At 32.6% G+C, this 60,771-nt stretch overlaps 6 protein-coding genes and 1 pseudogene across 6 annotated transcripts; all 7 read left to right on the top strand.

The window, feature by feature from the left end:
* Window positions 1-4,177: 4,177 nt before the first annotated feature.
* LOC21387903 (miraculin) lies at window positions 4,178-4,983 on the top strand. The gene has a single exon (XM_024172256.1). The coding sequence runs from the start codon at window positions 4,192-4,194 to the stop codon at window positions 4,843-4,845; it is 654 nt and encodes a 217-aa protein (XP_024028024.1). The 5' UTR covers window positions 4,178-4,191; the 3' UTR covers window positions 4,846-4,983.
* Window positions 4,984-15,153: 10,170 nt separating this feature from the next.
* Window positions 15,154-16,035, top strand: LOC21387901. The gene is made up of 2 exons (XM_010108069.2): window positions 15,154-15,441; window positions 15,633-16,035. Exons 1-2 carry the CDS (start codon window positions 15,164-15,166, stop codon window positions 15,880-15,882), a joined length of 528 nt encoding a protein of 175 aa, XP_010106371.1. The 5' UTR covers window positions 15,154-15,163; the 3' UTR covers window positions 15,883-16,035.
* Window positions 16,036-19,493: 3,458 nt separating this feature from the next.
* Window positions 19,494-20,405, top strand: LOC21387900. The gene has a single exon (XM_010108068.2). It carries the CDS (start codon window positions 19,548-19,550, stop codon window positions 20,268-20,270), a length of 723 nt encoding a protein of 240 aa, XP_010106370.1. The 5' UTR covers window positions 19,494-19,547; the 3' UTR covers window positions 20,271-20,405.
* A 4,530-nt stretch (window positions 20,406-24,935) lies between these two features.
* On the top strand, window positions 24,936-28,420 carry LOC21387899. The gene is made up of 7 exons (XM_024172249.1): window positions 24,936-25,040; window positions 25,141-25,602; window positions 25,692-25,759; window positions 25,847-25,898; window positions 26,489-26,575; window positions 27,081-27,127; window positions 28,324-28,420. The coding sequence occupies exons 1-7, from the start codon at window positions 24,936-24,938 to the stop codon at window positions 28,418-28,420; spliced, it is 918 nt and encodes a 305-aa protein (XP_024028017.1).
* A 4,649-nt stretch (window positions 28,421-33,069) lies between these two features.
* Window positions 33,070-33,878, top strand: LOC21387898 (annotated as a pseudogene).
* Window positions 33,879-39,145: 5,267 nt separating this feature from the next.
* Window positions 39,146-42,134, top strand: LOC21387897 (cysteine protease inhibitor WSCP). Its single transcript, XM_024172257.1, has 2 exons — window positions 39,146-39,411; window positions 41,659-42,134. Exons 1-2 carry the CDS (start codon window positions 39,146-39,148, stop codon window positions 42,041-42,043), a joined length of 651 nt encoding a protein of 216 aa, XP_024028025.1. The 3' UTR covers window positions 42,044-42,134.
* Window positions 42,135-50,088: 7,954 nt separating this feature from the next.
* On the top strand, window positions 50,089-50,961 carry LOC21387896 (21 kDa seed protein). The gene has a single exon (XM_010108064.2). The coding sequence runs from the start codon at window positions 50,109-50,111 to the stop codon at window positions 50,772-50,774; it is 666 nt and encodes a 221-aa protein (XP_010106366.1). The 5' UTR covers window positions 50,089-50,108; the 3' UTR covers window positions 50,775-50,961.
* Window positions 50,962-60,771: the final 9,810 nt, after the last annotated feature.

Raw genomic sequence — 60,771 nt, 5'->3', positions numbered from 1 at the left:
AAATCATTTCGAATTGCAAAGGCAGTTTGAATGGTTGCTTGGGAGCACAAAAGATTGGAACGTAATTTGAATTAAAAAGAAAGTTCAAACTACTGCTAGTGTAAAAGTTGGAAATCACTCTCCCCTAAGTCCAAGCCTACGTTTATTTTTGCTTTCAACTTATAGTGTACGGGGACGTGTAAGCATGACTATGACATTGCAAGGGCCAAAAACGTTTTTTTTGCTTTCAACTTATAATGTACTGATTACCTTTGTGCATACACCTAAAATCATCAAAACTTGTTTCCCTAAGGATCATCATGCATGCATTATATGTCCTTCCATTATTATTATTTTTTTCACGCCAATATATATAGATTAAATTTCAAGGAAAAACCAACGAGTATTTCTAGTAGAGTGTATCGAAGAACTTCCACTTCTAAGAGAGATATATAAAACGATAGAGTTTTTGTGAACATTGATCTATAGAGGGTGTTAATTTACTTGTAAGAGGTTTTAGATTAAATCTATCTATATTATATAATATATTCTTTCATTTGGCGGTATCCAACTCAAAGCAATAAATCCATGTTGTCATTGCTAAATAAATTAAATCTAGAATAGAATATAAGAAACGGGTAGAAATGTAACCATATGTTAAATACCAATAACGGCCGAAAATTAATTAAAACCAAATGATATGTCTAATTTATACGAGAATTACCTTTAAGTAAAAAAAAAAATTCTATTATTCTAAAAAATAATTCTCCTTTTTATTTTATCTATAAAATTTTGACATATCATGAATATGGGATTACAATTCCCTCAAAACAAATAGTAATGCTCATACTTCTATCTTTTATTTTTTTTTTCCTTTTTGTATATATATTACTGCTAGGGCACCATGTCTCACACCAATATCTTTTCCACACCATGTGATGTCGGAGTATTTTTCACCATGAAATAAATCAATAATATATATCTATTTATATATTGTGATCTTCATTTTAAAGTTTTTAGGGGTTTATTATTTTTCATGGTTTATAAAACATGGTGTAAGATATAGAATATAACTAATATTATATTATTTTCTTTCATTAAAATCTTTATCCTTATTAGATCCAAACACGTGTGATCTGACGATCAAACCAACTTAACTTGTAAGTAAGATTTTTGGCCACTCTTCCATCGAGATCTATAAATTTTTTATTCACACGTTTTTTTTCTCCGCTAAAAGGTGATCTGAATAACTTGAAAGCCAGAAGCTACACGTAAAATGAGAGACAACAACAAGGCCCAGGAAAACGATTTACAAAGAACCAGACATCCAAGATAAATATAACAACACCAAGACAAGACTAAATAAAGCCAGAAAAAACAAGGCAAAAAAAAAAAGAAAACAAAACAAAAAAGCCTACACAAGAACAAACCAGCCAAATAGATACAATTGGTCCTCACATGTTTTTAATGTACATTATTTAATTCCCAAGTTCCTATAGCAGCCACAAATATCTTTTTCGTTTTTATTAATTGTTTTCTTTTGGATAGATCTTTATTTATCTTTTTATCTCTTTTTTAAGTGATATTTATGCTTTTTTTTTCACCGTAGTAATTTTACTATCCAACTTATATATATTCGGCTCGTTTTTAGGCCAAGAAATATTTTACTTATAGAGTGATGCTACAGGCATCACCTTTTGCACTATTTTTTACACTATGTAACGTAGCAGCGTTTTTCTTTTTTCCTACTAAACAATAAATCACTATCAAGTATCATCTTCATTTTAAATTTGTGGGTTCCTTCTTCAAATTTATGTCACGTGGCTAATTATATTTGGACCTATTATATACTACATCACATGATAACCAAAGAACGCTCGTTTGATTATAACTTGGACCACAGTGAAACATTCCTCTCAATAGGAAGGGGCTCCATATATATATACACACATATATATTCGCATTGTAAGAAAAACCAAATGAAAGCACTTTCATAGATGTAAATGCTAATGCTCTCAAGCAATAATGCAGTTAGGAATACTCTATAAAACTAATGAAATAATACCACCTCTAACTAGTGATTAAATGCACTAAACGACATAACTATAACTGTTGTCACCACAGTCGAATAGCATTTAACTATGCATGACTCGTCGTAAGAAAGGAAAAAAGAAACAAATAGTCGGAGTAAATGAGAAGAAAAAAAGAAATTATTTAGTCGGAGTAAATGAGAAGAAAAAAAAAATCATTTAAGAAACGTAAACCAAAAAAAATTAAAGGAAGTATATCATAAGAGAATTAAAATTGTTAAAAAGCATTTGACAAAATTTTATGCATTAATTGTAATAATATCTATTAGTATATGGTCCAATTCCTTGAAAAAGTACGGAGAAAATGAGATCACGCACTGTCCAAATGCTCCGCTTCTCATTCCTATCCCTATCTCTACTGAATCTATGACAATATATTGTCTAGGTTCACTTAGACTACTGGCCGTATAAACCAAGTAAAATGAAACTCTCCTAATATTTATGGAACATGTACAAATTGGATTACTGCCTTACAAATATACACAAATATTATGTGTAATGTAGAAACTGGACCCCCCTTTTAAAAAAAAAAAAAAAAAAAAAAAAAAAAAAAACCTGGACCACAGTCCTTGACACCTTATTGTGGCTTCATTCTTGATTTGTCATTTATACATTAATAGTAACAATATATATTAGTATGGGTCTAATTACTAGAAAACGTCCTTTTCGAAAACAAATTTTTAGACGAGGTTAATTAATGACTAAATAAACCATAAAGAGAAAGTCATTTTGACTATTTCGGATTAAAATAAGTGTCCAACATCTGGCTATTATCGGAATCTGATTCTCATCATGATCTCTACCTCTAGTAAAGTAAAAGAGTGAAACCAACTCGTGACCAGCATATTTTTCTGATGGTATTCTCAAAATAATTCCTCTTTTTAAGGAAAAATATTTTATTGCAGTGAAATTTGATTTTAGTATTAAAGTACAATATAAAAAAGGGGAAATTATAGGAAATAGGTCAAAATTTAAAAGTTATGGAGGAAAATTGGCCAATTTACTAAATTATAAAAATTAATAGGCCATTTTGTATTTCTAATTTTTTATTTTCAAATTTACCATTTTCTTCTATGGATCATAATTTGTCAGATTATGATCGGCGCCAATGACCGAGGCGTAATCTGTCAGGTTATGGATCATAACCTATCAAGTTATGGTGCGGCTGGCCGGAGACCTGCCGGTGGAAGGCAGGAGACCAGCCGGTGGCCGGGCGACGATGGGAGACTGCCGGCATATCTTATATTTACCAATGGTATTTTTAGAAATTCATGTGTTTGTATATTTAGATTTTTCTTAAGTTGACTTATTTATTAACTTTTCTAAAATATAGGCCAATTAATTTTAATTCCTCCTAAATCTTGGCCTATTTTGCTCCTTCCCCCTATATAAAAGGGATTGACAGATAAGTAGATAACGATGCTGACAAACTAAAACGACGTCAATTTGAAAAGAATTTCAAGGAAACGACTTTAAAAAATCAAATGATAATGTCTATTTCTAAACGAGAAATATCTTTTTATTAAAGTAGAAGTGTTTTACTTATTTTTCTAAAAACTAAATCCTCTTTTTAAGTAAAAATATTTTGTTGCAGTAAAATTTCATTTTCTTTTTTAGTATATTCTTAAAGTAGAAAATTTACATTATTAAGGTAATAATACAAGTGAAAATTTATTTCCTTCAAAACATACTAATGTTTACATCAAGAATACATTTTAATTAATTGGCGGGTGAGATCGTAACACATCTGCCTCTATAGAAAGTTTTATTCAGCAACCTCCCCCTATAGAAAGTTTTTTTCAACAAAAAAAAAAAAAAAAAAAAAAAAAATCACAAGCTTCAAATTCATCTTACACAAAATCTTAAGAAAATACCATTGATGGAAGCTACTATTTTACTCACACCGTCCTTCCATTATGGTATTAAGAGGATACATATATCTGTGAGAATTTGTACGCTAGAGGTCAGGCCTTAAATCGGACACACTGGGTAGGTGGCCGAAATCTTCACATTAAAAACGTGCATGAATGTTGCTACTCAAGGTATTTACAAATCCTTAACTCTCTATAAATACAAGCTTTGTTTTAGTCATTTCTACACAAAAATCCCAAAAATAACACAAATGGAAGCTACCACTTTATTCACCTTGTCCTTCCTTTTCCTTTTTTTCACAACAAATTATGGAGTGTACGCTAGTCGTGGTATCTCCATCCTTGATAAGGAACCTCCTGCAGTTCTTGACTTAAATGGAAACGAACTCCAAAAGGGTGAATATTATTACTTATTGCCTTCGATAGCGTTGCCTTTTCTATATACCGCTGCCATTATCCCAGGTATATATCGTCCTGGAACTACCTGGCTTCAACTTGAAATTGAAGTATTTACTTATGGGATAAAAGGTCTTCCAGTAACATTTTCACCCACTAATCTCAACGAAGATGCATCGATCCACGTGTCCACTTATCTCAACATCAAGTACTCTAATGAACTACCACCAGTATTCGGAGAGTCACCGGTGTGGAAGGTGCTGGAAGGATTTGAACCGTTTGTGACTCTTGGTGGAGCGGAGGAAGATAGAAGCAGTTGGTTCAAGATCGAAAAAGCTTCGGAAATAGATAATCGTACCTACAAGCTGGTTTCTAGCTTTGGTCGAGATGTTGGGATCTCAAACAGAGTCTATGGGACAAAGCGTTTGGCTTTGGCTGATGAAGCATTAAGCTTTTCATTCTTACCCGCAAAAGATGGACTCAACTTCAAAATGAAGCATTTAAAATAAATTACAAAAATGAAAGTTTACTTCTTCCAAGCAGTAGTAATGCATCTAATATCAATAAATAAGGAAGAAGAAGTTCTTGTGCGTGTTTGTATCGTTTTGTTATGAATCTTAATAAGAAATGGCATTATCTGCTCTTAATATCGCTTTACGTTAACATCAATTCTTTTTATTTTAACATCACGAGTACCGCAATTATATTCTAATCGTGTTGTATCTCTTGTAGATAAGCATATATAGGCTTTATGTGCAATGTACATGTTGAACCACTGATCTCGAGTCATGACACATTACTATGACTTTTATTCTTGATATCGCTTTTACTCTTGATTTGCCCTTTGTATAGAAAGAAATAATTTGACATTAATTTTTATAACAGTAATTGTAGTAAACAACATATTTGTGAAATATAATTTTTTAACGTTACCAATATGCTTGCTGTTAAAAATTTATTTACTAAGCCATAATAATTTATTTTGGGAAAATAAAGTATTTATCAATAAATATATAATGGGCGTGTTTGGAACTCGTTTTAAAATAATTTTATTTTTTGTATGAAAATGAAAATGAAAACGTTTTCAATTTCAGACAGAATTCATCTTTAAAAATGCGTTTTGTAGTTTTATCAAGAGATTGTTTTCAGTATAAAAAACCCATTAATTTCTCTCTTTCTCTCTCTTTGCTCGAGAGAGGAGAAAATGAAAATAAAAAATGAAAAACGACTAAAAGTTATTTTTCATTTCTCTCTCATTTTACACTAAACTAAAAAATTTGTTAGTTATTTACAAAATTGTTCAAAACTATTTTATTTGCATATCTATCTCTTTTGATAATTTCTTTTCTATGGTACAATTTCTAGAAGAGGTTAAAAAGAACCACATAAACTATCCGGAAAAAGTCATATTTACTGTTGGTACCAGTTTGAGTCTTTTAATACTTAATAAGACAATATAAATAATGCAGAGACGTAAAATAAAAAAACACGAGGGAAATGGTATCGCGGTTCGGTCACAACTTACTCCGCGAGGTCACGCCCAGATGATGAACAATTCACTAAGAACTCTTTTACAATTCAATTGGACTTAATCTACCCGAGACTCCATCTCTAAGAAGATTCCTATGAACTTACAATTTCTCAATGGACTTGAACAGCGAGATCCCCTTGACTTTTTAACATTGGAATCCCTCCAACTATGTTTTTCTTCCGAAAAACACTCAAATAATCTCTCTGAATACAAGTGCTCACACCTATCTCACAACCTAGAAAAACTAATCAAAAGGTCATGTACAAAGACTCGAGAGATTTTTGAATAAATAAGCAAAATGTGAACAGCTTGACGACCTCTTCAATAAATTCGCTGAACCAAATCTGTTGCAGATCCTTATTGCAACAATAACTGTAACATAGCTGTCAGGGTCAGCTCTCTCAAAACCAGTTCGAGAATCAATCTTCTTAGATCCTGAAATCTTTCTAAAACTGATATACGAACCTGGACACATTCCTAGGAGACAGAGAAAGAGCATCCAGTTGTGGAAACTCAATCAAATATCAATCAAATCACCAATTATCAATTTACCATCTTTGGATCAATAGTTGACTTTCAAAAACAGAAACTATATTCAATTTCCAGATATGCAATAACTTTCCATTTCTCACAAATCTTCTAGGATACTTCCTTCCTTCTATTAATCCCCAATCTTCTAGGATACTTCCTTCCAAAAACTAATTTCTATCAAGAAAAGAACATTCATATTTGAAGCAATCTGTTGAGTGAAAATATTCATTAATGTTGAAATAATATTTCACACATAATATAATTTCACCTACACTAGGATTTAATTAGCATAGGAGTTTATTATTTTTAGTTCGACCCATCCAAAATTATAAGAATAACCTCTTAATTACAATCCTTTGGTACAAGGGAAGACCTTTTGATTCCAGTTAAAACAGTAAATTCTATTTTTTGTGAATTTGGGAAATTTAGGTTGATTTAAAATTGCGGCTGAACTCGATGAATTTGGCCGAGTTGCCTACATACCCCATTAGGGGATCAAGCCACTTGTAGTTCGAATTTTGGTTTTGAAAATTTGGATAAGTCATCGGTGTATGACCTTATGAGGAACTTACGCACTTTGAAGTTTGATTTAGTTTTGTTTTGACTTTGTCCTTTATGAGGATTTTTTTTTAGGATTGAATTTGGTCTTGAAACTGCACCTAAATTTTTAGTTGCCTACGTATCTGAGAGAGAATCAAGTCAATCGTAGTTCAAAAATTTGGTTTTGAAAATTTGGATAATTCATCGGTGTATGACCTTATGAGGAATTGACGCACTTTGAAATTTGATTTGGTTTTGTATTGATTTTATCTTTTATGGGAATTTTAGAATTGAATTTGGTATTGAAACTGCACCTAAATTTTAGGTTGCCTACGTATCCTTTGCAGAATCAAGTCAACCGTAGTTCTTAAATTTGAATTTTAGATTTTGGGGAATTCCTTGATATATGACCATAGGAGAAATTCAAAGATGTTTTAAAATTCGATTTGAAATTTTACTTTAGAGTTTGGATTTGAGAGTTGCATTTGGATAATTCCCCGATATATGACCTTATGAGGAATTAAAATGATCCTTTTTGAATTTAGTGTTGATATTTTTTTTTATTTGAATTTGGGATTTGAATATTGTATTTAATCACCATATGATTTTATGAGACAATGGGCTCATCTTTTGAACTAAAAGACCATAGAGGGGCCTAATTTGTGCACTTTAAATTTTGAGATATTTAATATTCCGAATTTTTTTTAAAATTTATCTTTTATCCCTTATCTCTTTTTAATTTTGAATTTCATCATATCTAAATTGATTGATCCGATTGTATGATGTATATTCCCTTGTTTGCTAACAATTTAATTTCAAAAGGAACTTAGATTTTCCTCATCCTCATCCTTTATACACGTTTCCCTTCTTATATATATATATATATATATCTAACGTCAAGCGCCACAGCAAACCACAGCAAGCCATTTTCCCTTTATCCCTGCGTCACAGCAAGCCACAGCAAGCCATTTTCGCATAGCAAGCCACAGCAAGTCTAACGTGAACTCTTTGATATATATATACCATTACACTGCAAAAGTCACAGCAACTTTGCACGGCAACATATAAGTGATACATACATATATATATATATATACACATATTAATGGTATATATAAATGATATACATATGTGTATATATTCTTTTCTCTGCAGACGTTTGTAGAAAACGCGTGTCAGCGTCTTCTCAGTCTCCTCTTTCATATATACTGACACACATATATATATATATATATATGATGTATTCATATATGGTTTTTTTTTGTGTCAAATCATATTTCTTCTGACAAAACTTTAATTGCAGAGCCATTCTCCGATTCCAGGTAAAAAAAAAAGGAAGAGTTTGCCTTTCAGTCGAAAGAACAAAAGAGACGTTGTTGAAGGTAATTTTTTTTTATTTAGCCTTTCTGTCATCTTTTGTTCTAGTTCTTTGGCTGATTTTTTTATTTCTCTTCTTTTTTTTTCCTAGGAAACGAAAAGAAGCCCTCACGTAAGTGGTCTCTGATTTTTACTCGGGTTGCACTTTATAAGTCAGACTCAAAATTATAATAATATTTTAAACTATATTATTATAGTCAGATTCATTATATAAAGTTTTAAATTTTGCAACTCTGTAATTTTATAGAGTTCTAAAATTTGTAACTCTTTTTGTAGAGTTCTATAATTTACAACTCTATTTGATTTTTTAGAGGTTCTAAATTTTACAACCCCGTAATTTTGTAGTGTTCTAAAATTTACAATTCTATTTGATTTTTTAGAGGTTTTAAATTTTGCAACCTCATAATTTTGTAGAGTTTTTTAGAAGTTCTAAAACTTGCGACCTCATAATTTTATAGAGTTTTAAAATTTATAACTTTATTTTTTTAGAGGTTCTAAAATTTACAACCTCATCATTTTTGAGCATGAATCTGACTAATGACAGATGAACTTCTTGTCTTGAGATGATACTTCGATATAGAAGAAAGCTACAGGGCTACACACACTGTTGGCCCGTTTAGTTCGCTGATTCGAGTTTTTAATTCGAGTTGAGATGTGATTTTATGTGAGAGTTTTTTACTGTAGCAAAAAAATTAAATGTAATTATTTGTGAGAATTTTTTACTGTAGCAAAACTTAAATTCTAAACTCAAATAGCAAAATGAACGAGGCCGTATTTTCTTTTTCTTTGTTTCTCTCACTTCCCTTGTGCAAACACGCCTACCTGAAGTCTTTTTTTTTCTTTTTGTTTCATCCTGCACTCACACACACTGCACGAAGTCTATATATATATATATTTCACTTTTCTTCTGCACACACACACCAAAGATTTTTTTTCTCTTTCCTCTTCACTGCACACACCTGCACAAAGTCTCCAGGCCAAAAATTTTTCCTCCCGTCCTCTCTTCCTTTGCACTCACTGGCTTCCTTTATATAAGAGAACGAACACCACGTTCTACACCACGTTTTACTTCACGTTTTTGCACCACGTTCTATTAAAATGTGTATTTTTTTTTTTTTAAATTCCCTTTTCTTTTTTTTTTGTAGGCTAGCACAAAGTTGGGCCAACACAAAAATTTATTTCTTCCTCTCAATTTTTTTAGGCCCATTTGTGATTCATAATTTTTTTTACTATGAACACAATCAAATAACTAAAAACACATCCGATCTTCTTCATTAACGCCAGTTGCCAAAAATACCTGTTTTTAAATTTTTACAACCAATGTCAATAAATTATCAACTAAAGTCCAAACATTTACGATCTCATATTAAACGAACTTCTTTTCAGAAGACTATATTAATAGGATTTTAAACTTCGGTATTTTATTTTATAATTGAAAAATGTGATGGCTGAATTTATAAAATTAATGAGCTAGCGAAATGAGATTTTACGATCCCAGGAAGAACAAAATGCTCCAGTATAATCAATTGGTTCCAAAGACTTTCTAAAAATTATAATTATATTATATTATGTATTGTAGACATATAGTTAAACTTCCACAATAATAGGTAGAGCGTCACCTAAATTCCCGGGCCAGGTAACAAATCCTCTGAGAGCGTCATCTACAGTTGTGCTATCAAATGTAGGAATAGGCAGAGACGCGACGCTCACATAAATCGATTGAATAGAGACGCGTACATTTCCCTTTGTTGTATGTGTGTTTGAAGGTGAAATTTCACAATACGTGACGCGCATGTACTCCCACAAACACTTATCAGATTTTCAGTTTTGTTGTATGCGTGTTTGAAGGTGAAATTTCACAATACGTGAAGCGCATGTACTCCGACAAACACTTATCAGATTTTCTTTTCGGTTTTTAATTTATATATATATTTTATTAGAGGATGTGAGGATAAGGTTATCACAATTGATGGGTGAATTTCTGTATACTACGAAATAACCTTTAAAAATGTGCACAATGTTTAGGTGGGAGACATGATCTCTAGATTATAAATGATAACTCGATGAAATAGAGTTATTTAGCATATGAAATAGAGTTATTTAGCATATGAAATAGAGTTATTTAGCATACTTTTAGGCTTAGTAATTGTTTATTTTCTCAAGGTAAAATGCCTTAGTGTTAGTATTTTGTATAACATATTTGTTAGTTTTTATTTAGTTGATAGAAGGTTGATATTTGTGGAGCAATCTCGTTATAACATGGATTTAGTCCTCATGTTCAATACAGGTGTGTTGACTTTGGGTAATTAGTGCAGGAAAACAACGGGGCAGTGTTGGTAAAAGCAATTTGAAAGAAAAGCACGGTAAAGGAAGTGAAGGCAGGAACGAACCCGTTGCTGCAGCAAAGCTATAGCAACGCAGATGAAACCAAAAGGTGCAAGCTGGTGCAGTTTGTTTTCATGTACAGCTAGCAGTGGTCCAAATTACCGACTCTGACATGAGGGGACAGCTGTAAGAGTACTAAAGCGGGGACCATCAGTTTTGGCTCTGAGGCAGAAACATGTAATTAGGGTACCTCATCCTGCCCTAGTATAAAAGGAAAAAGAAGAGTACTGACCAGGCAGCCAGAGATAGAGAGGGAGGCGCACAGAATTCTTGGTACGAGCTGAGAAGAGAGAAAAGAAGAGAGTGCATGAGAAATTGTGGGCACTGGTTTCTAGAGCTAGAAGGGGATAGTACATCATAGATACACACCTGTTTTGGCCTCAGATTTTAGCTTAGTCATTTTCTTCATCTTTCTGTATTTACTCTCTGTGAACGAATGAAGCTTTTTATTGTTATTATTTCTGATTTTGTTGAACTAAACATGAGCTAAATTCTTTAGCTAGGATTATTGATGGAACCAAAGTTGCAATGAAGATTTATTTGTTATTCTAATTGCTTGCGTAATCTTCATCCTGTTTATTCAAGTATAATATTGTCTAATTTCTGTTAAGTGACAGGCCATCATTTAGTGAAAAATATAAACTTAACTAATTCTGGAAATGTTAGTTTAGTTAGATCCAGCTTGGATAATATAAGGGAATAGTATAGGAATATATTATTGTCTTGTACAACCTATTAAAATTGGTGCTTAACTTTAGGTTTGGTAAACTAAAGTGCATAGGAATATGTTGGTTTTGGTTTAAGGAACTATAAGCATAGATCTATCGGAAGATATTTATGCATAATTTTAGGTTGACTGGATGAACTTTGCTACAACAATCCTATAGCAAAACGTGGTCAGAGTTGCAACCGAGGGGAAATCAGTAATCCTAGCCTTTACCCATCATTGATTCACAGCTTAGAGCTTAAATCCTGTTGAGTTTTACCACTTGTTTGCATTTCAATCACATACGTTTATTTTACTCATTCATTTTACTTAATCAATATCAATTTGGCATTCGAATCATTCTCGATCACTTTAGCACAATTGGTTTTTGTAATCAATTCTTTATTAACTCAGTCCCTGTGGAGACGATACTTTTACTCATTACTGTATTACTTGTGCGATTACGTGCACTTGCGTAGAGCTATTTTCATACATAGGATTTTATCGCAACAATAAACATGCGTGAAAACTGAAATTTGTGCACTAATAACCGTGCCTTAAAACCATGCTTTGATTGTTAGGTAACATTCTATAAGAACACGTTTGGTTAAAGTCATTTGTGCGCAAAAAAAAAAAAAAAAAACCAAGAAATAAAAAATAACATAACAATGGAAGTCAATGCTCATTACTAGTAGTAATAGTGATTGGGAAAATATTTTTGATTTACTGCCCGTCATGGCGTGTTGTGTAATGCTGGTAAGTGGGGTTATAAGTTGTAATAGGTAAAAGTTAAAAGAAATTTAAGAAGTTCAAAGGAATGGTAGTTCTATTCACACCTTTTTTTTTAGTCTCTGCACCTCCTTAAAATTAAAAAAATTTTATTACAAAAAGGCCCTTAAATAAAATGACTACAGACTTAATTATATAATTAAATTTTATTATGAAAGAGAAACTAAGAGAGTCTTTTTTTCTCTACACACCCCACATATTATATCCCTAAATTATAAACTAGAGGCTTCAACTGCAAGGCATCCCTAAGATTCTATTTTATAAAAAGGATGGATTTTGTCCTCTCGACAGAAGGGCTGTGGTTTCTAAGTCGAGGCATTTCATCATTCACTAGTAGTGAGAGCTAAGCTTCCCTTTGTTCTTTGGTCCCAGGGCAAAAGCAGTCCTTACGCCAACTAGTAGGGCGTCCTGTGGAGATGTTGAACCAGTCCAATCGGTAAAGGTAGAATTCGTTTCCTCATTATCAGCCAAGCGGCTGGGAATGAAATGAGAGCGCCTCACTCGTTCTCTTTCTGTGATTCGGTCACGGTCGCAAGTGAAGCTTCTGGAATGTCTGTCTTTCTTTCTCGTCAAACTGGCAGGAACCAAGCATTGATTTCATCCTGTCGAAAGATCGTCTTTATTATTCTCATATATTTCCCTTTAAAAGATGGAAAAGGTGTTGATACGTCCTATCCACATAGAAAGCTTACAATCTTCCACGCATTACCGGTGGATGCTAGAACTGCTATCACTTTGGCTGCAGGAGGGGAATGGTTAAGTGAAACTCTCGACGTCTTTTTTGACGGGGAGGCCTCCGTTGATTGTGTACGAACAAAATACGAGTCCAAAGGCAGGGGAAGAAAGGGTTTAGTTAATGGGGATATTAACTCTTCCGGGAACCAGTAACGCGTAAACCATGTCAAACCAAGACCGATCAATATCCGAACGGAACGGATTCAAACTTCTCCTAGAATAGTTTCCGGTGCGAAATGAAATTCATAGGATATATATGAGTAATTCAAAGGAGAAATATAAATATTTGATAGGATTTGATTCATTTTAATAATGAAAAAAAACTAGTCGGATTTATTATGTATAAAAATTTCATCACTACATCGAAGGCTTTTTTTTTAAAATATATTGATAAGATAGCTTGGTACCCAAACTGTATCAATGATTGTGATCCTCATCGTGTACATAATTCGTCTTAGGATCTACCAAAGAAAATTTTTAGGTATAAAGCATATAACAAAAGAGTTTTCATTTCTATCAGTCATAAAATCAAAAAAGAAAAAGCAGACAGGAACAATTTGATTCTCTAAGCAAGCAGGTTTTGGGTTAAATCTTTTGACCAATAAGGAAGGCAGTTTGGAGGAAAAACCCACATAAAATCGGTCTCACTGACCATCTGCCACTACAAATTTAAAATAACTTCTATGAGTAATCAAGTAATTGATATCCTCTCCATCATTCTTACCCCCTCTTGTTTCTTGCGAAATTTTATTGGCAAGGACGCTTCTGATTTAGCATCATTGTTTTCTTTGTTGCACGGGGGCGGTTTGGAACTTCTTTTGTAGTGATAAAAATTTTTTGGTCTTTAATTCTTCATTGAATCATTAAATCTCTTTCTACTGAATCATTAAATCTTTTATATTGATAAGGATTTTCTTCCTAACTTAATGGTTTATGGGTGCAGAATCGACAAAAAATGTTTACCATAGAATTCATATCCTTTCACAGTAATTTTAATAGAATCGTGTGATAGACATCATCTTATCTTTTACACAATCTTCCTTTACACCATATGTGGCAGTCTTTTTTACCACAAATATAAATTTCAATCCTCTCCGTTAACTAAAAGCTGTACATGGCCCCTTCTTAAAATTTAGGTGGCTAGATATTCAAACACATGCATCACATGGTTTATAAGACATGATATATCTATATATGTATATGTATACAATTGTGGCTTTTAATTTGATATCGACACCTTCATATAATTTAATTAGGTTCCTCTCATACAATAACCGTTTTCGCATTCAACTATTGCACCCTCTTTTTTACCAGCTAATAATATTCTTCAGCTTTATGGAATTTGTACATACTGTCTTTTTTATCAGTTAATAATCTTTTCCTTTTTCATAACAACCTTGAATGCAAAATTATAACTGGAAATTTTGGAATTTAAGAGTTCATTGGTAAAAGAAAAAAAAGAAAAACAAATGGAAATACAAGCAAAATTGTGTAATATACCTTATCTTAGTCAATAATTGATTTTGATGTTTAAAATTAAGAAAAAAGGCAGCTTCCAAAAATGACACACAAACTCATTTTGAGGGTGTTTTGGATAAAACTGTAAGTAAAGTTTTTTATTATTGTTACTCATTTTTTTTTATTTTCCTATTTGAGGGTTGTCTTCTTATTTTTGGGCTCAAAATCGAGGCTTGATCTTGAAATGGTATAGGTTTGTGTATCAAATCTAATTTGAAGGTACACATTTGAGGAGATAAAAAAATACAGGTATAGTTTTTTAATAATTCTAAAATATAAGGAGAAGAAAAGGTAAATATCCCTTTTTTCTAATCATGATCGAGACTATAATTAAGGTTCCAAATCTAATTGTTTTATATATTCCTTTAAAAAAAATTTATTAGGTATATTCTATGTTCTTAAAAGCCTATTGCGCAAATAGCATTAATTCGATTAAGCACGAAGTACACTTATTTGAACAATAATTTTGGGGCGAAATTTCATAATACGATGCAGAAAATTTACTGACCGTAAACATAGGAATTAGGATAACAAATGTATAGTCCGTGAGAATTTGTATTCTAGAGGGCTAACCTACCAATTGGTTGGTGGGAGAAATCTCCATGCTAAAAACATGCATAATTGGTACGTAACATTGTGAAAGGTCTCTAGCTAGTCTATAAATACAAGCTTTGTCATGGACATTTCTACACAAAAATCCCAAAAATAACAAAAAATGGAAGCTATTTCTTTAGTCACAGTGTTCCTCCTTTTCCTTTCCTTCACAACGAGAGGAGACTCCGCCAGGCCCGGCCTTGGCGTTCTCCCGCCTGCAGTCGTTGATAGCTCGGGAAACGAACTCCTAAAGGGCAAATACTATGATTTGGTGGCTTGGCCTAATGTTCCGCTGCCATTAATATACGTCTCCTCCATTTCACCACTCGTAGAAGAAATGGAACCTGTTGGGTTCAACACAAAGTCGAATTATTTACGATCGCGACACCGAGTCTTCCGGTAAAATTCTTCCCTATCCCACCGGACCAAGAAGACGAAGTTATCCGAGAGTCCACATTTCTCAACATCCAATTCTCTGACGCCGCTGTATCACACGTATGTGGCGACTCATTGTGGAAGGTTATTAATCGTCCCGACCAAGTTTTCGGACAACAATTTGTGGTTGTTGGTGACAACTCGGGCTTCACCAGGCCCGGTTGGTTTAAATTTGAAAGAAACTCCGAACATCCTCGGCGTGATTACAAGCTTCTATGGTGCCCTGTCTATGTGGTGGATCAATATGTGCGCTCATCAGATGATTGCCAAACCATTGGAATCTTTGCTGATAGCGATGGAATTGAGCGTCTGACTCTAGCTGATACTTCAGTGCCATTTGGATTCAGGGCCTACGTAGGACCACAGAGTGATCAGCACTTGAAAATGAGTACTTCTAATGCTTAATTTTCGAAATGAAACTTTGCTTCTTCCGTGTTGTAATGCATCTAATATCATTAGATTTAGATGCTAACTATGTATGTACCTAAAATAATGAATTACTAAATAAGGAAGAAGGTGGTCTTTTAGTGTTAAACTAAACATTATTGATGTGTGATATTTTGCAACTTTTGTACATTATTTACTTTTTTTTTTGGTTGATTGAAAATAGGAAAGAACGTATTTTAAAGCAAGATTCAAGACAATACAAACATCAAAATTGACTCGTACCAAAGTACAAGAAAAAAAATTATGATCCGAATGCTCAAGAGAAATAAACATATACGTATTAGGTTTTGAAATTAGGCACCTAAATAGGTACGTCAATGATCAAACCACTGAAAATAAAAAATGAGACAAACAAATCGCTAAATAAGGTTACGACCACTGTTAGTACAAGCAAATTTGAAAATACAAAGAAAAACTAGACAAAAATCCGAGCATAGTAATTAGGAACTCTAGCCATGAGATGACCGGCGAAATAAATTATATTTGAGAAAGCATCAGACCTCAGGAGATGGAAAATGTTGTCAAAGTGTTGTAAATTCAATACAAATTGTGCAACTAAACATTTTTCGACGAATTAAATTAGGAGACTCTTTGTAAGAAAAACTTTTAGCTGGGGTAAAAATGAATGGAGCCTATCGGGCTAGTAGGGAGTGGTTGCGTCTATATTATATTCATCTACAGTTGACATTATTTACCGTCTGATTATATCGTTATATTTATCTATGCTCGAGCTCGACGAGTTCTAATTCAAAACGTTGTTAGCTTTACCCTATTCAAAAGAATCAAAACTGTTATTGGGATCAAAATTAAAAGCAACTGCTATTTTGGTAAGAGCATCTCCCAACACTGACCGCGGGATTTTCCATTACAGGTAATATGTTGTGAAAGCTTTGAGAGAGGTAATAGATAAAAATTTCTTATTTGTTTTATTTGGTTTGTTCCTGAACAAATTACTTTTATTTATTTATTCCAATAAACAAAGAAGTGGAATGATTATTATTTCTGTTGCAATATAATAATTTAATTGATCGATTACGTAGATTTGATGAATTGTGTGATATTATCCAAAAGAAATATTATGAACATTTCTTCAATAGAAGAAAATCAAATTATATATGAATACGACATACACATTTTAGGCATGTTGTACGTAGATAAGTACTGACGGGCTCTATGTGCAATGAACTAGTTGGACCACTACTGACCTTGACACCTTATTATAGCTGTTGTCTTCTACATAGATGGATAAAATCTAACATTATTTTTTATACTATTAGTATTTAAAAGCGGCTAAATAAACAAAAAGTCATTTTTACTTTTTGAGATAAAAATCAATGTTCAAAATCTACTTACTATCGATATGGTAATCTCTATTCTCATTCTTATCCTTACTAAAATATATATATATATATATATATATATATAATATCTGTATATCTGTACATACATATAAAAGGAGAAAAGGTTTTTTGAGAGCATTATCTGTGCATACATATATAATATCTGTATATCTGTATATCTGTACATATATATAATATCGGTATATCTGTATATCTGTATATATATAACATCTGATTACCTTTGTGCATACACCTAAAATCATCAAAACTTGTTTCCCTAAGGATCATCATGCATGCATAATATAAGTCCTATTCTGTAGCCATTGGACGAGAATTGCTTTGGTAAAATCCTCACCCTTGATGAAACAATAAATCATAAATGCTTTATTATTCAGCTACTTATTGACAAAGTAAATTTTTGGGACACCCCATATCTCATAATTTGTTTTTTACATCACATGGAATCTTGCTTCTGAATTAATGATCTATTATTTATAGAAAAATGATATGTAGCCTCATTCCTACTCAAAGTTTACTCCTGTAGAATTGACGTTTGTCTGTGGATCACAATTTTTCGTATTTTAGACTTATAAAATTTTAATACCTTATGATGGAATTAAAGTCCCCTTGGAACAAATAGTAGTGCATATACTTTCGATTTTATATGTATATATATTTTGTTATAGTAAAGGTAAGTGCACCATTTTATACCTAGCTTTTATGCGCTCCCTTTTAAAATTTATGTGGCTAAATATTCAAATACATGCATCGCATGGTTTATAAACATGGTGTATGATGATCTTGCCATTATTATTTGTTATATGTATTTACATGTACAAATATGTGCTTATTAGATATAATTTTAGTTAGCTCCCTCGTGTATGTATTTAATAATACAATAACCTTTTCCTCATAAAATTAGTGCACTTGTACCCTCTTTTTTATCAGCTAATAATCTTTTCCTCTGTTAATAATAACTAAAATGAAATATTATACCTGGAAATTTTGGGAAGTTACATTAAATTAACAAAAAATAGAAAAACAAATAATGGCAATTCAAGCACAATTTTTTGAAATCTAATAAAAGCCTGCCTAACAGAGTCCAACGTAGAAAAATCCCAAAACAATTGAAAGAAAAAAAGGAAGATTCGGACCGAAAATTAACCAATAAAAGAAGAAATAAATTAACAAGCATAGTTTGGAACATCTAAATCCTCCATAAACAATACCAATAGAACATAAACCCTATAGAAAATTATTGAAAAATAAGCGGACAAAAATTCACCAAATCTTGAAAAAACCAAACCTTATCAAGAACAATGTCAAGAATAACATAGAAAAGAATTAAAACATTGAAAACTAATCAAACTTGGGAAAAAAATATAGTATAAACAAACAAAAAAAAGGAAGAGTAAAGGAGTATAAACAAACATTCGTTTCGCCATCGAAAGCATATAAAACAATTATTGCATACACCTACCTTATCAATAAAAAAGATAAAGGATTAATTATAAAAATTCACCCCAACTATGACCCTTGTAACATTTTACCTCTCGAACTTTAAAAAGTAATATCCGTTCCTCCCGAACTTTGTTCCATCACTCATTGTAATAGAAGTGGCAAAATTATTAACGGAACAAAGTTTGAAGATGACGGATGTTATTTTTTAAAATTCGGAGGGCAAAGTGTTACAAGGGTCATAGTTCGTAGGAAATTTTTGTAATTAATCCACACACAAACTAACTCAAGATTGAAAATTTTCACAATTTCCGAAATCCTTCAATATTCTAAACTCCAAACAACGAAAGATCTACAGTGGATAAATCATAAAAAAAGTTAATTTCTTTTAATAAGAGCGACATTATAATAATCAATGTCCCACATCTAATTATTTGATTTTTTTTAAAGAGTATTTTGAAATAGTATTTGTTAAACTTTTTTAAATTTAATTGACGGATTAAAGAAGTTATTTCTATACCACCACACTAATTTCAATGAAGCACGCACACTTGTTGTTTGAACAATAATTTTAGGGTGAAATTTCATAATTTTACTCTATTGTACGTGATGTAAATTTGTCCCAAACATTAAAACGTGCACAATGGGTAGGTGGGAGGAATTTCCAAACTAAAAACATGCATAATATTGGACACGTAATATTGGGACTGAATCTTTATCTATAAATACAAGCTTTTTTTTTTCTTCGGAAATTCTATAAATACAAGCTTTTTCAGCGTCATTTCTACACAAAAAAAAAAAAAAAAAAAGCCAAAAATAACGCAAATGGAAGCCACCACTTTATTCACATTGTCCCTCCTCCTCGTTTCCTTCACGACAAAAGGAGTGTCTGCCAACCCTAATGGCATTCTGCCTCCTGCAGTTGTTGACGTTTCAGGGAATGAACTCCGAAAGGGCGAATATTATCATTTGATTGCTTGGCCTTCAAGGCCGTTGCCACTAGGACTTGTCACCTCCATTTCACCACTCGTAAACCGTAATGGAACCTGTTGGGTTCAATACAAAATTGAAAGATTTGTAATTGGTCCACAACCAACACCAAGTATTCCAGTAAAATTTTCGCCCATCCTACCCGACGAAGACGAATTTATCCGAGAGTCCACATTTCTCAACATCCAGTTTCCTGATGCCGCTGTATCATACGTATGTGGCGACTCATTGTGGAAGGTTATTAATCGTCCCGACCAAGTTTTCGGACAACAGTTTATCGTTGTTGGTGACAACTCAGGCTTCACCAGGCCCGGTTGGTTGAAAATTGAAAGATACTCTGAACATCCTCTGCGTCAGTACAAGCTTCTATGGTGCCCTGTCTATGTGTTGGATCAATCTGTGCTCTCATCAGATGATTGCCAAACTATTGGAATCTTTACTAATAGCGATGGAATTGAGCGTCTGTCTCTGGCTGATACTTCGGTGCCATTTGCATTCAGGGCCTCCGCAGAACCACAGAGTGATCAGTACTTGAAAATGAGTACTTCTAATGCTTAATTTTCAAAATGAAACTTTGCTTCTTCCGTGTTGTAATGCATCTAATATCATTAGATTTAGATGCTAACTATGTATGTACCTAAAATAATGAATTACTAAATAAGGAAGAAGGTGGTCTTTTATTGTTAAACTAAACAGTATTTGATGTGTGATATTTTGCAACTTTTGTACATTATTTACTTTTTTTTTTTGGTTGATTGAAAATAGGAAAGAACATATTTTAAATCTTGATCAAGACAATACAAACATCAAAATTGACTCGTACAACCTCAAAGTACAAGAAAAAAAATTATGATCCGAATGCTCAAGGGAAATAAACGTATACGTATTAGGTTTTGAAATTAGACCCCTAAATAGGTACGTCAATGATCAAACCACTGAAAACAAAAAACGAGACAAACAAATCGCTAAAGAAGGTTAACACCACTGTTAGTACAAGCCAATTTGACAATACAAAGAAAAACTAGACAAAAATTCAAGCATCGTAAATAGAAACTCTAGCCATGAGATGACCGGCGAAATAAATTACATTTGAGAAAGCAGCAGACCTCAGGAGATGGAAAATGTTGTCAAAGTGTTGTAAATTCAATACAAATTGTGCAGCTAAACATTTTTCGACGAATTAAATTAGGAGACTCTTTGTAAGAAAAACTTTTAACAGGAGTAAAAATGAATGGAGCCTATCAGGCCAGTAGGGAGTGGTTGCGTCTATATTATATGCATCTACAGTTGATATTATTCACCGTCTGATTATATCGTTATATTTATCTGTGCTCGAGCTTGACGAGTTCTGATTCAGAACGTTGTTAGCTTTACCCCATTCAAAAGAATCAAAACTGTTATTGGGATCAAAATTAAAAGCAACTACTATTTTGGTAAGAGCATCTCCCAACACTAACCGTGGGATTTTCCATTACAGGTAATATGTTGTGAAAGCTTTGAGAGAGGTAATAGATAAAAATATCTTATTTGTTTTTTATTTTGTTTGTTCCTGAGCAAATTACTTTTATTTATTTATTCCAACAAACTAAAAAGTGGAATGATTATTATTTCCGTTGCAATATAATAATTTAACTGATCGATTAAGTAGATTTGATGAATTGTGTGATATTATCTAAAAGAAATATTATGAACATTTGTATAAGCACTGACGGGCTCTATGTGCAATGAACTAGTTGGACCACTACTGGCCTTGACACCTTATTATAGCTGTTGTCTTCTATATAGATGGATAAAATCTAACATTATTTTTTATACTATTAGTATTTAAAAGCGGCTAAATAAACAAAAAGTCATTTTTACTTTTTGAGATTAAAATCACTGTTCAAAATCTACTTACTGTCGATATGACAATCTCTATTCTCATTCTTATCCTTACTAATATATATATATATATATATATATAATTTGTATATCTCTACATACATATAAAAAGAGAATAAGTTTTTTGAGAGCTCTATACGTTTCGTTAGTTTCTTTTTTTATATGTTTATTTACCTTCTACCTTCTTTTTTCTTGGTTTGAGTTTCAATCATATCGTTTTTTTATCTGTTTTTTCATTGCAAAGGCAAAGGGCTAAGTAAAAAAAAAAAAAAAGAAATATTGTTTATCCAAAACCTAAAAAGAAACATGCAATTGTTTTTTCATCCGGAAAACCTCTTTCTTTCCTTTTTAACTTTCCTCCCTTTCCCTACGTCTCTTCTTTCTTATAGTTCGCTTTCCCTTATGCGGACTGAAACAAACACCTTTAATCTGACGGCTAATATTGTCTTCTAATTCTTCTTCTTCTTTTTCCTTCTTCTTTTCCTTTTTCAAACCCATTTAAATCATTTCGAATTGCAAAGGCAGTTTGAATGGTTGCTTGGGAGCACAAAAGATTGGAACGTAATTTGAATGAAAAAGAAAGTTCAAACTACTGCTAGTGTAAAAGTTGGAAATCACTCTCCCCTAAATTCATGCATTCCAAGCCTACGTTAATGTTTATACTTGTACGGGGACGTGTAAGCATGACTCTGATCACTGTTCAACGTTTTTTTACTTTCAACTTATAATGTACTGATTACCTTTGTGCATACACCTAAAATCATCAAAACTTGTTTCCCTAAGGATCATCATGCATGCATTATATGTCCCTCCATTATTATTATTTTTTTCATGCCAATATATATAGATTAAATTTCAAGGAAAAACCAACCAGTATTTCTAGTAGAGTGTATACTATTAGTATTTAAAAATGGCTAAATAAACAATACGGAAGTCATTTTTACTAATATAAGGGAATCTCCATTCTCATCCTTATCCTTACTAATATATATATATATATATATATATATATATAATATGTATATCTATACATACATATAAAACGAGAATAGGTTTTTTGAGAGCGTTATACGTTTTGTTAGTTTCTTTTTTATATGTTAAAGAAATATTGTTTATCCAAAATAAAAAAAGAAACTTGCAATTGTTTTTTTCATCCGAAAAACCTCTTTCTTTCTTTTTTAACTTTCCTCCCTTCCCCTATGTCTCTTCTTTCTTTTTTTGTCTCATCTTTCTTTATTTTTATCTCATTTGTCTCATTATACATTTTTCTTTTTTATTAATTCTATTCTCTAAACTGACCCTCATAAATTTATTTTTCTTTTTAGTTTCTCATTTTTGTTTTTATTTTCGTACCTTTTTTTCCTCTCTCTCTCTCTTTTCTTTTTTTGTCTTCTTTTTTTTCATTCTTATCACTTTTGTACTATTATACATTCTTTTTATTCTTTTTTATTTTTCCAAATGAGATATTTATAAATATGTTTTTCATTCTTACCTGCAGAATTTCATATGCGTATAGTCACAGTTTCAACTTGTATAATATAAAAGAGTGAAAGGAACCTATGGTTTGCTTTCCCTTATGTGAACTGAAACAAACACCTTTAATCTGACGGCTAATATTGTCTTCTAATTTCTTCTTTTCTTTTTCCTTCTTCTTTTCCTTTTTCAAACCCATTTAAATCATTTCGAATTGCAAAGGCAGTTCGAATGGTTAATTGGGAGCACAAAAGATTGGAATGTAATTTCTTTTATATGATTTGAATTGTGTGATATTATTTAAAAGAAATATTATGAATATTTGTTCAATAGAACAAAATCAAATTATATATGAATACGACAAACACGTTTTAGGCATATTGTACGTTGATGTGAAATGAATAAGTTGGACCACTACTGGCCTTGTCATCTTATTGTGGCTGTTGTCTTCTTTCATTTGGCGGTATCCAACTCAAAGCAATAAATCCATGTCGTCATTGCTAAATAAATTAAACGTAATCTAGAATATAAGAAAGGGGTAGAAATGTAACCATATGTTAAATACCAATAACGGCCGAAATTAATTAAAACCAAATGATGTGTCTAATTTATACGAGAATTACCTTTAAGTAAAAAAAAAATTCGATTATTCTAAAAAATAATTCCCCTTTTTATTTGACCTATAAAATTTTGACATATCAGATTACAATCCCCTCAAAACAAATAGTAATGCTCATACTTTTATCTTTTTTTTCTTTTTCTTTTTTGTATATATATTACTGCTAGGGCACCATGTTTTACACCAATATCTTTTCCACACCATGTGATGTCGGAGTATTTTTCACCATGAAATAAATCACTAATATATATCCATTTAAATATTGTGATCTTCATTTTAAAGTTTTTATTGTTTATTATTTCTCTTGCTTTATAAAACATGGTGTAAGATATATAGTATACAACTAATATTATTGTTTTCTTTCATTAAAATCCTTATTCTTATTAGATCTAAACACGTGTGATCTCACGAACCAACTTAACTTACAAGTAGGATTGTTGGTCACTCTTCCATCGAGACCTATAATTTTTTTTATTCACATGTTTTTTTCTTTGGTAAAAGGTCATCTTCTTAACTTGAAAGCCAGAAGCTACACGTAAAATGAGACGCAACGACAAGGCCCAGGAAAACGATCTACAAAGACCCAGACATCCAAGATAAATATAACAACACCAAGACAAGCCTAAACAAAGCCAGGAAAAACAAGGCCGAAAAAAAAAGAAGAAAAAAGCATACACAAGAACAAACCAGCCATATAGATACAATTGGTCCTCACATGTTTTTAATGTACATTATTTAATTCCCAAGTTCCTATAGCAGCCACAAATATCTTTTTCGTTTTTATTAATTGTTTTCTTTTGGATAGATCTTTATTTATCTTTTTATCTATTTTTTAAGTGATATTTATGCTTTTTTTTTACCGTGGTAATTCTACTATCCAACTTATATATATTCGGCTCTTTTTTAGGCCAATAAATATTTTACTTATAGAGTGATGCTACAGAATGACGCATGACGCAGGCGGATTGGATGTTGCAAGCTGGTTCACCACATGGTGGCTGACTGTTAGCTCAGATTGGCTTAGCTAATGCTTGAATCTGACTCAACTTGGTGGTTGTTTTAGTGAATTGAATGAATGGCTTTCATGGCTTTTTGTATTACTTTTTTAAATATGCAAATAAATAATCTAAAATTAGACATTTTTTAATTAAAATTTTTGGGTACAAGAAGTATATGTGAGCCAGATTGCAAAGAAGTTATTAATTCTTCATTAAATTCAAACCCTTTTTTTTTTTTTTAAGTCACATTTTATGTATCAGCTGCAGGCTAATTCAAGATGTCTTACACAATCCTGTTTCGATGAATACTTTGCCAAAAGAGTCATTCATGTATTTAAGTCTCATAGCACGTCTGAGGTGCCTTTTTCTAATTTAATGTTATGCTCATTATTATTTTAGATAATTTAGTTTTTCTCTCTTTTGGAGTTTTTATTTATTTATTCATTTTACATATCAGCATGCTAGCTATCTTTCTAAACGTGGTCGAAAGTATCTAGAGGATAGCACACAATCAGGTAGTGTTGAGGACAGCCATCTGACCTTAGCATCTTCCAAGAGAGATCTGCGAATTGGTAAAACTGCAGAGCGCCAAAACACTGGGGAGCAAGAAATTACTGTGGGGAGAAAACGAGCTGTCTCTCCAAATGCTCCAGTATCAGTTCAATTGCATGAGTGTTCTAAAAAAGATCGCCACATTGATATATCTGAAAAATTAGGACTAAGTTCAGAGAAAGAACAACTTTTATCCTCTAGTGGCTCTGTGCCTGTAAAACCTTCTCTAGCTGGATCACATGTTTCAACCCAAAATCCTAAAAGGAGTTCTGCTTCTTTGAAAGAAAGTATTGGGGTGAGTAGCAGTGGCAGTGCTGAGTATTCTAAAGCCAACCAAACCAATGTCAAGGCCCCTTGCAGCTTGGAAGTAAATATGAAAACTCTGGATGTACTTTGAAATTTCTTTATATCTTCCATGACAGTTTCCTAAGTAATAATGTATTTTGAATTATGTAGGAAACTAGTAGTAAGGGGGAGGCATTGATTGGAACTCGAATCAAATTGTTATCTCCAATTGATAGATGGTGAGGATTTTCTCTTGGCAAAATAATACATGGGGAATCATTTGTAATCTGTCTATCTAACATTATCTTGTCCTTTTCCTTTTCCAGTTTTCACTCTGGCACTGTGGATGGTTATAACCCCGAAAACAATAAACACAAGGTGAGTGAATGTAATATGTACAATTGGATAGGATTCTATACTCCATTGTCAATCAGAATTTCTTTTTTTCTTTTATGTTTATATTATTCTTACTTTTATTTTTGTTTCTAGTTTTTGTAACTATGTGAAGACTCATGGGTCTCTTCTTTATCTGAACATCAGTTTTCTTGCTTGATCTTCGTGTGGTTTGGTCTTCTTATTCTGACCTCATATATGTTTTTTCCTGCGAAGAAAACTACATTTTCAACAAGCATGAATTCATATAGCAGTTTTGTGTATTTGAAGCTGTAGAGTATGTGGACACTTTTGAATCTTTTGATTTGGCTGACTATGGTGAAAAGCTTAATAATGTGAAACTTGAGATTCAAACATACAGATGGAAAGTCGACTTTGGAATAAAGATTGTGGATCATATGTTTTGTTTCCCGATTTTATGTAATAGTAAAATGACTCTTTTGTTTGGAAGAAATTAGTTTACCTATGCTTGCTGTGATTCTTGTTACCACTTAATTAATGAGTTCATGCTTTGCGAGAAAATGACTCTTTTGTTTGGAATAAAGATAATTTTATGTTTTGGATCAATTGGACAGATTGCATGCGACAATGGAGCTGTTGAACTAGTATGCTTGGACAGCGAGAGCTGGGAGACTCTAAGTGATGATTCCCAACTGGAAAGGGTAAGATGAAAATATGAAAGATCCTGAATTGGTATATACTTGTGGTCCTTGATCCACGTTATATGATTGTGATACCACACTGCAGTGTTGGAAGCTATAGCTGAGTTAGAAAAAGAATCTGTTTTCAACTAACTTTCAATTTTATTTGTATTAGTTTGAGAGCTAATAAAACCAAAATCTTAGAAACTACCCATCTTTGTCGCAGCATTCTGGCTACAACTAACGTGCATTCCTTTGATATTTCAATATTTCTAAACAGAAGATGAAACTAGAAAACTCCAATTTTCTCATGGCAGTTGGAAAACACCACTATGTGGAATGTGAAAAACATTACTTTGCTTTAATTTTGTGAACCTAACGTTCCAGTTTAGCGCTTTCTTCTACCACTTTATGAGTTGGCATCCATACCAGTTCCAAGGATTTCTGCTTGTTCATTAAGTCCTCATGGCTGTGTTGTTGTTTTTTTGTTTTTTGTTTTTTTGCTTTTATTTTATTTTATTTTTAGAGGGTTACGTTGGCAGAGCATTCAAATGGCATCGATTTGCAGCACCGGTGAGTTGCTAATATATAACTTTGTCATGTCTTCTTATTCAACTATTTAATATGTGCGGTTACTCTTTTTTTACTGTGCCGTTGCTCAAAATATCCCTAAAGTAACATCTCAAATTTGATGTTCTATTTCATGGCCTTGACATGGTTTATATTGCCGTTCAATGGATCTGTACCATAGACATGGGTGGTTTCCCTTGTGTGAAGCGTGGGTAGGGATCCTGCCCCGTCAACTTTTCTTTCCCTAATGTTCTTTATACTGTTTACACTTAATGTATTAGCTTGGGGAAACTTGTGGATTGTTTCATTAACTTTTTTTTTTACTTAAATTTAATTTCCGATAGAAAGTTGTTCTGATTTTTCAAATGGTTGTGATAGGATGTTTGCAGTTTTATATGCCAGTTATTATGTTAACATAACATGTCGTCTAGTTACTGCTTGGCAAGCACAAGTAATTAGCCTTACTTTGACTGGCCTGTTACATGTAACTGGTATGAACACAATATGCATAGATTGACACGCTTTAAAGTCTTAGGGCCTGTTTAGAAGGTATACTCAAATCATGATTCTTAATTCTGAAGTTTGAAATTCAAATTTTTTGTTGGAGGAAAGCATTGCAGCAAAATCAATGATTTGAGTTTGAGTATATGAAATATACGGGCCCTTAACTTATTCGATTGCCCTTTTTTAATTTAAAAAGCTATAGTTTAAGTAATTTAAATGTGAACCAAGGGTCCGATACTGCAGACTAGAAAAATGAAAGGAAAAAAATAGATCTATATAAAACCAAAATCATGAATATGCAAAGACCATGAAGTAAATTCTTTTGTTTTTTTTTTTAATATTTATTTCTTATTTATTGAATGGGACATTGGCAGATAATAGCGGTAACTTCTGTGTTATAGTATGAATTTTGTGAGTGTTTGTTTGTCAAATTATTTTTTAATTGCATTTTATTACTCAGGAAAGCATTTGTTCCTCTTGCTTTACACGTTTCAGTTGTCTTCGGCATCATATTTCTATGATATTATTTTGTTTTCATTCTATTTGAAATCTTTGCTAATATAGACAATCAAATTCAACACTTTGCTTTATAGTTTCTGGGACAGCGTTGGGTTTATGAGCATTTTTTTTTCTTACTCGCTTCATATCGACTTATCAGGCCATACTTTACTAATATGGGAGCCTCTTTCTTTCAGTGGTAGAAAGAAAACTGCTGATACATTCGGTAAAAATGTTGCTCAAAAGTCGAAACGTTTAGCAAATAAGGAGAATGGTAAGTTTCCAACAGAATGATTCTATAGCCTGACTGTTGCATTTCTAGCACGTATATTTCAACGCATATGGTCTTGGATGACACACACACACAGAGACACGTAGAAGAGGCCTCATATAGTTGTCAATTATTTATTTCAAAAAGATGATTGCAAAACATAAATAGGTACTGAATGATAGTCGGGACTTGCATTGGGCCTTAACAACTCTTGTTGGTAGTGAACCAGAATTGACGTGTAGTCATTTGTGAAACAAGTATAACTACCAAGAAAACAGAGAGGACAACAACTCCAAGCAGTACACAACAGCAAGAACTATACTACCAGTTTCTAATACAACGTAAAAAGAAAATAGGAGTGCCCTATAAAAAATTCTTCAGTTAAACTACACCCACTTTCACAGCACTTTTCCTTTCTTACTATCTTGATGTCCGTCTTCAAATATCCTTCTGTACCCACCCAAGTACATAAAACGGATCTAACCCCACCCACCACCACAGCACTCTACGTTCTTTCCACAACTCAAGTTGTAAAGTGAATCTTATGTGAGAAAATTCTGTAATAAATTGTTAAATTTGAATTTTTACGAGAGAAAACACTAGCAAAAAAGTCTTGAGTTGTGATTCGAATTGTGAAAAGACTTGGACTTTCTGAATCATGACCAATAAGGAAGGCACATTGTAGTAAAAATGTTAAATTTGAATTTTTATGAGAGAAAATACTAGTAAAAAAGTCTGAGTTGTGATTCGAATTGTGAAAAGACTTGAACTTTCTGAATCATGACCAATAAGGTAGGCAGTTTGGAGGAAGAGCCCACATAAAGTCGGTCTCACTGACCATCTGCCACTACAAATTTAAAACAACTTCTTTGAGTAATCAAGTAATTGATATCCTCTCCATCATTCTTACCCCCTCTTGTTTCTTGCGAAATTTTATCGGCAAGGACGCTTCTGATTTAGCACCATTGTTTTCTTTGTTGCACGGGGGCGGTTTGGAACTTCTTTTGTAGTGATAAAGATTTTTTTGGTCTTTGATTCTTCATTGAATCATTAAATCTCTTTCTACTGAATCATTAAATCTTTTATATTGATAAGGATTTTCTTCCTAACTTAATGGTTTATGGGTGCAGAATCGACCAAAAAAAGGCAGAAAGCTTAAGATAATTTTGGATTTTGTGGATAAATTGGCTCTTTCAGTGGAAACCTTACTTTGTGGCCATAACGTGGTCTTGACGCGCAGAAATTGTTTTTTGAGAAGAATACCAAGTCACGTATTTGATCTTGTTTATCTTTCAAAATATAGATTCTATATGTGCCACTGTGCTTATTCAGAATCTATGTGGGTGTGTGTGTGTGTGTGTGTGTGTATATATATATATATATATTAATATATGTATATTTTTCGCCCCTTACCATGACTTTTGGTGATACGAGATTAAGTGTTGGAAGAAACTTTTTGTTCGAAAACAGTAGCTTAGCTGTAAAGAGAAATTTAGCACGAATGCACGTGGTTATCATCATTCAATCTCTCTCTCTCTCTCTATCTATATATATATATATACTTGTTTCTCATTGTTAATGTCTTTTTTCGTTTTACATGTATTTTTTTAAGAGAAAATTTTGTAGTGAATCATGAATCATGGCATGAATCCCCTTTCTAAACATCCTGTCGTGTTGGAAGAAACTTTTTGTTCGAAAACTGTAGCTTAGCTGTAAAGAAATTTAGCACACGATTCGTGGTTATCATCATTCAATATATATCTTTTTGTTCAAAACTGTAGCTTAGCTGTAAAGAAATTTAGCACACGATTCGTGGTTATCATCATTCAAAATATATATATATATATATATATTTTTTTTTTTTTTGTTTCTGATTGTTAATGTCCTTTCTCACGGAAGGTTTACTTTGTTTTTCTTATTTCAGGTCTCTAGAAGAACTCGGAGCCAAAAGGTGTAGATAATACTTGTCTTTCTATTTTATTTACCCCTTGTTGATTGGTATTGGGGATTAACAAAACCAAAATCTGTAACTTAGCAGGACTCAAAATTCTTTAATGCTTGGCTACATATAGAAAGCCCCAAGAAATTATGGAGCACCCACATTGGCCTTCTGTAAATTATGCTCATTAATTGAGTGGTTATAAATCATGCTCATTAATTGAGTGGTTATAAATCATGCTCATTTCCAATTCATTATCTGATTCATGAATTTAAAGACTGGAGCAGATTTTCTCGTGCAAGATACACTTTAAATTTATAATTGTGTTTCCTTGTTCATCTGCGACAATATACTTTCAGCCGATACATTATCTCCAAACTTTCTCGTAATTGTAAAATAAAGTTAGCCACTCAAAATGATTTTGGATTAATCTTTTGCTCCAGTCGTTTTGGGAGCATGAAAATGTATTATCGCCTTGTGATTACAGTAGTATATTGTTCAATAAAGTAGATAAAGATTTACTGTTTACATGAAAGACATTGTAAGTGTTTTTCCTTTTAACGTTTTTGCTTTTCTGTTTTGCCTTTATTTATTTATTTATCTTGTTACGAGTACGCAAAAGACAAGGTGCTGAAGACATTGTAAAGCGGCAGCAAGAAAAACGTGTATGTGAAATAATGACACTTTAAAGGGCTTGTTCTTGAGTTCATGAAGAGCATTTTTATTTATTCTCATGGGTTAAAATCCAATTATTTTCGTAATGTGAATCTTATTTCCTTTGACAAAAATGTTTACCATAGCATTCATATCCTTTCATAGTAATCTTAATAGTAGGGGTGACAATTCGTGTCACGTGTCGTGTTCGTGTCGTGTTTTGATCGTTTCTTTTTAAATTTACAGTCAATCCGAATACGACCCGTGACACGAAATTTTTTAAAAACCGCAACACGAACACGACACGACCACTTTACAAGTTGACACGACACGACCCGAAATGACTCGTGACACGAAATTGACCCGTGAACCCGAAATTGACACAAAAATTGTATACTTTTATTTAGTTTTTTACATATTAAAAATAACTTAAAATTCATAACCCACTAAATTACAATAACATCCATTGAAATTAAGCAAATAATAATATAAGATTTTGAGTATAACTATCATGATATCACAAGTTTATAATAAAATTTAAAATATGCAATGAAAAATATATGTATTTTTTAGTTTTTTACGAGTTTCGTGTCGTGTTCGGGTTAGGCGGGTCCAACCCGAAATTGACCAGTGTTTTTCGTGTCAATTTCAGGTCGACCCAATTCTGACCCGAACCTCTTTTTTCTCAACCCTAACCCGCAAAATTCGTGTCATTTTCGAGTCGTGTTGTCGTGTCGTGACCCATATTGCCGGCACTATTTAATAGAGTCGTGCGATAGACATCATTTTATCTTTTACACAATCTTCCTTGACACCATATGTGGCGGTCTTCTTTACCGCAAAAATAAATTTCAACCCTCTCCGTTAATTAAAAGCTGTACATGGGCCCCATTTTAAATTTAGGTGGCTAAATATTTAAACACATGCATCACATGGTTTATATATGTATACGTACACAATTATGCCCTTTAATTAGATATCAACACCTTCATATATTTTAATTAGGTTCCTCTCATATTATTTATTTATACAATAACTTGTTTCTCATTAAATTATTGCACCCTCTTTTTATCAGCTGATAATATTCTTATGCTTTATGAAATTTGTACATACCGTCTTTTTTATCAGTTAATAATCTTTTCCTTTTTTCATAATAACTTTTAATGCAAAATTATAACTGGAAATGTTGGGATTTTAGATTTCATTGCTAAAAGAAAAAAATAGAAAACAAATGGAAATACAAGCAAAATTGTGTAATCTAAAATTTTATACCTTATCTTAGTCAATAATTGATTTTGATACTTAAAATTAGCAAACTATCATTAAGAAAAGAGGCAGTTTTGAGGGTATTTTGGATATTTTAAGCCAAAATTGTAAGTAAAGTTTTTTATTTTCTTATTTTCCTATTTGATGGGAGTCTTGTTATTTATGGGCTCAAAATCGAGGCTTGATCTTGAAAAGGTATAGGTTTGTGTATCAAACCTAATTTAAAGATACACATTTGATGAGATAAAAAAATAAATGTATAGGTTTTTAGTAATTCTAAAATATAAAGAGAAGCAAAGGTAAATATCCCTTTTTTCTTAATCATGATCGAGACTATAATTAATGCTCCAAATCTAATTGTTATATATATTCCTTAAAAAAAAAAGTTGTTATCTATATTCTATGTTTTCAAAAGCCTATTGAACCAATAGCATTAATTTGTTAAACTTTTTTAAATTTAACTTATCGATTGAAGAAATTATTTAAACACGACGACACTATTATTTATCTGGTTTTAGTTGGGTTCTTTTCTGTATCTAAAATTTGATTAAGCACGAAGTACACTTGTTTGAACAATAATTTTGGGGCAAAATTTCATAATACGATGCAGAAAATTTACTGTAACGTTACATGACGTAAACATAGGAATTAGGATACCAAATGAATAGTCCGTGAGAATTTGTATTCTAGAGGGCTAACCTACCAATTGGTAGGTGGGAGAAATCTCCATGCTAAAAACATGCATAATTGGTACGTAACATTGTGAAAGGTCTATAAATACAAGCTTTGTCATGGACATTTCTACACAAAAATCCCAAAACTAACAAAAAATGGAAGCTATTTCTTTAGTTACAGTGTTCCTCCTTTTCCTCTCCTTCACAACAAGAGGAGTCTCCGCCAGGCCCAGCCTTGGCGTTCTCCCTCCTGCAGTCGTTGATAGCTCGGGAAACGAACTCCTAAAGGGCAAATACTATGATTTGTTGGCTTGGCCTAATGCTCCAATTGCAACACTGTACGTCTCCACCATTTCACCACTCGTAGAAAGAATTTACGATTCAACACAAAATCGAAGTATTTACGATCGCGAAGTCTATTCCAGTAAAATTCTCCCCTATCCTACCCGACCAAGACGAAGTTATCCGAGAGTCCACATTTCTCAACATCCAATTTCCTGATGCCACTGTATCATACGTATGTGGCGACTCATTGTGGAAGGTTATTAATCGTCCCGACCAAGTTTTCGGACACCAATTTGTGGTTGTTGGTGACAACTCGGGCTTCACCAGGCCCGGTTGGTTCAAAATTGAAAGATACTCCGAACAACCTCTGCGTGAGTACAAGCTTCTATGGTGCCCTGTCTATGTGTTGGATCAATCTGTGCGCTCATCAGATGATTGCCAAACCATTGGAATCTTTGCTGATAGCGATGGAATTGAGCGTCTGGCTATGGCTGATACTTCAGTGCCATTTGGATTCAGGGCCTACGTAGGACCACAGAGTGATCAGCACTTGAAAATGAGTACTTCTAATGCTTAATTTTCAAAATGAAACTTTGCTTCTTCCGTGTTGTAATGCATCTAATATCATTAGATTTAGATGCTAACTATGTATGCAACTAAAATAATGAATTACCAAATAAGGAAGAAGGTGGTCTTTTAGTGTTAAACTAAACATTATTGATGTGTGGTATTTTGCAACTTTTGTACATTATTTACTTTTTCTTTTTAGTTGATTGAAAATAGGAACGAACATATTTTAAAGCAAGATTCAAGACAATACAAACATCAAAATTGACTCGTACAACCTCAAATTACAAGGGAAAAAAACCATGATCTGAATGCTCAAGGGAAATAAAGGTATACGTATTGGGTTTTGACATTGGGCACCCTAATAGGTATGCCAATGATCGAACCACTAAAAATAAAAAAGGAGGCAAACAAACCACTAAATAAGGTTAAGACCACTGTTAGTACAAGCCAATTTGAAAATACAAAGAAAAACTAGACAAAAATCCAAGCATCGTAATTAGAAACTCTAGCCATGATATGACTGGCGAAATAAATTACATTTGAGAAAGCAGCATACCTCAGGAGATGGAAAATGTTGTCAAAGTGTTGTAAATTCCATACAGAATGTGCCACTAAAAATTTTTCGACGAATTAAATCAGGACTCTTTGTAAGAAAAACTTTTAACTGGGATAAAAATTAATGGAGCCTATCTGGTCAATCGGGACAACAGCCCTCTGAGCTTAATTAATGTGACTTCGCCATTGGCCACTTTTGCCACCATTTTCTCATCGCACCATCATCTTCCATGGCGCACCAAATCCTGTCCTCGACAATAGTGACAAAACTCGAGATATCTTACTGCCGTTTGGATACATGACAGTGCAGATTTTATCAGCTAATATTTTTGAATTTAACAGTTCATGATATCTTTTTGTAGTGTGGTTGCGTCTATATTATATGCATCTATAGTTGACGTTATTCACCGTTTGATTATATCGTTTATATTTGTCTGTACTCAAGCTCGACGAGTTCTAATTCAAAACGTTGTTAGCTTTATCCCATTTAAAAGAATCAAAACTGTTATTGGGGTCAAAATTAAAAACAACTTCTATTTTGGTAAGAGCAGCCCCCAATACTGATCGTGAGATTTTCCATTACCGGTAATATGTTGTGAAAGCTTTGAGAGAGGTAATAGATAAAAATTTCTTATTTTTTTTTGTATGTTCCTGAACAAATTACTGTTATTTATTTATTCCAACAAAGAAAGAAGTGGAATGATTATTATTTCTGTTGCAATATAATAATTACAACAGAAATAATAACCATTCAGCACATGCCCTAGAATCATACAACATTTTCTCCTTCTCGAATCCTCTAAAAACTGTATTTTCAAAAACGTGATTGTAGAAAATATACTCCGGAAACTTAAAAGGTGATATTTACATAGCTCTATATATACGATAGCGTGTAATATAGGGTCTCGTATTGTCTTGTATTGTCGTTAATATGGAGATTTGTTATTTTGATTATTGTAATTATTTTTGTGATTCTTTTCGTCTTTAGAGATTTATAGTTGTCAATTAAGGGATGTCAATTAGGTGTGAATAGTTGTCAATTTGGTGTAATTATAGGAGATTGATTGATAGTCTAATTCATTGATTGATTGCTTGTATTCTTGGGGATCATCTCCATTTATAGTTATGTACATACTCATCGTAAAGCATCAGTGAATGGAATGAAATTATACTCCTGATCTGCGGATATAGGTGTATTGCCGAACCACATAAAATTCTTTGTTTCTTTTTTGCTCTATCTTTGGTTCTTATTTTCAATTTGGTATCAGAGCCGGCCATCGTATCGTGCCGGTAACTACCATGCTGAAATCCGCTGTCAAACGACTGTGTTCCAAGAGCCGCAGTTCCGAACCTGACCGATGAGTCCAACGATCTTGACGAACTCAGTCAATGAACCCAAACGTTCACAAGACTAGCTCTGTCTTTTATCCTTTTATTCTTCTTTTGTTTATTTGCTCCTCATTCATATGAAGGAAGCCTTGAACTTCCTTTATTCTTATGCACGTGCGTTTATTTAGAGAAAAAGAAAAAAAAAAAGGTAAAGAATGCAAAGAAAAAAAAAATAGAAGAGAAAAGAGAACAAGAGAACGTGTAAAAGAAGAAAGAAAAGAAAAAATATATTAAAAAAATGGAAAAAATGATTGATTGAATAGAAAAAGGAATTGTATTGAGGAAAATAAAGAAAATTGAAAAAAATAATTATTGTGAGATTTGAAATTTATTTTTTGGAAAATTAAAAGTGAAGCCTGTGCTGTGGAGCTCATGTTAGTGTGAGCCTAACATGTGAAAATTTTAAAATTGAAGTATGTGTTGTGAAACTCCTGTGAATTTGAGCCTAGCATGTGAAGTTTCTGGAAATCAACATGTTGTGAAACTCATGTGAACTTGAGTATGGTATGCAAGATTTTCAAAGTTGTTCTTGAAGATTAAAGAAAGTCAAACCTCTTCAATTTGCCCGAGGCCTTATTTCCAAGTTAGTGTGTTGAATCCGATGATTATCTCCAGATTTAAAAGATTTGCATCACCTTGATGTTGGAATCCGATGATTGTTTCCAGATTTAAAGGGATGTGTTTTCTCATTAAAGCTTTATTTCCAAGTTGGTATGCACCAACTTGAAGATGAGTGTTGAGATTTGTTATTTTAATTATTGTAATTATCTTTGTGATCCTTTCCATCTTTAGAGATTTATAATTGCCAATTAGGGGTTGTCAATTAGGTGTGAATAGTTGTCAATTTGGTGTAATTATAGAGATTGATTGATGGCCTAATTCATTGATTGACTGCTTGTATTCTTGGTTTCATATTCTATATTGCTTTGGTTTCTAATGAACCAACTTAACTTCCAACTAGGATTCTCGGCCAATCTTCGACCGAGATATTATTTTGATTTTTTTTTCTTCACATAGAGATTAACATATTAGGTCTTAGGTCCTTCCATGTATATAAATCATTGTACATCTTCATCCATTTTTTATGTAGGACAACACTCATACACTTTTCTCAACAACACCAATGAAAAAAAAAAAAAAAAAAAAAAAAAAAAAAAAAAAAAAAAAAAAAAAAACCGAGGCAAAACAGATATATGCATGGTTCTAGACATGTTTTTAATATATTCCCAAGTTCCCTATAGTATCCAATGTTCTTGGTTTTAATATATATGACTTAATTCCCAAGTTCCCTATATTATCTTTAAAATCTACTTTCCAACCTATTGGGTCCTTTTGTAGGCCACATCAAATTGTGACTAGAGTGATAAAGTCAGGAACTTAGTCAATAGAGTGATGTTACGAGCATTGTCCTTTTTCATAGTAGTAAACCAACTTAACTTTTTTTGGTGAGAGCGTGAGTGAAACCAAAATTTTAAATTAAAATAATAGTACAATTAATATTACTATTTACTATTTTTTAATCCAAATTAATCAATCTTCTAATTAAGTTTAATCAATTGTGAACTTTTATATAATAGTGTCATTGATTATTGATTTATTTAACAATTTAGTTTACAAATATAAGATACTCAAAATTAAATTTTAGAACATAATTAAAATGTTATAAAAATTTTCATATAAATATCATAAAAGTGAAAAATTACGGGGGGAGATGTAAGGGGAAAATGTAAAAAATTTTGATTGGGGCAAAATTAAAAGGGCCACTTTATGCTCGTGGTGGAGGGCTAAGGAGGCCACGCAACTGCTTTTACACCATCTTTCTTTACACCATGTGATATATCGACGTTTTTCTTTTTCTCTAAAAAATAAATAACTATATATATATATATCGTCTCCATTAAAAATGTTGGTCCCATCTTTAAAATATGTGGTTAAATATTCAGGGTTTTTTTTTTTTCCCTTTTTGCATGAATATCTCATGAACTTACGTGTTTGATAATTTAGTCCCTAAACTAAAAATCATAGTAATTGACACCAATTTAACTTCAAGATTAGTTGCATTTCTTGTTCTTGATAGCATCTGTTAAATTATGAATAGATCGTGACACGTGATTTGTAGTTAACCTCTTTCTAAGTTAAAATTCCGTTTTTCTTAAAAATAGTTCATCTTTTTACAGAAAATTGTCTTTAGAGTAAAAATTTATTTTCTTAAGGAAATAACGTTTCGAGCTTAAATTTATTTCTTTGAAAACATACTAATTAATTGTTTCCATCATAAAAACGTGTTGATTAATTGTTAGTACAGATTGTGAAACATCTACCTCCACAAAATCACTAGCGCTAGCCTTAAGGTCATTAGAGAACCCAAAACCGTAAAATAGCATACAATGGAGTCTACTATTTTACTCACATTATTATTGTCCTTCCTTTATTTTTCTAGAGGAGAAAGGATACCAGATAGCAGTGAGAAACCTTAAATCAGGCACAATGGGTTAGGTGGCAGAAATCTTCACATATTATTAGAAACATGCATGATTGCTTACGAATTTGGGGTTGAGGAATGGGATTGACACTCCCTCCACCCCCCACCGGATTGCCACTCCCATTCCTGATATTAAATGCAAAGTTACGAATTTACCTTTAATTTTTCTCATTTATTGAACTCTCTAGGGTTTATGACTTAAAACTTAGTTATTTTGTTCTTATTTTATTTTATCATCATATTCTTTTCTTGAAATTGAGTTAAAATTGATTGAGAAAAATAACTTAGATGAATAATTAGGTGTGATTAAAAAAATCTAATTACTAGTTAGTTATTCTAATATTAAGATAGTTAGCATAATATACAATTTCTTTTTAAAGTTCAACACACAAAAGATAAATGCAACATATATTTATTATTTTATTTGCCTAATATTATAATATTAGCATAATTATTGTTAACTTTAATATAATAAATATGTACTTTATTTTTTAATAAATTAATAATATATTTTATTTTTTTAACACTATTTTTTATTTTTATTTATTTTATTTAAAATTTATTTTTATATTTTAAATAGTTGTACAATTTATATTTATTATTTTAGTATCCAATTATTACACTAAATATTTTAATTATGATTAATTTTAATATAATAAATACACAATATATTTTTTAAATTGAAAATATCAAATTGATTTAAAGGGTATATTAGTACTTTTACATTTTTTCATTCTGATTATGGGTGTAAGTAAACGTATGAATGAGATTTAGAATGACTTCGATTCTGAATCTTACCACTAAGTAAACAGCTTATTTTGACTCTGATTCCTCACTCCAAATCCTATCCACTCCGAATCCTACCCACTCCGATTCATGCTCATTCCGATTACGCGTAGGTAAACATACCAAAAAATTCCCAAAACTAACACAAATGGAAGCTACCACTTTGTTCACATTGTCCTTCCTTTTCCTTTCCTTCACAACAATTGGAGTGGACGCCAGTCATGGTATCTCCATTGTTGATGATCATCAGCCTCTTGAAGTTCTTGACTCATCCGGAAACAAACTCCAAAAGGGTGAATATTATTACATACAGCCTTTGCTAGCGTGGCCTTACTTATATAACGCCGCCATTGTCTCAGTTATATATCATCCTGGAACTACCTGGCTTCAACTCGAAATTGAAACTTTTTTTTTTTTTTTTTGAGATATTCAAGAAGAATTTCCTCTACAATAACAAATTAGAGAAATGGTATTAATTATAAAATAATAGTTGTAAGGATTATATAAAAAAAATTTGTCACATAGACATGTATAAGAATAAATTGTTTTAATGGGTCAATATAAAAAAAGTATTGATGCGAATATCTTTTGAGTTATGACATTATAAGGATTAAAAAAAAAATTGGAACACATCCGAAAAGATATTTTAATAAAAGCAAGCAAGCTAATAAAATAATAAAAATTCAAAATCTAATAGCATTTAATTATGCATGACTCGTTGTATGAAAGTAAAAAAGAAACAAAGACAATTAAATAAGGATGCATATAAAAGAAATTATTTAGTCAGCGTAAATGAGAAGAAAAAAGGAAATCATTTAATAAGCGTAAACCGAAAAAAATAAATTAAAAAAAGTATATCATATGAAAATTAAATTGTAAAAGAGAATTTGACAAAATATTAGGCACTAATTGTAATAATATCTATTAGTATATGGTCCAATTACTAGAAAAAGTACGGAGAAAATGAGATCACGCACTGTCCAAAATCTAGGTAGCATTATTCTCAAACAAAAAAAAAAACAAAAAAAATCTAGCTAGCGTTAGGGGGTCCGCCTATCATTCCTATCCCTATCTCTACTGATATAAAAGAGTGATATGAACCTATGACAATATATTGTCTTGATTCACTTAGACTACTGGCCGTATTAAACAAGTAAAATGAAACTCTCCCAATATTTATGGATTACTGACTAACAATTATACACTAATATTATGTGTAATGTAGAGACAGGACCACTGCCCTTTCTATAAAAAAAAAAAAAAAAAAAAAAAAAAAAGATCAACCTGGACCACTGTCCTTGACACCTTATTGTGGCTTCATTCTTGATTTGCCATTTATTCATTAATAGTGACAATATATATCCATTAGTATGGGTCTAATTACTAGAAAACGTCCTTTTCCAAAACATATTTTTAAATGAGGTTAATTATTGACTAAATAAACCATAAAGAGAAAGTCATTTTGACCATTTCAGATTAAAATCAGTGTCCAACATCTAGCTATTATCAGAATCTGATCCTCATCATGATCTCTACCTCTAGTAAAGTAAAAGAGTGAAACGAACCTATGACAAGCTTATTTTTTTTATCATATTCTCAAAATAATTCCTCTTTTTAAGGAAATTTATTTTTATTGCAGTAAAATTTAATTTTAAGATTAAAGTACAATATAAAATGGAATTGAAAGATAAGTAGATAACGATGCTAAAAAAACTAAAACGACGTCAATTTGAAAAGAATTTCGAGGAAACGAACATAAAAAATCAAATGATAATGTCTCTATTCCTAAACGAAAATTATTTTTTTTATTAAAGTAAAAGTGTTTTATTTATTTTTCTCAAAAAAAAATTCTATTTTTAAGGATAAAATTTTATAGCAGTAAAATTTAATTTTCTTTTCTAGTATATTTAGATTTATTTTCTTAAAGTAGAAATTTTACTTTATTAAGGAAATAATACAAGTATAACTTATTTCCTTCAAAACATACTAATTGTTTTCATCAAGAATATATTTTAATTAATTAGCAGGTGAGAACCTGCCTCTATAAAATCACAAGCTTCAAGTTTTAAAAAAAGAAAAAACCACGAGCTTCAAATTCATCTGTACACAAAATCTAAAGAAACTACCATACAATATTAATGGAAGCTACTATTTTATTCACACCATTCTTCCATTATTGTATTAAGAGGATACATATATAGGATACCATATATCTGTGAGAATTTGTGTGCTGGAGGCCAGGCCTTAAATCGGGTACAATGGGTAGGTGGCAAAAATCTTCACATTAGAAACATGCATGAATGTTGCTACTCAAGGTAGTTAGAAATCCTTAACTCTCTATAAATACAAGCTTTGTTTTAGTCATTTCTACACAAAAATCCCAAAGATAACACAAATGGAAGCTACCACTTTATTCACATTATCCTTCCTTTTACTTTCTTTCACAACAAAGTATGGAGTGTACGCCAGTCGTGGTATCTCCAGACCAGATAAGGAACCTCCGGCAGTTCTTGACATAGATGGAAACGAAGTCGAAGTGGGTGAATATTATTACTTCATACCTTCGCTACTGCTGGCTCGCTTATAAACTGCCGCCATTGTCCCGGGTATATATCGTCCTGGAACTACCTGGTTTCAACTCGAAATTGAAGAATTTATTTATGGGATAGAAGGTCTTCCAGTAACATTTTCACCCACCAATCTCACCGAAGATGCATCGATTCACGTGTCCACTGATCTCAACATCAAGTTATACCCTAATGAAGTAATACCAGTATTGGGAGAGTCACCGGTGTGGAAGGTGCCGGAAGGACTTGGAGCGCCACCGTTTGTGACTCTTGGTGGAGCGGAGGGAGATATAAGCAGTTGCTTCAAGATCGAAAAAGCTTCGGAAATAGATGATCGTACCTACAAGCTTGTTTCTAGCTCTGGTGGAGATGTTGGGATCTCAAACAGATCCGGTGGGACAAAGCGTTTGGCTTTGGCTGATGAAGCATTAAGCTTTTCATTCTTACCCGCAAAAGATGGACTTGCAGCTTCAAAATGAAGCATTTAAAATAAATTACAAAAATGAAAGTTTACTTCTTCCAAGCATACTAACGCATCTAATATCAATAGATTTAGATGCTGATATACATACAAATAGTATTATAAATAAGGAAGAAGAAGATCTTTTGTGTGTTTGTATCGTTTTGTTATGAATCTTAATGAGAAATGGCATTATATGCTCTTAATATCGCTTTATTTTAACATCAATTCTTTTTATTTTAACATCACGAGTACCGTAATTATGTTCTATTCCTGTTGTATCTCTTGTAGATTAGCATATATATATATAGGCCTTATGTGCAATGTACATATTGAACCACTATCTCTTGTAGATCAGCATATATATATATATATAGGCCTTATGTGCAATGTACATATTGAACCACTAATCTCGAGTCATGACACATTACTAGGGCTTTTACTCTAGATATCACTTCTACTCTTGATTTGTGCTTTGTATTAGAATCTGACATTAATTTTTATAACAGTAATTATATAGTAAACAAAATATTTGTGAAATGGATTTTTTTAAAGTAACCAACATGTTTGTTGTTAATAATTTATTTACCAAGCGATAATAATTTATTTATTTTGAGAAAATAAATTATTTATCAGTAAATATACTATGCATTTCCATCATTTGAAAAATTTGTTAGTTATTTACAAAATTGTTCAAAACTATTCTATTTGCATCCCTATCCCTTTTGATAATTTCTTTTCTATGGTACAATTTCTAGAAGAGGTTAAAAAGAACCGCATAAACTATCTGAAGAACGTCATATTTACCATCTCATATTAAAGGAATTTCTTTTCAAATGACTATATTGATAAGATTTTAAACTTCGGTATTTTATTTTATAATTGAAAAATGTGATGGCTGAATTTATAAAATTAATGAGCTAGCGAAATGAGATTTTACGATCCCAGAAAAGGCAAAATGCGCCTGCAGTATAATCATTTGGTTCCAAAGACTTTCTAAAAATTATAATTTTATCATATTCTGTATTGTAGACATGTATTTTAACTTCCACAATAATAGATTAATTGAAGTATACGAACGGCAACATTTTTTTTTTTTTCAGTTTGGTTGTATGTGTGTTTGAAGGTGAAATTTCACAATACGAGACGCGCATGTACTCCCACAAACACTTATCAGATTTTCTTTTGGGTTTTTAATTGATATATATTTTTCATTAGAAGATGTGAAGATAAGGTTATCACAATTGATGGGTGAATTTCTGTATACTTCGAAATAAACGTTAAAAAAGTGCTCAATGTTTAGGTGGGAGACACGATCTCTAGATTATAAACATGTGTGAAAACTGAAATTTGTGCACTAATAACCCTGCCTCAAAACCATGCTTTGATTGTTAGGTAAAATTCTATAAGAACACGTTTTGTTAAAGTTTTGTGCCAAAAAAAAAACAAAAAATTATTAGGGGTAGAAAGAAAAAAAAAAGAGTGTAAATAATACCATCTTTAATAATTTTATGAAAATAATTAGGGGTAATTTTGAAACAATAGGAGTGCGTAGAAAGAAAATTTGATCATTTAAAAATTATATGGGGTGTGTAGTTAGAAGAGGGGTACTGTAGAAAATAAAATGGTGGGTGTGAATAGAACTACCCTTAAAACAATCAAGCAAAATTCAAATAAAAATGAAACAAGTAAAATTTGAAATTAAAACATTGCCCATGCGTCTTAAATATCAATCCTCAAAAGAAAACTAATCTTATCTTAGGGTATATATATAAGTGTAAAACTAGTAAATGTGATACATAAAATAGTCATTATCGGAAAGCCGCATTCTAATAATATTTAATTTTACATAGTTAGAGAGAGTTCATAATTGTTACACTAATACAATTTAATAGGGAGACGGTAAAATAAAAGCCACGAATCACTACTACTATTCAATCGCACGAGCCACCACGAGCCACTACTCGTCCAAAATATCACACTGCATTCCTCCTGAGAGGTAAGAGAAGAAGAAACATATGTTTTGAAGTGTCTTATTCTGTAGCCGTTGGATGAGAATTGCTTTGGTAAAATCCTCACCCTTGATGATCACAATAATTCATAAATGCTTAATTTTCTCTAATTAGTCAGCTACATATGTACCAAGTAGATTTTTGGGACACCCCATATCTCATAATTTCATTTTCACATCACATGTAATCTTGATTCTGATGTAGTCATCAATTATTTACAGAAAAATGATATGCAACTTCGTTCCTACTCAAAGTCTACTCACTAAGAACTAACATTTGTCCGTGAATCACAATTTTTCTGTTAAAAAGAAAAAAAGTATTTTTGATACATAAAATTTTGACACATTATGATGGAATTAAAGTCCCCTCGGAACAAATAGTAGTGCATGTACTTTTGATTTTTTTATATATTTTTTATGGTAATGGTAATTTCACCATTTTATACCAATATCTTCTTAATTTTGACACCATGTGATGTCGCAATATTTTTCACCATAGAGATAAATCACTAATAAATATATCCTTTTAAATTTTAAAAACTGTGGTCTTCGTTTTAAAGTTTTTATGGTTAAATATTCAGACATATCAATTTTCACATGACATGGTTTGTAAAATACGGTGTAAGAATTGTTATCTTTAGTATTATTGATTTTTCTTTTATTGATCATGTCCTCATTAGATTCTAACACATGTCTAACGCACCAACTTAACTTCCAAGTAGGATCCTCGGCCAATCTTCGACCGAGATATTATTTTGATTTTTTTCCTTCACATACAGGTCATGATTTTCAAATCACGAAAGCCTGAAGCGGCAACTAATAAAAAGAGAAACAGCTTGGCCAAGGAAAACAAACTACAAAGAAATAGACATCAAAGACAAACAGAACCACATCTATTAGGGAGACTTCACATGTGAAATTAGCCCAACACACTTAAAGAGTTTAACTTGACCCAAAAAGTTAACTTAATTTATTAGGTTTTGAATCCTTTCATATATAAACTATCTCACATATTTGTCCACTTTCTATGTGAGACAACACACGTATATTTTTTTCAACAACACTAATAAAAAGCCGAAACAAAGCCAAAAAATAAAAAAAAATAAAAACGAGGCATAATAAGAAAAAATAGAAAAGCCTACACAAGCACGAATCAGCCTAACAGATATATGCATGGTTCTAGACATGTTTTTAATATATATAACTTAATTCCCAAGTTCCCTATAGCATCCAATTTTCTTGGGGTTTTTTTTTTCTTTTCAGTTATCTTTTTCGAAGAGATCTTCTTTTATCTTTTCTTTTTCTTTTTTTAAGTGATATTTATTTCTTTTTCACACTTGAGTAAATCTAAAGATATGATTATATTTAAAATCTACTATGCAACCTACTAGGTCCTTTTCTAGGCCACTTGAAATTTTGACTAATAGAGTGATGTTACGAGCATTGTCCTTTTCCATAGTAGTAAAGTCAGGAATTTTTTTTGGTGAGAGCGTGAGTGAAATTAAAATTTTAAATTAAATTAATAGTACAATTAATATTACTATTTACTAATATAAGATACTCATTGATTATTGATTTAAATCACTTCTCAAAGTATAGAATACGCAAGTTGTGAACTTTTATATAATAATGTCATTGATTATTGATTTATTTAACAATTTAGTTTACAAATATAAGATACTCAAAATTAAATTTTAGAACATAATTAAAATGTTATTAAAAATTTCATATAAATATCATAAAAGTCAAAATTTTAGGGGGGAGATGTAAGGGGAAAATATAAACAAATTTTGATTGGGGCAAAATTAAAAGGGCCACTTTATGCTCGTGGTGGAGGGCTAAGGAGGCCACGCAACTGCTTTTACACCATGTGATATATCAACGTTTTTCTTTTTCTCTAAAAACTAAATAACTATATATATATATATATATATATATCATCTCCATTACTGTTGGTACCATCTTTAAAATTATGTGGTTAAATATTAAGGGATTTTTTTTTTCTTTTGGCCGGAATATCTCATGAACTTACGTGTTTGAAAATTTAGTCCCTAAACTAAAAATCATAGTAATTGACACCAATTTAACTTCAAGATTAGTTGCATTTCTTGTTCTTGATAGCATCTGTTAAATTATGAATAGATCGTGACACGTGATTTGTAGTTAACCTCTTTCTAAGTTAAAATTCCATTTTTCTTAAAAATAGTTCATCTTTTTACAGAAAATTGTCTTTAGAGTAAAAATTTATTTTCTTAAGGAAATAACGTTTCGAGCTTAAATTTATTTCTTTGAAAACATACTAATTAATTGTTTCCATCATAAAAACGTGTTGATTAATTGTTAGTGGAGATTGTGAAACATCTACCTCCACAAAATCACTAGCGCTTGCCTTAAGGTCATTAGAGAAGCCAAAACCGTAAAATAGCATACAATGGAGTCTACTATTTTACTCACATTATTATTGTCCTTCCTCTATTTTTCAAGAGGAGAAAGGATACCAGATAGCAGTGAGAAACCTTAAATCAGGCACAATGGGTTAGGTGGCAGAAATCTTCACATATTATTAGAAACATGCATGATTGCTTACGTAAAGTAGTTACAAATCTTTAAGTACTCTCTATAAAATAAAATCTTTGTTGTAGACATTTCTACACAAAAATTCCCAAAACTAACACAAATGGAAGCTACCACTTTATTCACATTGACCTTCCTTTTCCTTTCCTTCACAACAAATGGAGTGGACGCCAGTCATGGTATCTCCATTGTTGATGATCATCAGCCTCTTGAAGTTCTTGACTCATCCGGAAACAAACTCCAAAAGGGTGAATATTATTACATACAGCCTTTGCTAGCGTTGCCTTACTTATATAACGCCTCCCAGGTATATATCATCCTGGAACTACCTGGCTTCAACTCGAAATTGAAACGTTTTTTTTTTTTTTTTGAGATATTCAAGAAGAATTTCCTCTACAATAACAAATTAGAGAAATGGTATTAATTATAAAATAATAGTTGTAAGGATTATATAAAAAAAAAATTTGTCACATAGACATGTATAAGAATAAATTGTTTTAATGGGTCAATATAAAAAAAGTATTGATGCGAATATCTTTTGAGTTATGACATTATAAGGATTAAAAAAAAATTGGAACACATCCGAAAAGATATTTTAATAAAAGCAAGCAAGCTAATAAAATAATAAAAATTCAAAATCTAATAGCATTTAATTATGCATGACTCGTTGTATGAAAGTAAAAAAGAAACAAAGACAATTAAATAAGGATGCATATAAAAGAAATTATTTAGTCAGCGTAAATGAGAAGAAAAAAGGAAATCATTTAATAAGCGTAAACCGAAAAAAATAAATTAAAAAAAGTATATCATATGAAAATTAAATTGTAAAAGAGAATTTGACAAAATATTAGGCACTAATTGTAATAATATCTATTAGTATATGGTCCAATTACTAGAAAAAGTACGGAGAAAATGAGATCACGCACTGTCCAAAATCTAGGTAGCATTATTCTCAAACAAAAAAAAAAACAAAAAAAATCTAGCTAGCGTTAGGGGGTCCGCCTATCATTCCTATCCCTATCTCTACTGATATAAAAGAGTGATATGAACCTATGACAATATATGCAACTTCGTTCCTACTCAAAGTTCACTCTTCTAGAACTAACGTTTGTCCGTGAATCACAATTTTTCTGTTAAAATGTAAAAGAGTATTTTTGACATATAAAATTTTGACACATTATGATGGAATTAAATTCCCCTCGGAACAAATAGTAGTGCATGTACTTTTTATTTTTTTTATATATTTTTTATGGTAATGGTAATTTCACCATTTTATACCAATATCTTCTTAATTTTTGACACATGAGGCAGCATATTTCACCATAAAGATAATCACTAATATATCCTCTTAAATGTTAAAAATTGTGGTCTTCAGTTTAAAATTTTTATGGTTAAATATTCAGACATATCAATTTTCACATCACATGGTTTGTAAAACACGGTGTAAGAATTGTTATCTTTAGTATTATTGATTTTTTCTTTTATTGATCATGTCCTTATTAGATTCTAACACATGTCTAACGCACCAACTTAACTTCCAGGTAGGATTCTCGGCCAATCTTCGACAAAGATATTATTTTGATTTTTTTCCTTCACATAGAGGTCATGATCTTCAAACCACGCCTGAAGCGGCAACTAATAAAAAGAGAAACAACCAGGTCAAGGAAAACGAACTACAAAGAAACAGACATCAAAGACAAACAGAATCACACCTATTAGTGAGACTTCACATGTGAAACTGGCCTAACACACTTTCAGAGTCTAACTTGACCTAAAAAATTAACCTAACCTATTAGGTTTTGAATCCTTTCATATATAAACTATCTCACATCTTCGTCCATTTTCTATGTCATATATTTTTTTCAACAACACTAATAAAAAGCCGAAACAAAGCCAAAAAAACAAAAAACGAGGCAAAATAAGAAAACATAGAAAAGCCTACACAAGCACGAATCAGCCTAACAGATATATGCATGATTCTAGACATGTTTTTAATATATATGACTTAATTCCCAAGTTCCCTATAGCATCCAAATTTTCTTCGGGTGTTTTTTTTTTCCTTTTCAGTTATCTTTTTCGAAGAGATCTTCTTTTATCTTATCTTTTTCTTTTTTTAAGTGATATTTATTTCTTTTTCACACTTGAGTAAATCTAAAGATATGATTATATTTAAAATCTACTATGCAACCTACTAGGTCCTTTTCTAGGCCAGGCCACTTGAAAATTGACTAATAGAGTGATGTTACGAGCATTGTCCTTTTCCATAGTAGTAAAGTCAGGAATTTTTTTTTTTTGGTGAGAGCGTGAGTGAAATTAAAATTTTAAATTAAATTAGTAGTACAATAAATATTACTATTTACGATTTTTAATTTAAATAAATCAATCTTCTAATTAAGTTTAAATCACTTCTCAAAGTATACAATACGCAAGTTGTGAACTTTTATATAATAATGTCATTGATTATTGATTTATTTAACAATTTAGTTTACAAATATAAGATACTCAAAATTAAATTTTAGAACATAATTAAAATGTTATTAAAATTTTCATATAAATATCATAAAAGTGAAAAATTACGGGGGGAGATGTTAGGGGAAAATGTAAAAAATTTTGATTGGGGCAAAATTAAAAGGGCCACATTATGCTCGTGGTGGAGGGTTGAGGAGGCCACGCAACTGCTTTTACACCATCTTTCTTTACACCATGTGATATATCGACGTTTTTCTTTTTCTCTAAAAAATAAATAACTATATATATATATATCGTCTCCATTAAAAATGTTGGTCCCATCTTTAAAATATGTGGTTAAATATTCAGGGTTTTTTTTTCCCTTTTTGCATGAATATCTCATGAACTTACGTGTTTGATAATTTAGTCCCTAAACTAAAAATCATAGTAATTGACACCAATTCAACTTCAAGATTAGTTGCATTTCTGGTTCTTGATAACATCTGTTATATTATGAACAGATCGTGACACGTGATTTGTAGTTAACCTCTAAGTTAAAATTACATTTTTCTCAAAAATAGTTCACCTTTTTACAGAAAATTATCTTAGAGTAAAAATTTATTTTCTTAAGGAAATAACGTTTCGAGCTTAAATTTATTTCTTTGAAACCATACTAATTAATTGTTTCCATCATAAAAACGTGTTGATTAATTGTTAGTACAGATTGTGAAACATCTACCTCCACAAAATCACTAGCGCTAGCCTTAAGGTCATTAGAGAACCCAAAACCGTAAAATAGCATACAATGGAGTCTACTATTTTACTCACATTATTATTGTCCTTCCTTTATTTTTCTAGAGGAGAAACGATACCAGATAGCAGTGAGAAACCTTAAATCGGGCACAATGGGTTAGGTGGCAGAAATCTTCACATATTATTAGAAACATGCATGATTGCTTACGTAAAGTAGTTACAAATCTTTAAGTACTCTCTATAAAATAAAATCTTTGTTGTAGACATTTCTACACAAAAATTCCCAAAACTAACACAAATGGAAGCTACCACTTTATTCACATTGTCCTTCCTTTTCCTTTCCTTCACAGCAAATCGAGTTGACGCCAGTCATCATGGTATCTCCATTGTTGATGATCATCAGCCTCTTGAAGTTCTTGACTCATCCGGAAACAAACTCCAAAAGGGTGAATATTATTACATACAGCCTTTGCTAGCGTTGCCTTTCTTATATAGCGCCGCCATTGTCCCAGTTATTTATCGTCCTGGAACTACCTGGCTTCAACTAGAAATTGAAAAGTTTTTCTTTGAGATAACAGGTCTTCCAGTGGCATTTACACCGGTCGCTAGTGACAGCGAAGACGATTCGATTCGCGTGTCTACTGATCTCCACATCCAGTTCTCTGAGGATGAAATGTCATCATCAGTATTTGGAGAGACACCGGTGTGGAAGGTGGACGGGATTGAACCGTTTGTGACTCTTGGCGGAGCGTATGAAGATAAAAGCAGTTGGTTCAAAATTGAAAACGCTTCGGAAGTAGATGACCGTACCTACAAGCTTGTTTCAAGCTTAGGTCGAAATGTTGGAATCACAAACAGAGCCTTTGGGACAAAGCGTCTAGCTTTGGTCCATAAACCATTACTGTTTGTCTTCTTTCACGTAAAGGAAGCGCCAGCACCCACTGCTTCAATAGGAAACTTTTAAAATAAATGCAACTTCTTCCGAGCAGTAATGCATCAATATCAATAGATTTAGATGTTGATCTGCATACCTATATATATATACATATATATATAATATATACTGCAATTAATAAGGAAGAAGAAGATCTTTTGTGTCTTGTATAGTGGTTATGAATCGTTATAAGAAATGGTATCTGCTCTTGATCATATTTTTGCAATTTTAGTGCATTATTTAACACTGCTTGTTTCATTACAAAAAAATATATATAATAATAATAAATATGAATGCTGCTTTCTTCACAAAAAATAATGCAAAAATGCAAAAAAAAAAAAAAAAAAAATCACCTTGTCAAATATACCTTACGTTATAAAAGAGATTAATTATTTTAACATTGCGAGCACCACAATCGTGCATGTTCTAATCATGTTGTACCTTTTGTAAGCATTTGCAGGCCATATGTACAACGACAAGTTGGACCACTGCCCTAGAGTCATGACACATTATTGGGGTATATTTTACTCTTAATTTGTCCTTTTTGTACCAAAAAAAAATCTGACATTAATTTTTATAATAGTAATTAATAGCAGTAAATAGCATATTTATAGTTATTTTTTAATATAACAGATTGATTTCTTATACAGATATTTAATAGCATTTAGTGATAATAATTTATCAAGTAGATATATTATTATCTTCAATTGTTTGATAAAAAGAATGTTAATTACTTTAAAATTTTATTATTTACATCAACTGTTTTAAAAATATGTTAATTACTTTAAAAACGTTTCAAAACTAAGCTATTTGCATCTCTATCTTTTTTTGATAATTTATTTTACTATGGTATAATTACTAGAAGAGGTTAAAAAATGTTAAAATATAAAATTATTGTTGGCTCACCTCCTAATAGCTTAAGTTTTTGAGATAGATTGGTAAACTAATATGGTATCAAAGCGGGAGGTCTTGAGTTTAAACCCCTGTAATTGCACTCTTTATCCCCCTTTATAATTGTCATCATATATTGGGTCATTAATATATCTCGGGCTTAAATATTCACGTGTTGGGCTTTCTAATTAATTTACTCACATGATTGTCCATTGTTCAACCCACACGTAAAGAGGAGTGTTAAAATATAAAATTATTGTTAGCCCACTTCTTAATAGCTTAAGCTTTTAAGATAGATTGGTAAACTAACAAAAAAGCACCACATAAACTATTAAGAGAAAGTCATTTTTTTTACTTCTCAATGATCTCATGATATTAGGCCAATTTCTTTTAAGATGACTATATTGATACGAAGTTTTATTTTATAATTGAAAGCTAAATTGATAAAATTCATGCGCGAAATGAGATTTTTCGATAATTATCCTACCAAATTTTATTTGGTTGCGTAAATTTTTCTTAACGCCAACATATTCTACATTAATTTTTTTTCCCCGCACGTTTACTCGTACTATTCCACCTAACGTTATGAATAATACTATCAATTGTTATTTATGTTATACCTTTTAGATAAGCTCTAATTGACGGGACTTGACTCCAAACTGTGACTACAATTTGTCCTCCATACAGAGGGAAAGAAAAAGGATATTAATTTTGATAATTTCCAAGTATTTGGTCCAATTACTAAAAGAGCCTTAAATCAATGACTAAATAAATTATATGGCGAAAATCGTAGTTATCCTATAAATTTTTTTAAAAATCAACAGTGTTATTAACGTTTTCCTTCTAGTAGCTTTTCTATTAACCATTTGAGATTGAAACAAATGTTCCAAATCTAGTTATTATCTGTAGTCTATTTTTTTAAAGCATGTCGTGCAAACATTATTGTTAAACTATTGCAATTCATATATTGAAACTATAATTTCTTTTTTTTTTTTTTACTTGGGTTATTTTTGAGTGTTTGAAATTATGTGCCGCATGCACACGTGTTGTACTTTGCCTTTCTATTTCCGATAAACACATCATAAGGATCTTTTTTTTTCTATTATTATTATGAAAAGGATTCCGATAAAGATACAAAAATGATGTGTGAAATTTGCATATAGCAACTATTCCTTAAAAAAAAAAAAAAAAAAAAAAAAAAAAAAAAAAAAAAAAGGGGCGCAATTGTTAGGTGTGAGATGTCTCTGTAAACTGATACACGTCAAAATTTAGATACTAATGCTAAGCCTTATAACATGCAAATTTTTAGTTGAGATTGTGACCCATGTACATCTATACAATCACGAGTCTTGAAGTTATTTGTAGACTAAACCCTACACAATAATGGATGCTATATATATTACTTTGCTCACATTGTTCTTTTCTTTTCTTTTTCTTCACAACAATTGGAGTGTACACCAATCGTAGGATCTTCTTCGTTGATCAGCCTTTTTCAATTCTTGACTCATCAAGAAACGAACTCCAAAAGGGACGTGAATAATTACTTGGTGCCTTTCATAATATTGTTGCCTCTCTTATATACGTCCGTCATTATCATAAGTGTAGACAGTACTGGAACCTACTGGCTTCATTTTTGAACTTGAAGTATTTATTTATGGGATAACAGGTTTTCCAATAAAATTTTCACCAATCAAACCCAACAAAGACGAATCGGTTCGTGTGTCCTCTGATCTCAACATCAAGTTCTTTAATGAACTATCATTTGTGTGGGGACGATCATACGCTATATAATATTTCTCTTTTTTTAGGGTTGTTTTCTGTATCTAAAATTGGATATTAAAGCACCCACACTTCTTGTTTGAACAATAATCTTAGGGTGAAATTTCAATAAAAACATGATGCATATAAGTAGTACTCTAACGCACATGATCTATATATATGTGTGTGTATTCTGCTTTTTCTTTATTATTTTAAGAGGACATATATAGTATACCAAATATATGTGAGAATTCGACAATTTTTATGCTAGAGCCCAAACCTTAAAACGTGTACAGTGGGTAGGTTGGAGAAATCTCCAAACTAAAAACATGCATATTTAAAAATAAATAAAAAACAGAAAAAAGGCATAATTGGTAGTTTAGTACATAAGATTGTGAAAGATCTTTAACTAATCTATAAATACAAGCTTTGTCGCGTAGTTATTTCTACAAACAAACAAAAAAATGGAAGCAACCATTTTATTCACATTGTCCCTCCTTTTTCTTTCCTTGGCAACGAAAGGAGAGTCTATTCTGCTTCCCGCAGTTGTTAACACATCGGGAAACAATCTCCGAAAGGGTGAATATATATACTCGATCGCTTGGCCAAAACGGCCGTTGCCAGAACTGTTTGTCTCCACCATTTTACCACGCACAAACAGAAATGGAACCTGTTGGGTTCAACATAAAATCGAACCACTTATAGCTGAGTTCCTGCCAAATTGTTCCCTTTAAATTTTCACCGATCCTACCCGACGACGACGAAGAATTTATCCGAGAATCGACATTTCTCAATGAAAGGTCTGTTTTGGTTTCTGGTGTCTGTTATAACAGAAATTTCAATATTAAGACAGCAGATCAGAAATGCAAGAAACTAAATGCAGAAACGTAAAGAACACCAGAAAATAGTATCGCAGTTCGGTGCGCACACCTACTCTGCGGGGCCACGCCCAGACAGTGATCAATCCACTAAGTTCAAAAGATTACAAGGACCGAAACGGTCTTACACACTCAACGACTCCCTCCTTGAAGATGTTGTCGTTGCCTAGAATCTCCTTAGAAGACTTGATCAGCGAGCACCACTCGTCTTGATGGGTTCCTCCCGAAACCAATGAAATCTTCTCCTGAAGAACCAATTCAAAATATGTTCTCACAATCCGTCACAACACATCAAGTGATTCTTGACCTTACAATCTCATTCTCATGTACACAGTGTTACGTTTCTCTGCACTCTATCACTCAAACATTCATTCAGTGCTTACCCAACTCCAACGTGCATCACCCAATCAAAAGACCATAGCCAACGTTCAAATCTCACAGCCATTAATTCACTAAGTCAACTCTGCACTTTCTGCAACCAAATCAATTCCTTTGCTGTGCCACCAAAACTTTCCTTAAGAGACTCCCAAATTGTTGTGCCAGCCAAGGTTACCACCAAATTACAACCAATCTGCCTAAAATAGTTTTTCAAACAATTTGCCAAAAATAAGCCAATAACTAAATACACTAACAATCTCCCCCTTTTACTATTTTTGGCTAAACTAACAAAACAAACTGATTACACAAAAAAAAAGTCTGACTAAGGCAAGAGGCAAGAGTCAAGAGGATTAATTAAATGTTCTCCCCCTTTTCGACAAAAAGTAGCCAAAGAGTACAAGATAAGAAAGACAGTAAAGCAAACAAACTACTGTGATGTACCAACATGTCCATCAGCACCCGAGGAAGACTGAAGATCTCCAAGTAGAGCAGTGATCTCCTTCTTCTTGTGTCCTACCCGCTTCATTTCCCGAAGAAGATGAGACTCATATGCTGACAAATTGAGCAACTCCTTGGACAAAAATTGAACGGTTTTTGCATTCAGAACCGCTGCTGTGGACTGTGAAGAACTTGTTGCAACACCACCAGAGACACTCGGAGCAACACTAGGTTCAACATTATCATCTTTATCAGAACTCTGCTCCCCCTGAACATCATCGACATGTTTTCCCGAATGTAGTTTCTTTGATATTCGAATGAACCCCGACGTCTTCTCAAACAACTCATCCGACTTCTTGACATCATGTTGCTTCGTTAGAATTCCATAAATGAGATAAGGGAAAGGAAGAACCGGATGAGTGATTGTGGCTTCAGCATTGCTGATGATTTGATCAAACACTAACTGCCCAAAATCAAAAGTAGTAGCAGTACCAATCAGGAAGAGAAGCTTTGCCAAAGGCTTCTTTACTCCAAGCTTAACTCTGCTGCAGGAAAAGACTTTGCAGGAGGCCATTTTCTTCGTACATTGGCAGTTATTTCAGCGATAATGACATTAAAATCAACTTCTCGATTCAAAACTGGCCGATTACTTTCATAGAAGTCATTGATCACATCAGGAGAAAAATCAAACAAACGACCTCTGACATACACTTTGTGATACATATCAGATGCAGGGTTATTTATCTCTTCCACCAAGTTAGCATAGAACTCATAAACCACGTTTTTCACAAAAGGCTGCACCCTAGTCACTATTACAAGTAGATGTTGTGCTTTAAGAAGATCAAAAACGCCTAACTCCCTAAAATTGGCTTCATGCAATAGCCGTTCAGATAAAAATTTTCTCTGCACTACTGAGTCCCATACTTTCTTATTTAATTCTGAGTAAAAAGTAGAGAATGTACCGGGTGCTTTGGTCTTGTTCGTGTTTTCTTGTGAAGAACCCGAACCTCTCTGAACAGAAGCTGAACACTTTGCTGCAGACCGTGTGACTCTGCTTGGCATCGGTGAGTCTTTAACTTTCCACTTCTTTGTTGATTGCTGAGAAGACTTCTCCTTTTCCATTGGTTCCACGGGTTCCAGTAAAACTTCTTCCTCATCATTCGAAGAAAGTACACAGGGATGTAGAGATTCTTCACTAAAAGACCGAGACTGCTTCTTTGAAGATGACTCAGGATTCTGGTTTTTAACACATGGTGTAAATTGAGGCTTCAATCCTTGTTGGAATGCTTGAGAGCGGGAACTCCAAGATGGAAAACCCGGTCTTGCTGTAAATTTCATCAAATCCGGAAGATAATCTCTCTGCGGCATTTCATCAAGCACTTGATCCGAAACAACCTTAGGAGGTTTAGAAGAGTTTGTTGGTGACCGATTTTCACCCAAACTCGGCACTTCAGGAGACGGAGACAAAGGAGAAATGGGAGCAATACTTTCTTGCTCTGAAGACCCGCGTGGAGTAGAGTAAATCTCATCTCTTTTGTCGCAAAACGGAGCCTTTGAGTAAGGAACAATGGCCGACGGAGGAAGACAAGCAAGTGGGACAGGTTCGTTTTCAGCAGAGGCGTGAGCATCCCGACGAGGAGCAGAAAACTTCACCTTCTTCGACGGCACGGAAGATTTCTTAGGGGGAAACCGATTGAACACTCGATTGCTTTGGGTCCTCACCATTTTGGAGAGTTTTCTGAGATACACGGAGAGCAAGTTTTCTAGAGCAAAGCAAAGAATTAGGGCTGAGAATTTCAAATGAAAGGGCCGGTTATTATAACACACAACTCCCACCCAAAACGCATTGTCGTTTTTGCCTTTTTTTTTCTAAAACTACGAACAATTACATTACACAAATGCCCAAAGCTGTTCGTAAGGCCTCAAACCGAATAGCATTAAGAGGCTTTGTAAAAATATCTGCTAGTTGCTTCTCTGTAGTTACATACTCCAACAAGACAGTCTTGTTCTCCATAGATTCTCGGATAAAATGATGTCGAATATCGATGTGCTTCGTTCGAGAATGTTGAACAGGATTCTTTGAAATATTTATAGCACTGATATTATCACAAAAGACTGTCAGAACATCCTGTGAAATACCATAGTCTTCCAACATCTGCTTCATCCACAACAATTGAGTGCAACAACTTCATGCCGCTATATATTCAGCCTCTACAGTTGATAAAGAGATCGAATTCTGTTTCTTACTGAACCAGGAAACCAGATTATTCCCTAAGTAGAAACATCCTCCTGAGGTGCTCTTCCTGTCATCTACATTGCCTGCCCAGTCCGCATCACTGAACCCTGCAAGACTAGAATTTGTATCACTTGATAACCAAATCCCATGATCCACCGTTCCACTAACATATCGAACAATTCTCTTCACTGCAGCCAAATGTGATTCATTGGGATTTGCCTGATATCTAGCGCACACACCAACACTAAAGCTTATATCAGGCTGATTAATGCCCAAAAGTGATATTCACAAGCGGTCAATTGTAGCACAAAAGGGTGGTCGTATCCACAGAGAGATAATAAAATAACAAGAATGATTATTAGAATAAAAGCGTTAGAGAAAAGTGAATTAAAGAAAAATGAGAGTTTTTGAGATTTTTGTTGCAAATAAAATAAAAGGGAGAAAATTTGTATAAAGAAAACGGTAAGGTGTCGAGAATCCCTAATGCTTCGTTCACCAATTCAAGTTTTGATTCACAAAATAAAAAAATTGAATAAATTAAATCTCTATGTTGGCTCAGAAAATATTATTATTACAAGTTATCTAAAATCGACAATATATCAATCTGACAATATTGCAGTAAAAGATAATTTATAAAATAATTTGAATAACAAAACATTGTGTGACATAATTACATAAGAAAAGTGTGACTGAACTTATATAAAAATTGGCACACAATATTTTGAAAAGTAATAGAAAAATAGATGAGATTTAATTTATTCAGATGTTAAACTTTACAACACAAGGAATCAAAACCCCAAATTGGGTCGCTCAACAGAAGTTCATCTCTAACCTCACCAAGAAAATGCTAGCCTATCTTGCAAAACATTCTCACAAGTTCTAGAGAGAAAATATGAGACTGACAGCAAGACGACAGAAAACTGAATATTAAAAGCTCCCCAAAACCTTAGGTCAACCCCTCTATTTATTGTGTTCAGAGGTTGCCTGTCAAATAAGAAAATAAATTATAAAACTAGAAAATTAAAAAGAAAAGGAAACAAAATAAAATTACACATAAATTAGGAGAAATCATATATTTGATTTGGGAAGAAATCTGGAAATTTACTCTAATTTTTGGGGAAGGAATTCAGATTCAGCACCAAGGGGACACGTGTCGCAACGTGATTGGAAGTGAGGAGGAAAAGTGCCACGTGTCGCGGGCGGATTAGGCGAACGGAGCTGGCGATGATCAGACAGGGGACAAGGTTGACAGCTGGCGCAGCTTCATTGGGGAATCAGACTGGCATTGCAGACGCGGGACCCACGCGGGAGAAACGGAAACGCGCTGGAGAACGCGCGTGCGTGGGACGCGCTCCCTGAGGTACCGCGTGCTGTTGACGCGCGAGGCGCGCGATGGTGGGAGAAACGGGCGTGAATTTCCGCGCTGACTATGCAAGGGCTTGGCTCGGCTCGGCTGACGCGGCTCTCCCTCTGGCTCGTGTGGCTCAGCTGAAAGGCTTAAAAATATGGCTTTCATGGCTTCTTTTTGTGTAGCTTTTTATACTGCTTTCATCAGTTTATAATTAAGTAAAAACTAGACAAATTCCAATTAAAAATATTATGAATAAAAATAATGGAATTGCTTAATTAAAGCGTAAATATTTTAATATTATATAAATCAAAAGCAGTATTTAGGGTGCATTTTCATGCACTAATCACAGGCCTACTTGTAGTTAAATACAAGAGGCTTCCAATCATGATTCGATAAAGAGTTGGATGGACAGTGACTCCATTTTCATCTTTAATCAACTTCTCAATGGTGCCCATCGGTGTTCTCATGTGCCTAGCCTTTACTAGACCAAATTTATGAACTAAATTTCTTGCATACTTGCTTTGTGAAATAAAGATTCCATTTTTCATTTGTTTCACCTGCAGACCAAGAAAGTAAGTCAGTTCTCCTACCATGCTCATCTCAAACTCATTCTTCATTTGTTCAACAAATTCCTCCACTTTTGCTTGTGATGTTGATCCAAACACAATGTCATCCACATAAATCTGAGCTATGATGATCCCATTTCCAAATTTCTTGATAAACAAGGTCTTGTCTACTCCCTCTCTCTTGTAGCCCTTCTTGTTCAAGTATTCAGTCAGTCGTTCATACCATGCTCTTGGTGCTTGTTTAAGCCCATATAGTGCCTTCTTCAGTTTGTACACATGGTCAGAGTGCTGTGGATCTTCAAAACCTTTGGGTTGTTCAACAAAAACCTCTTCATCCAGAAAACCATTCAAAAATGCACTCTTAACATCCATCTGGAACATTTTTATACCCATCAGACAAGCAAATGATAGCAAAAGATGAATTGATTCAAGTCTTGCTACAGGTGCAAATGTCTCATCGAAATCCACTCATTCTACTTGAGTATACCCCTGAGCTACAAGTCTGGCTTTGTTTCTTGTAACATTTCCATGCTCATTTGTCTTGTTCTTGAAAATCCACTTAGTGCCAATAACATTAGAGTTACTTGGTCGTGGAACTAAGTCCCACACATCAATCCTCTCGAATTGTCCCAATTCTTCCTGCATGGCATTTATCCAGAGCTCATCTTCTAAAGCTTCTTTCACATTCTTCGGTTCCATTTTGGATGTACAGCACACATATCTCAAAATGTCACGGTAGTTCAATCTAGGCTTGTCTCTAGTGCGTATCCCTTCATCAATGTTGCCAATAATCCCTTCAACTGGATGATTCTTTTTGATTCTGGAGGATGGTTCTCTGGTGGTAGGATCTGCAGCATCAAATACTTCTGTCTCGGCTTCTGGTGAATCTGTCTCAACGGGTGTTACAACATCTTCTGTGACACTTTCTTCAACAGATTGTTTTTCAGCGTATTGATCTTTAGTCCCAATATCTTCGAAAATATCATCATCAGAGGCCCTTCTAACTGCCTCCTTAAGGTCATCCACCACTACATTCACAGATTCCATAATCATCTATGTTCTCTTGTTGTAGACTCGATAGGCTCGGCTACTAGTAGAGTGACCAAGAAACACTCCCTCATCACTTTTGGCATCAAGCTTTCCATGCTAATCCCGATCATTTAGTATATAGCACACACTCCCAAAAATATGAAAATAGTTTAGGTTTGGCTTTCTACCCTTCCAGATTTCATAGGGAGTAAGCTTTGTATGTGGTCTGAGAAACACCCTGTTGATTGTATAGCAAGTAGTATTCATCGCTTCTGCCCAGAGTCTGAAAGACAGCCTCTTGGAATTCGGCATCACCCTTGCCATTTCTTGAATAGTCCTCTTTTTTCTTTCTACCACACCGTTCTGCTGAGGTGTTTTCGGAGCAAAAAATTCATGGGCTATACCGTGCTTGTTGCAAAAATCAGCAAAAATTGAGTTTTCAAATTCCTTTCCATGGTCGCTTTTGATTCTCACTATCTTCCCAATGTTGCAATCTCTTTCC

This window comes from Morus notabilis, unplaced genomic scaffold (genome assembly GCF_000414095.1).
Source record: "Morus notabilis unplaced genomic scaffold, ASM41409v2 Scaffold2151, whole genome shotgun sequence".
NCBI lineage: Eukaryota > Viridiplantae > Streptophyta > Magnoliopsida > Rosales > Moraceae > Morus > Morus notabilis.
Note: the sequence above shows the minus strand (reverse complement) of the source record. Positions and strands in the feature narration are given on the sequence as shown.

Bases quoted from the DNA above. Each gene is read 5' to 3' on its own strand.
- LOC21387900 (XM_010108068.2), top strand. From the start codon at position 19,548: ATGGAAGCCACCACTTTATTCACATTGTCCCTCCTCCTCGTTTCCTTC.
- LOC21387901 (XM_010108069.2), top strand. From the start codon at position 15,164: ATGGAAGCTATTTCTTTAGTCACAGTGTTCCTCCTTTTCCTTTCCTTC. The intron at 15,442-15,632 runs GTAAAATTCTTC...GGGCTTCACCAG, and splicing joins TCGCGACACCGAGTCTTCCG to GCCCGGTTGGTTTAAATTTG.
- LOC21387899 (XM_024172249.1), top strand. From the start codon at position 24,936: ATGTATCAGCTGCAGGCTAATTCAAGATGTCTTACACAATCCTGTTTC. The intron at 25,041-25,140 runs GTGCCTTTTTCT...TTTACATATCAG, and splicing joins AGTCTCATAGCACGTCTGAG to CATGCTAGCTATCTTTCTAA. The intron at 26,576-27,080 runs GTAAGATGAAAA...TTTTATTTTTAG, and splicing joins ATGATTCCCAACTGGAAAGG to AGGGTTACGTTGGCAGAGCA.
- LOC21387896 (XM_010108064.2), top strand. From the start codon at position 50,109: ATGGAAGCTACCACTTTATTCACATTGTCCTTCCTTTTCCTTTCCTTC.
- LOC21387903 (XM_024172256.1), top strand. From the start codon at position 4,192: ATGGAAGCTACCACTTTATTCACCTTGTCCTTCCTTTTCCTTTTTTTC.
- LOC21387897 (XM_024172257.1), top strand. From the start codon at position 39,146: ATGGAAGCTACCACTTTGTTCACATTGTCCTTCCTTTTCCTTTCCTTC. The intron at 39,412-41,658 runs TTTTTTTTGAGA...AGAATTTATTTA, and splicing joins GAAATTGAAACTTTTTTTTT to TGGGATAGAAGGTCTTCCAG.